Here is a 72,089-nt window from a genome sequence, read left to right as displayed (position 1 = left end):
GGTGATGTGGCCCGAACCCGATAAACAAACCAGAAACATTTGGGTAGATAACGAGACGATATATGCGTATGTGATCAGGTATACCAATTAATTTATATTTGTACCATGTAATTTCCGAATACATTTTTCTTACCATTCTATTCTAATTTCTAACCAGAAACATTTGGTATCTTTTCGGTTAGAAGTGTGAAGGGTTGTATGTTGGTAAACTCGCATACGGCTGTTGAATATATATTCGATTGGAACCGGTTTGTACTGAAAAAGGTTGGGTTTGTGGCTTGGAGAGCGGTTCTCGGCCGCTTACCAACGTTCGATGCTTTAAAAAGGAGGAATATTCCAGTGAGCTCGATATTTTGTCCAATTTGTGGAGAAGTGGAGGAGTCGACTGAACACATGTTTATTTCGTGTGGTATCGCTCAAACTATGTGGAGTGTCATTGCTCAATGGTGTAAGTTGCCATCTTTTATCTTATTTAGCTTTCGCGATGTTTTGGACTTGTATAAGTTTTCGTCATTTACCAAAGAAAATGTCAAGTTTTTCAAGCAGTTTGTTTAAACGAGACTTGGTGCCTATGGAAAAGGCGGAATGCGTTAATCCACCTTGGATCTCCGATTCAAATGACTAACTTGAAAAAGGAAATAAAAGTGATGGGATTCCTTTGGATAAAAAAATGGGGCAAATAGAGGTGGACTTGGGACGAGTGGTGTGGTTTTCGGTTGTAATGGGTATAGTCGGGTGGACATATTTTATCGGTTTTGTCCAATGGTTATATTGTTTGGTGGCGTTATTTACGCTTTATCGTTTGTATTGGTGATTCTAGCGACTTGCTAGTGTTTTGAATGAAATTTTGTTAGTCGTTCAAAAAAAAAATCTAAGTATTATGCAGTTTTAAAAATTTTTAATAATTAAGATATGAAAGAAATTAGATCATCATCATTATAAAAAGTTAAAAATATTTAAAAAAATATGTATTTTTCATTATAATATAAACTAGTGGGTGTACCTGTGCTTTGCGGCGCGGGCAAGTTAATGCGAGTTATTGCTTTTGTTTGTTGGCGGTTAAATGATACAAATTGAAGTTGAAAATACGCAATGTTAACCAAAACAATTACATACATAGTTTTACATAAAGGATATCAAATACTTCTTATTTAAAATATGCCTAAAGTCATTGCAACCTATTGATGTAGAATTGATGAACAAAAAGCCTAAATTCATTGATGCAGAATTGATGAACCAAATGCATAAATCCATTGCAGCCATTACATTTCAACTTATATCACTTTCAACAAAATAGACATAAAATTTCATAATGGCAAAGCAAAGTAATTCAATTCACTTATGATTAAAATCCCCAAGAATGCTTGGAAGATTTACTGAAGCAAATCAAGCACCATATTATTAGCATAATCAATCATCTAAAAACTAAAAATAACAAATTTAACAAAAGAGGAGCTAGCCATTACCTGAGACGAACGCCCTTAGCTTGTTAAAATCTTTATAAGCCTTTCATTTTGGGCCTTTTGATTAACCAATTTCTCATCATCACCCATACCTACAGCTAATGTTTTGAGAACAAATTTATGCATTAAAAAACAAACTTCAAGAACACATAATAAAGCAAAAGAATTAGAGATAGTAACAACTTGTGAAATTCAATAATCTTGATAAACTAATAGATATAAGAGTACGATTTAAGGCTCAGATCCGTTTGACAATTATGAAAACACGGCGCAAGATAGGTTGCAAAATGGATTACCCAATTGCCATCCTACGTACATGCAAAGCCAAGTTTAAACCCTATTGTTAGTCAAGTAACGAGTATACATCACAGCCTTAACATAGATCGAATCCGATAACAATCGGCATCAGAAACTGTAAATTTAACAACAATCACCTGCCCAAACCGGAGCACTACCACCGCCATATGATCATCACCTAGGGTTCGTAGATCGAACCCGGCAATAATCGGCGGCGAGGGAGAAGCAACCGGCATCGTTAACCCGAGATTTAACAGCCATTACCTCCTAACACCATAGCACTGCCACCACCAATCGATCGCTGCCAACGGTTCGTAAATCGAACCCGGTAACAATCGACGATGATGGAGGCAATCGATGGAAAACCAAGAGGCAGAAAGCAAAGATTATGGTGACAATCGGTGGTGAGATAACCCGAAAAGAAACAAAAGTTCTTGAAAAGGTGGAGTAAAGAAGCACCACCCTATGACGTGCTTAACACAATCAGAAGCACCGCCCAAACAATCAATACGAAGCTACCAGCACTAATGCTTTAAGGACTTGTACAACATGCTTCATAAATTGTCGGGGTAGCACAGTAACATATTGTGAGTGATACCGACGTTTACCATTCATATATATATATATATAACTATTGTTCCATATTATAAAAGAATATATAATATTATTAAATCAAATTTTTAAAAGAAAAGGTAATTATTCATGAAATAAAACTATAGAATGAGCCGTTACTTATCCACACTAATGTTGACTAAATTTAAAAATAATTTTTTCAAGGACATTATTCGGGTAAATGGGTAAGGTTAATGGGTAATTAGGTCAGATATCATATAATCTCATTATTCTCATAAACATAAAAAACTTTTAAAAGTAATCCTTAATTACCTGGTTTATACCCGAAAAGTTTTAAAATATTTGAGTTGTGTTTAAAAAGTGGGTTTAAGTTGCATCATGAATTGGATTAGCAGTTGTCTATATATTCAGTTAATGGGCAAAGGAAAGCTGAAAAGGGTTAAAGATCAGTTGCTGGAATGAAGTATGTATTAAGTGGGCTCCGCGAGGACTTAACGTAGACAAGCTCATTTTTTGAAGGGGCTTGTTGTAAAATGCGAAGAGTATACCCAGATCGTCTTGTCATTCGAGTATTCTTGAGTACACAATTTCTCTCTCATTTGGAACCCTAGACGACACATTGCTCAATTGTTTTTCAATTTATATATTGTAAACTTGCTTTACAGTCAGATTCTTTGTAAATTTGATTTACTATACGTTAATTATCATCTGTCTTCTATACATGTTATTGAGTAATCGTTGAGATTCATTTGAATATTATCTTAGGTTTGATATTAATGATAAATCGATTCTCTAGTTTTGATAACTCTTTTATCAAAGTTTATACCCTCTCTAGATTTATTTACTTGTTTTGCTTTGTTTTAAAGCATTGCTCATCCATTTACCTCTTGATTAACAAATATAAATGGAAATTATGATTTTTATTTGTGTTATTGTTGGAAATTGGGGTTTGATTTGTAACTTTTTAATTTTATAAAGCTCCCAATTTGCTAAATGGAAATAAGTGAATAACGTAGACCAAGAGAATCTTGTTGATTTGAAAGCTCTGATCAGGAGAATCTAACAATTTGTCCGAAATGGAACATCTCAAGTGTTATTGACATATTATTGCTCAATAATTTGATTAATAACGAATGTAAATAATATCTAAACTATAACTATTATTCTATACGATAACCGTAAGGCTGAGTGTACGGCGTGGGCTCGGGCGAGATGTGAGCGCGAAGGGGCTAATACATTGCCCCCCCGGCGATAATTGGGCGAAAAATGACGGGGTCGGGTTGTATTTGTCGCCGGTTGGTTTAGAAAATAATATTATACATACATATATATGTATATATGACCGTTGACAACGGTCAAATGTTAAAAAAAATTAATTAATTTAAACAATATATATATATATATGTATACACCATTCTTCTCCATTTTATACACAATTCATACCCAAATTCTTACAAAAAATTAGCAAAATGAATCATAGAAACAACCCGAACCAACCGAACTACCAATTCCCTGCTTTCGGTTAAACGTATGGTTCGCAACCGAGCCAACCGAACTTACATTGGAACCCGATGAACCTAAACCAATCGAGCTATCCGGTTCAATTTTCCGACCCGAACCTAAACATGTACGCCAACTATCTCAGCCCCCAAAACACAATGCCGGCGTTCGGGTCTACACCACCGGAGTTGGTGCCGGAGACGCAAAACGGCACGGGCCTCCGGTTCAAGCCAAAAGCCGACCTGTAAACATAAAAAAAAAACAACCGGTGGAGCCGATTGCGCAACGTGATCCATATAAGCATTGGAGCGAGGAGGAGATGGCCCTCGCAAGGGCATGGATCGTCATTTCGGATGATCCCGACGTCGGTAAGTTTTTTAATATTAAGTATTTATTAAAAATGTATTTAGTGTTTACTAAAATGTATACTAATTGTGACAAATAATTTTAATTTGTAGCTAACTTTCAAGCCACCGGGGTGTTTTGGAAGAAAATATTTGAAGCTTGGCTCGCGATAACCGATAAACCCGAAGACTACCGGGGAAAAGAAGCAGTTCAAGCCCACTGGGAAGGGGCTTAACGCCGATTGTCAAAAATTTGCCGGAATAATTAATCGGTTGCAGGGGCCCGGCTGGCGTAGTGGGCATAACGACGCCGACATTATAACTCAAGCCTTGAGCGACTTTCGAGCTCAGGGCCAAACTTTTGAGCGGCTCGAGAAACTGTTCTAGTATTTGAATTGTTGGAAAAACTACGTCTTTGAGCGGGGCATGTGACATTCGTCAAATTTGAGTCTCGATTAATATTCGTTTTGTAAACGTTCATATTGTAAATCCGACCCAACATTTTTAGAACCTTATTTAATTATTATATAATATTATTATACACCTCGATCATCAATAAATCAATGTTTGTCATATTATAGTGACGCTAAGAAAAACATAAGGAGTTCAAAATGATTATCGTAATGTCGTTATGAGTTTTAGAAACCTTTAGACACGTATTTAAACTTGATTGAAACTTAAGGGGGTGTTTATGAAAATATGTATTATATATATAAACCCTATACCTAACGCATATTAAACAAACAAACCCATTCCCTCACCTACTAGCCGCCACCCCTGCCGGCGTTGTTTTCCGACGGACCTTCGGCTACCACCTCCGATGCACCACCACCACTTCCCTCCCTCTCTTGGTTTCTCCGGCAGCCGAAGCCCGGTAACCCCTCACCCCCGCCGTCCTCATTCCCTCTCATTTCCCCGCGTTTTCCAGCGAACCTCTCCCGCACAGCCACAAACGGACCGCCGGACGTTTTTCCGGCGAGTCCCGTTTTTCCGGTGACCCTCGCTGCTCTGTCCCTCTCTCTTCTCTCTCTCCGTCGATCTCTCTCTTCGTCTCACTATCTCTCTGTCTCTCTCTCTTCTTGTTTCTCTATCTCTCGGCTTCTCTCTCTCTCTCTATGGCGGCAACAAGGGGTTTCCGACGACCCTGCTCGGCTCCGACAATTTTTCTTTGTATCTAAATCATAACCGGTAACTGAACTCGATAATCATAACCGCTTGTAATGACAATGGATCTGGGTATAAGGTTTGGAAATTTGTTTTGGGGAAGATGTTAGTTTTGGGTTAATTATTTTAAATCTCTTTTTTTGGGTTTCTCTAACAAATAGACGGATAGCGAAGTTGGTTGTGGTTGTGACTCGGCTTTGGGAGGTCACAAGTTCGATTCCCCCTTGAACCGACTTTGAAGAGCATTTTTTGAATTTTGATTAATAATCTCATAACTTATTATAAAACTTATTATTATTATTATTAACAAAACAATTATTTTTATCATTATTTTCATAATAAATAGATTATTATTAGAGTTAATGGCCATTTTCGTCCCTGTGGTTTGCAGTTTTCGCCACTTCAGTCCAAAGTTTGAAATTTTGTCAATTTCGTCCTCACGGTTTTAAAAATTGGCCAATTACGTCCCACCGTCTAACGACATCCAAATATGTCGTTAGTTTCAGGGGTATTTTCGTCTATTACACATTTTAATAATTAAAACTTAATTTATGTATATTCCTTATACATACACACACACACACACACACATATATATAACCTAAAATAATATAAACTCTCTCTCTCTCTCTCTCTCTCTCTCTCTCAACCGGAAGTCCGGCAGCCACCACCAACCCACAACCACTTATGACCACCACAACCACCGCCTATGACCACCGCATCCTATCAGCCCCACTGCGTGTTACCAAACACGTTTCTATTTGTTGGGCTATATAACCACAAATTTGGCGTACAATGTACGCTCTGTAAGCTAATAACCGTTTTCCCTCCCTCAACCTCAAAAATCCCCCACCAGAACCACCATGGCTGAATTCCAACTGTCTCCGGCAACGGCAGTCACGGCCGCTGAAACTGACGCACCGGATGTGAATCCGCAGGTTCAGGTGGTTTCTCCGGATATCCTAGGTGCTCCAATGGCTCCGGCGGACGGTCTAATGCAACCGGCGGTTGATATTACTGTGGATCTGAGCATGTTGTTGGCTGAGATAATGAGAGTGAAGCCTTGGTAACACGCGGTGGGGCTGATAGGATGCGGTGGTCATAGGCGGTGGTTGTGGTGGTGATAAGTGGTGTAACATCCCAAAATTTACTAAAGAGATAATATTAGTTATATTATTTAATTACGGTGGGAATGTTTACTCGGGATAATAGAGAAATGGTAAAGTAATAAAGAAAGAGAGATAAGTAGGCTAAATAGATGGAGTTAATTATGGACTAAAAAGGAAAGATGGGCCTTAGGTCCATGGGCTTAAGGGAGTATAAATACCCCTTAAACCCTAAATCTTTCCATTTCCATCCATCTTATCCATTTTACACCTTAAAACACACACACCTCTCCTACAACTTTCGGCCGCAAGAAGAGAAAAAAGATCCAAGATCAAATCAAGCCTTTTATTGATAAATCTTTGGTGTGCGAGCTATATACAAGCTAAGAGTTCATAACTAACCTAGACCGCGACCTAAAAACGCTTAAAGGTATGTTCTTTACGTTTAAAGGTTACGTTTTTGTGAACGGTTTGTCATGAAACTTAACCCTTGAGTAGATCGGATCTAGATATTTCATAAAAATGCAAACTTGATGTTAAAGATGAACCTAATCAACTTGTTACCTAAAGATCTACCTAAAACGGGTTTGAAAGTGATAAAGGTCCAAGATTTATGCCTAAAACGAATTAGATCTTGATAATGTTATGTTATTGGGTATAAAACGGTTAAGGGGATTGAGTAAAGGTGGTTAAAGGTTGGGATATGGACCGTTAGTCGTTACTTGAGCCTAGGAAGGAATAAAAGATTAGAAATTATGGACAGATTGCATCAGACCTGAGTCCTCAGTCAGAGTTCTCGGCCACGTAGAGTTCTCGGTCAAGCTGAGGGTTCTCGGTCAAGCTGAGGGTTCTCGGCCAAGTATGAGGGTTCTCTTCCATGGGTTCTCGGCCAACATGGTTCTCTGCCAAGAGTTCTCGGTCACTTGTATGACTTGGGCCTGAACCCAGTTGGCCCAGATGCTTTGAAGAAACAGTTGGGCTGACCTAACTAAATTTATAAGTCGCTAAGCCCGTTTCCTAACTAAAACAAACTGGTCCATCACCATAAACTAAGCAAACGAGCCCAAATTGATAAGTGCGTTGGTTAACCAAATTACCGACTTAATTAATTATACAATTAATTAACAAATATACATGTAAATATTATACAGTTAGCCGTGCGCAATTAAAGAAGGGGATAACGATTAACGGCAAACGCAACAGGATCCAGGTGAGTTTCTAGCCCCATTTCCTTGTTATGTTTTCGGGGCTGTGTGCATACTCGATGTAATTAGTTAATACACTTACCGTAAGTGGTAAGTGTATGCCATATATGATATATGTGATAGATACGGATGATTGCTTGTCGGTACGTGAACGATCTTCGGATATTGCATGTGTCGGCAAGGGAAATGATCTATAGGTGGTCATAAGTGTGTAAATGTTATGATGTAACTTGGTTATTATGTAAATGATGTACTGATATGAAGTGTGTTGTAGACAAGTAGAGGTAGAGTGTGTTAGAAGCGGCAAGAGTCTAGTAAGAGTGTTAGTGGCATGACGATAGTACGTGGTAGGGTAAGCCTATACGTGACTTCGTTATTAAAGTGGCAAAGTGGCAAAACTTTATTCGTTATTAAAGTGGCAAAGTGGCAAAGTGGTAGGGGTAAATAAGAGGTTAAGTGGTAAGGTGAGCAGGTTAGATAGTGGACTACATGTCTTCGGATACGTATATGATGTATGTAGTGGTTGTATGATAAGTGGCTTGATTAACTAGAACTCACTCAGCGTAGCTGACTTTTAGTATGCACGCAGGTGAGCTGATTATAGAGTTAGCATGAGGATGACACATGGCATGGATGGAACGGCTGGCATTTGAAGATAGAAGAAAAGACGTTTAAAATATAATGATTTGCGTTATGGTATCAAAGAAAAGATTTAATGTTTTATAATGAATGATTGATGTTTTATATTCCGTGAAAAGTTTTAAGTAACTCTGATTGTAAGAACTGTGTTTATGAATAAATCTGACGTTAAAGTAGGGCTACCGGGTTCGAGGCCTTACAAGTGGTTGTGGGTTGGTGGTGGCTGCCGGACTTCCGGTTGAGAGAGAGAGAGAGAAAAAGAGAGAGTTTATATTATTTTAGGTTATATATATATATATGTATGTATGTATAAGGAATATATATAAATTAAGTTTTAATTATTAAAATGTGTAATAGACGAAAATACCCCTGAAACTAACGACATATTTGGATGTCGTTAGACGGTGGGACGTAATTGGCCAATTTTTAAAACCGTGAGGAAGAAATTGACAAAATTTCAAACTTTGGACTGAAGTGGCGAAAACAGCAAACCACAGGGACGAAAATGGCCATTAACTCTTATTATTTCTATGATTATTATTATCCTTATTATTATAAATATTAAAGTTGCTATTATTATTTATAAGGATCATATTATTATTTATTAAAATTATATTTCTATCATTTATTTATTAACAATAATATTATTATATTTATTTTGTGAATTCGTTTAGAAATCAAACCAACATCGAGTATGACATCATTATTACTATCAATATTATTTACTATTATTATTATTATTATTTTTATCAACAACACTTTAATTAATACCAAGACTTTTATTCTATTTACTATTATTATTAGTATTATTAATAATAATTATTGTTGTAATTAATATACTATATTAGTATCATTGAAAATAATTATTGTTATTATTATTATCATCATTATCTTATGTATATATATATACCCCTATCTTAGGCCTAGGAGTATGATCCATAGTTGGTACCACATTTGTAAATAAATCAGAGTTGCGGGTTAATGCGGAAGACTTTAATAAACATGTGGGTTTAAAGTTAAAATATTTACATTACAAAAGACGAGACAAAAAGTCTCGTTTTAGATTTACTTGTTTATAAGTTTAACAAAAAAACATCATATTTTAATATTTAAACAAAATATCCGAGCCATCGGATTCTTGAGCTCTTCGTCCTTCAAGCTCTAATCTTGGTTACCTGCAAAATATTAGAAAATACGTCAACAACGAATGATAGTGAATATGCTGACGCAAAAATATTTTCTTTACTTAATTACCCCTCGAGACCACATAAGCCTCGGCCCATCTTGGATTAGGAATAATTAAGTTAAAACAATATCATTATAAAGTCGAGTCTCTATACTATGTCACCCCAGCAAAACACCGCAGCGTTTGGACGTACTTAGGTACCATAAGTATACACAAGGTCATTCTCACTTGAACATACTTTGGTTCGGCCCATCGTGGCTGGAGGTCGTAACCAGGCGTGGTGCGATGTGCCCACCGCATACCATATATGTAAGGATCCAGACAAACGTATACTACAGCCTGAGGGCTAGGCTCATACTCTTATTTACAATGTTTTTAGAGACACGTAGCCTCATGTAGAGTTTTGCACATAACACGTTTGATTTGTTTGAAAACAAGTTTGTAAAAGTGGGGCGTATTCACCTTTCAAATGGGATCGGCTTCCAACACCGCCCGTGAGTCATTCCTTGCTATCTCGCACCTATAGTACGAGTATAACTTTTATTAGTCGGGTATACAATCCGGGTTAAGACCTTTAGTCTTATTTATCTCGATAAACCTTTAGTTCATAATTTATTTTACTTGAAAACCTTTAGTTATAAAGCAATATTTATAAACCTTTAGTTTATTTAATAAAACCCTACGTTTCTTCTTTCTTAAGAAACGTATTTTTTTCTTTATTATTCAAAAATACTCATTATTCTTAAATAATATATTTTATAACAAAGATTAATCATATGCATATATATATACTCACATATATGTTTTCATTTTTCTTTTCTTTATTTTCTTTGTTATAAGTTTCTTTGTTTATCGAGAATAACTTCGACTTGGGGTATTAAGTCTTTATAATATTTTACTATTATTTCAGTCGGGCATTATGCCTACCTTCTTTGGCTTATAATAACCCTAGTTACTTGGGCAGCACTTTGACGCCACTTGCTTTTCAACGCTCACTTTGATCAACACTTTACTTCAACACGCTTCTCGAGACACTCTTCTACGTCGGCACGCTTTACGAGGTAACTTGTCGGGTCGTCACTCCAATACCCTCTTCTTGCTTAACATCATCGGGAGGTGGCACGATTATCGAGGTATAGTACGGAAATTGGGTACGCAAAACGAGGTGGATCGAAGGCACGTATTTCGAGGTAGTGAGAGAAGTTAGAGAGAGAGTGGTTGTGTGAATTTTTGGTCTGAGTGGATCAAACCTGTGGCCCTTCTATTTATAGCCAGGTTTTGGACCCCGTCGCGATACGTGACGGGTCCTTTGGCTTAGCCTGTCGCATACCGCGACATAGGCTTGGCCAGTCACCACTAGACCTGTCACGTGTTGACACGTGGCAGGCGCCGTGCCACGTGGCGGAAGACGTTGCCACCGTGTGCCACGTGGTACACGTGTCACTGTGTGTCAGACACCCCATCGCGGTACACGATGGGTGTCTTTTCTGATCTATCGCGTATCGCGATGGGTCAGGAAAACAGAATTTTACACATTAGTACCTGGAGTTTGAATTTTGGCAAAACTGATCCCTTGTCTTTGGAAATTTGACATTTTTGGCCTACATAATGTTACATCCTCCCCACCTTGAAGTAAATCTCGTCCTCGAGATTGCCTACTAGAATAAGTGGGGGTAATTCTTTCTTATTTCGGACTCGAGTTCCCATGTGTACCCAGGTCCTCTTCGGGAATCCCATTTTACTTTCACGATTTTCAAAGTTCGTCTATTAAGTTTCTTTAACTTTGAATCTTTGATTTGGATTGGACGTTCTACGAATTTTATGTTCTCGTTAATTTCAACATCTTTTAACGGCATCGAAAGAGATTCATCGGCTAAACACTTTCGCAGATTTGAGATATGGAATACATCGTGTATCCCTTGCATTTCCTCAGGTAATCGTAAACGATATGCGACAGTACCAATTCGTTCGAGTATCTCGAAGGGTCCGACGAATCGAGGACTTAACTTCCCTTTCTTTTCGAATCGAACTACGCCTTTCCATGGCGAGACTTTCAAAAGAACTTTGTCACCAACATTGAACTCTAACGGCTTACGACGGACATCGGCGTAATTCTTTTGGCGATCACGTGCCGTCTTAAGTCGTTCTCGGATTTGAAGAATTTTGTCGGTGGTTTCTTGGACTATTTCGGGTCCAGATAATTGACTCCCTCCGGTTTCAGACCAGCACACGGGAGTCCTACATTTTCGACCATATAACGCCTCGAATGGTGCGGTTTGAATGCTCGAGTGATAACTATTGTTATACGAAAATTCCATTAGTGGTAAATGGTCATCCCAACTTCCACCCAAGTCTATCACACAAGCTCGATGCATGTCTTCCAATGTTTGGATAGTCCTTTCGCTTTGCCCATCAGTTTGTGGATGATAGAAGGTGCTAAGGTTTAACTTTGTACCGATTGCTTCTTGGAAGGTTTTCCAGAAGTGAGACATGAAACGACTGTCTCGATCAGAAATTATAGATAGCGGTACTCCATGCAAAGCAACGATATTGTTTACATAAATACGCGCTAATTTATCCATTGAGTACGACTTATTAATAGGTATAAAATGTGTGGACTTAGTTAAACGATCCACAATTACCCATATAGCATTATGTTGTCGAGTCGTCTTCGGGAGTTTGGTTATAAAATCCATGGTTGTTAACTCCCACTTTCATACGGGAAGTTCGGGTTGCTGGAGCAATCCCGAAGGCTTTTGATGTTCGGCCTTGACTTTCAAACATGTCAAACATTTTGCCACATGTGAAGCGACATCCCTCTTCATTCCATTCCACCAATAGTTCGCTTTGAGATTATGGTACATTTTGTCGCTTCTGAGATGCATCATGTATTTGGATTTATGTGCTTCGTTCATAATCGTCTCACGTAAATTTCCAATGATTGGTACCCAGATCCGATTTCCCATTCTAAGGATACCATCGTCACCTTTGACTAACGAGTCAATGGTGCCGTTACGTTTTTCATCGGAAATCTTGTTTTCATTGATTGCTTGAATTTGGGCAGATTTGATTTGGTCAATGAGATCGATTTGAAGTTCTAGCCTTAACGCTCTGACTCTTTTTGGATTTTCGTGCTCCTTACGACTTAAGGCATCAGCCACAACGTTGGCCTTACCTTCGTGATAGACAATTTCGCAGTCATAGTCGTTTAGAGTTTCCATCCAGCGTCGTTGGCGCATATTGAGCTCTTTTTGATCAAAGATGTGTTTTAAGCTTTTATGATAGTGCCTCCATATCTTTAATGCAAAGATTATGGCGCCTAACTCTAGATCGTGAGTTGTATAATTCTTTTCGTGCACTTTCAGTTGACGAGAGACGTAAGCGATTACTTTCTTTCGTTGCATTAATACACATCCTAAGCTGGAATGAAATGCATCATTAAATACAACGAAGTCTTCGGTACCTTCTGGAAAGGCCAGTATGGGTTCTTGGGTAAGCTTTTGTTTAAGTATATCGAATGCCTCTTGTTGTTTTGTCCCCCATTCATATTTGATGTTTTTACGAGTTAAAGAAGTTAAGGGAACAGTGATTCGAAAAAAATTTTCAATGAATCTTCGATAGTAGCCGGCCAATCCTAAGAAGCTTCGAATCTCGGTTGACGACATTGGGATTTCCCACTTAGAGATAGCTTCAATCTTTGTGGGATCCACTTGAATTCCATTAACACTGATGATATGACCAAGAAATTGTACCTCGTGCAACCAGAACTCGCATTTCGAGAACTTAGCGTACAACTTCTCGGTTCTCAGAACTTCAAGTAATGTTCGAAGATGATTTTCATAATCGTCCTTAGACTAAGAGTAAATGAGTATATCGTCAATGAAAACGATAACAAATTTATCTAAATAAGGCTTACAGACCCGATTCATCATATCCATGAACGCAGCTGGCGCATTAGTAAGTCCGAATGGCATGACGGTGAACTCATAATGGTCATACCTTGTTCGGAAAGCTGCTTTTGGAATGTCTTCGGATTGAACTTTAAATTGGTGATAGCCGGAACGAAGATCAATTTTGGAAAAGAAGTGCTAAAAGTTGATCGAATAGATCATTGATTCGAGGGAGTGGATAACGATTCTTGATTGTAACTTTGTTGAGAGCTCGGTAATCAATGCACATACGCATGGATTCATCCTTCTTCTTGACAAATAGTATCGGCGCTCCCCGCGGTGATGAACTTGGTCGCATGAAACCTTTTTCGAGAAGTTCATCCAATTATTTCTTCAACTCCTTCATCTCAGTTGGCGCTAGGCGAAACGAGGCTTTAGCGATCGGAGCAGTTCCAGGAATAAGATCGATCCTAAATTCTACTTCGCGGTCGGGAGGAATACCAAGGAGTTCATCGGGAAAGACATCAGCATAGTTAGAAACAACAGGAACGTCTTTGATTTCTTTGGGTTTTGATTCCTCGGTGACGTTGGCCATGAATGCTAAGTATCCTTGATTCAAACATTTGTTAGCCCTTATCATGGAGATTAGGCTAACTTGGCCAACGTCTTTATCCCCTTCAATTCGAATAGTTCGTTTATCCGGGGCTCGAAGTTCAACGGTCTTGCTATTGCAAAGGATACAAGCATGGTTGTCGGATAACCAATCCATACCCAATACAACATCAAAATTAGCAATAGTCATAGGTAATAACTGAATAGACAAAACGTAACCAGCTAACAAGATTTTTCCATTTTCTAAAGCTTCGGAGATTTTAACAATTTCGCCATTAGCGGTCTCGACGCTTAGAGTTTTATTAATTTTGATTAAAGTTTCCTTTAATAGACTACAAAACTTATAATCTATAAAACTTAAATTGGCTCCTGAATCAAACAAGACTCTAGCATACACATTGTTAACAAGGAACGTACCGGTAATGGTTTCCGGTGTGTCGGCCGCTTTGTTTGTATCCAAAACGAATACTCTTGCATTGCCCTTCTTGGGCTCGTTCTCTTGACCGCTACCACCCGCACCACCAGTCGCGGGCTTATTCTTGGGGCACTCGAAACTGAGATGTCCCATCTCCTTGCAATTGTAGCAAGTCATCTTTTTCTTTCAACAATCGACCGTAGCGTGGCCGGGTTTGTGACATGATTCACACAGACGTGGAGTTAGATGGCATCTATCCCTATGGTATTTCTTATAAACTTTGCATTGTGGGATGCCGGTTTTGAAGCCAGACCTTCATTGGTCAACTCCTTTACTCTTGAAACGGTTATCTCCTCCTTTCCTTGAGTCGTGTGTTGTTACGACCTTTTTATCTTTCTCTTTATCACAGATCATTCCGCCCATCAAGTACCCAGCCAAATCCATCGCGGATTCGGCGGTTTGTGGCAAGTGCGACCTCACTATGTCACGAATCTCTCTTGGTAGTCCCCATATATAGCGTGTAACTTTGCTGGATTCCGAGGTAACCAGCTGGGGAACCAATCGACAGTATTCATGGAATTTTGTATTGTACTCACGATGGTTCGTTCCGAAAACCTTGTGAGCCAAAAATTTGGTTTGAACTTGGTCCGTTTCGTGCATCGGACAAAATTTTGACATCAGCAACTCTTTGAACTCGTTCCAAGTCATGTTGTACAAAACCTCCCTTCCCCTACTCATGATAAATGTGTTCCACCATTCCAGAGCCTCGCCTTTAAACATTAGAGCAGAGTATTGAATCTTTTCTTCTTCCGAACACTTGTTTGTAATCACAATCGTTTCCATCTCTTCAAGCCACCTTACAGTCGTGATAGCTCCCTTATCACCATGAAACTCTTTCGGTCCATAGTACCAAGTCTTTGAACGAACACCCACTAATTTTAAGTCTCTTGAATTCTTTACGAACCCCACCATCAGCGTTTGATTCATGCACACTTTCTTCTATATGAGATGGTCTAGTACGGGGTTTAGAAACAGATTTTCGAGAAGGATTTGCAGACTGGGAATGTTTAGTTTGTTTCGATTGAGATCTAGCTGCAGATTCTTCCCTAACAGCATCTCTGATCATTCGTTGGATTTGACTCATATACTTTTCAGGAATAGGTTCTTCTTGTTTATTTTCAGGACCCTTTCCTTTTTCCTTTCTTAATTCTTCCTCTTTTTGTTTTTTCACTACATTGTTACTTTGTTGCGACATTTTTGTCTTTTCTTTATCAACTTATTATCTGAAATTTAATAAATTTCTTTTCTTAGTACACATTTTATTTATTTTGCATATATATCATAAAGATAATATATATTATTTTACAACATTATATATATCGTTTTACTCGATATTCACCTATCCTTATTATAACATATCTTACATATAACACACAAACTATCTTAACACATAAACTTCATTTCTTGCAATTTCACCGCCCTTACCATCATCTCAATCCTTCATGAACTTCTTCACAACCTTTGTTAATTTGTTGCATTTGCGAAGAATCGTTTCTCCCATCTTTTTCTTCCCATCAGTGGCTATTTTCTTCCTAAGGTTATCTGTCTCATGTAAAGCACGATCAAGATGCTCCTCTTGTGACTGAGGAATGTTATTGTGATAACCATAGCGGGGTGGTGGATCACGGTACCCCATCATAACCACGTCAAAATGATTCCTTGGATCTGGGTATGGGGAAGCAGTCACATCGGATTGGTAGTTGAAGAAAGTGTCGGCAGCCTCATTCTGCTCTCGTATCTCGTTTGCTTGTTCTTCAACTGATGGAATTTCTCCTTGATATGCTGGGAAGCTCGATGATACTTTGCTTTTGATTTCTTAGAGAAATTGCATGTAGGGATCAACTGAACCATAGCTTGGGGTTTGTTGTGAGTATGGCTCTTCCACCGGAGTCATCTCTTCATTTGGGTTGTCAGGAAATTCTTCTTCCTCAGGATCTGTTTCCTCTTCCGGTTCCTGCTCTGATTCTTTTTCCAGTTCTTCTTCAATTATTGCAGGCACATGGATCTTCTCGTATGGCATTGTCACTCTCATCTTGTGTAACACCGCGTCTTTTTCCCTTTTTAATTTAAGCCTAAATATACAAACTTAGAAAGTATAGGGACCAAAATGTAAATTCTGAAAATCTTGACCCACCGCGGTACGCGACGGGGTAACATGTAACTCATCGCGTACCGCAATGGGGTTGGTGAATCATCGGACACGTGTCCAACACCGTGTCAACACGTGGCGCAATGTGACAGGCCACGTGTCACCACCGCATAAGGCGGCGCAATATTGCGGCGTTGTGGTACGAGACCAGTCCCAAAGGACCGGGCGCGGTACGCGACGGGGGCCCAAAAATGGCTATAAAAGGGGAGTGACGGGTATGATCCTCATTCATCCCAAACACGCCTCTCTTTAAACACACATAGCCTTGGAAAGCGTGCCCCGTTGCCGTAACAAGCCGACGTGCTGTTTTCTCGTATTTCGTGCAAGAAACGAAGTTATAATCAAGTAGCAATCACTTAAGCGAGTAGATCAAGATCCTGCCTTTTTCTTATTATCATTCTAAGTATCCGAACTAAGGTAGGAGTTATGTTTAAGTTATTTGAATTATAGCTTAGACTATCAATCGAGGCTATGACCTTTAACCTTGATTGTATTTTGCAAATCATTCACAATCATGTTTTCATAAACGTTACTTCATGATGAAGTAATGTTAAACGAAAGATATATTTTGACGGGCATGTAGTAACTGGAAGGGGGATATCATTAGTAGTAAGTTTCTTGCCTAAGGAAAAGTAATTCGTAAATCCCAATCAACCGAGGGACCCGTTTACTTACCTGGAGAAACTTACCAAAATGATAGAACATATTAGGCCAAAGCATGCCATATTAAACGTCACATAAAACAAATGTTTTTCATTCACAATCAAAGATAAACGATTTCAAGGTTAAGCTTACAATCATAGCTTAACATCATTTAAAACATTCATACGAACCTATTTATGTATAGGTTAAGTATCATTCTCAATCAATCAATCAATCAAGGTTTCAACACCGACGGTACAGGTGAATACGCTAACCTTTTTAATCAGTCAAAACATATTTATACTCAATGAGACGAACCGGTGTTTGTCTTAACGAGTCAATCAATGTCTACATGAGATAATGAAATCTCTAAAACGTTATAATACAAAGTAGAGAATAAAATAAACTCAGACCGAATACGCATGTGTCTGGATCCAAACATAAGTGTTAAAGCTCAATCAATCAATCGAAGGCAATGAAGCCGCGAGATTAAACGGTCATGACCAGTTCTCAGTTTAGGGCCGTTTGGCTCGGGGAATACCGTTGTGTGTGTAGGGCAGTGGTACATATACCGGAAGTAGAAATGCTTCTGCTGAGATTGTCAAGAAAACTACATTTGTATTGTAATCGTCATTCAAAATGTTTTATTGAGTCATACGTGTTCACCAGCATATAGCTGACGTATTTTTCCAACACATTGCAGGTAATTAAGCATAAGTAGCGTTAACAAGGATTGGATTTTTATTGAAGATAGAAGCGCGTACAAGATGGCTCCGTTTTTTATATAAAATCCTTGTAATATGAAAACATATCTTTTGTAAACCAATACTCGGGTATTTAATTCCCGAGTAAATTTTCAATGTAAATTAATATTATATTCAACCTAAAGTCTTTCGCTAAAATAAATCCATAAACTCTGATATATTTACAAAACAAGTACCAACTTGTGATCACACGCCTAGGCCCCAAAGTCGGGGTGTGACATATTGGGCTTGCGAGAGGGCCCTTCTTTGAGTGAATTGGCATAATCCATTGTTGAAGTGCCGGTATGCCACCTTTGTTGATCTGAGTGGCATTGCATCCAATCGGATGAAGGAGAATTGGGTTCCTCCTTTACTTGCTTGTTGGCGAGAAAATAATATGGTGGATGTGGATTTGGCGGCACATATGTTGGATCTGAGTAATGTGGTGGAGTCTCCATTGGTTGATACGTTGGCACTGAGTAATACATTGGTGGGTTAGATGGATGATAACTTGAGTGCCTTGGTGCTTGGTATATTTGATGCGGAGTGTTGTCTAGATGGTAGATGGGACTTGGTTCAATGTTGGGATGTTGGCTAAGTCCTTCGTTGGAATTGAAGAATGATTCAAAGTAATCTTTATTCATGATGTCCTTTGGGAACTTATAGTATTTCCTTGCTCTTCTTGCTTCACGAACAAAATACTCCATTAATATTTCGTAAGACATCTTTGATGAGTGGTTTAGAATGTAGAGAGGGAAAGAAAGGGTTACCAGCCAATCTTATCCCTATTCAAATAAACAAGTAAAATATTTTTCTATGCTTGGAACGAAGCTTGGGTATTGTTTTATGATACCCAATTCGCTAAGATCGATGGCTCTGATACCAACCTGTCACACCCCTATCTTAGGCCTAGGAGTATGATCCATAGTTGGTACCACATTTGTAAATAAATCAGAGTTGCGGGTTAATGCGGAAGACTTTAATAAACATGTGGGTTTAAAGTTAAAATATTTACATTACAAAAGACGAGACAAAAAGTCTCGTTTTAGATTTACTTGTTTATAAGTTTAACAAAAAAACATCATATTTTAATATTTAAACAAAATATCCGAGCCATCGGATTCTTGAGCTCTTCGTCCTTCAAGCTCTAATCTTGGTTACCAGCAAAATATTAGAAAATACGTCAACAACGAATGATAGTGAATATGCTGACGCAAAAATATTTTCTTTACTTAATTACCCCTCGAGACCACGTAAGCCTCGGCCCATCTTGGCTTAGGAATAATTAAGTTAAAACAATATCATTATAAACTCGAGTCTCTACACTAGGTCACCCCAGCAAAACACCGCAGCGTTTCGACGTACTTAGGTACCATAAGTATACACAAGGTCATTCTCATTCGAACATACTTTGGTTCGGCCCATCGTGGCTGGAGGTCGTGACCAGACGTGGTGCAATGTGCCCACCGCATACCACATATGTAAGGATCCAGACAAACGTATACTACAGCCTGAGGGCTAGGCTCATACTCTTATTTACAATGTTTTTAAAGACACGTAGCCTCATGTAAAGTTTTACACATAACACGTTTGATTTGTTTGAAAACAAGTTTGTAAAAGTGGGGCGTATTCACCTTTCAAATGGGATCGGCTTCCAACACCGTCTGTGAGTCTTTCCTTGCTATCTCGCACCTATAGTACGAGTATAACTTTTATTAGTCGGATATACAATCCGAATTAAGACCTTTAGTCTTATTTATCTCGATGAACCTTTAGTTCATAATTTCTTTTACTTAAAAACCTTTAGTTAAAAAGCAATATTTATAAACCTTTAGTTTATTTAATAAAACCCTACGTTTCTTCTTTTTTAAGAAACATAAATGTATTATTTTCTTTATTATTCAAGAATACTCATTATTCTTAAATAATATATTTTATAACAAAGATTAATCATATGCATATATATATATATATATATATATATATATATATATATATATATACTCACATATATGTTTTCATTTTTCTTTTCTTTATTTTCTTTGTTATAGGTTTCTTTGTTTATCAAGAATAACTTCGACTTGGGGTATTAAGCCTTTATAATATTTTATTATTATTTCAGTCGGGCATTATGCCTACCTTCTTTGGCTAATAATAACCCTAGTTACTTGGGCAGCACTTCGACGCCACTTAATTTTAAACGCTCACTTTGATCAACACTTTACTTCGGCACGCTTCTCGAGGCACTCTTCTACGTCGGCACGCTTTACGAGGTAACTTGTCGGGTCGTCACTCCAATACCCTCTTCTAGCTTAACATCATCGGGAGGTGGCACGATTATCGAGGTCTAATACGAAAATTGGGTACGCAAAACGAGGTGGATCGAAGGCACGTATTTCGAGGTAGTTAGAGAGAGAGTAGTATGTGTGAATTTTTGGTGTGAGTGGATCAAACCTGTGGCCCTTCTATTTATAGCCAGATTTTGGACCCCTACGCGATACGCGACGGGTCCTTTGGCATAGCCTGTCGCGTACCGCGACATAGGCTTGGCCAGTCACCACTAGACCTGCCACGTGTTGACACGTGGCAGGCGCCGCGCCACGTGGCAAACGTGTTGCCACGTGGTGACACGTGGCGGTACACGTGTCACTGTGTGTTAGGCACCCCATCGCGGTACGCGATGGGTGTCCTTTCTGATCTATCGCGTATCGCGATGGGTCAGGAAAACAGAATTTTACACTTTAGTCCCTGGAGTTTGAATTTTGGCAAAACTGATCCCTTGTCTTTGGAAATTTGACATTTTTGGCCCGAAATTTACATGATGTTATATATATATATATATAACATATATTTTAGAATTATTATTATCATTACTATCATTATCATTAATAATATTACTATAAACTTTATTATCAATTCATTTTTATAAAACCGAACGCTTGATTTAAACTCGTCTTGTTTCTATTCAATATTGGGTTAGTTATTTAAAAGCCCAATAAAATAATATTATTTAATTTTAAATTACCAATTAAGTACGAGTTCCTAATCGTTAACAAATTAACCGGTAATCCGATTAACAACCGAACCTTCTCATTCAATACTTCAAATGTAGTTTCAACTAAAGTTCAAGTTCATTAATATATTTGATTTATTCGTTTTCAATTAGCTTTCAAGTCGGATTCGTTCGTTTCGTTTACAAGCTTTCTATATGTCGATCACTTATTAGTTTCTCAATTCGTCAATCGAGGTGAGTACTTTCATACCCCTTTTTCCACCTTTCGTTTTGGGGTGACATTTCATACTTATCAAACTAAATGCTTTATCTACTTGAATCTTAAACCCACAAACGTGATTGTATACTTTACTTAAATAATTGCTCGATTTGGTGTTCTATGCTTACATGCTTATGTGTTTATCGCTTTTGGATGGTGGAACTATAAATCCTATACCATTTGGCAACCCCTCATGGCAAGGTGTCGTTAATGTTATGCAATTAACGATAACTATTAAATCCTATACTACTCGGCAACCCCTTGTAGCTAGGTGGTGTTAATGTGTTTAGAAATGGTCAATAAAATCCTACACTACTTGGCAACCCCTTGTAACTAGGTGGCGCTGACGTAATTCTATTAGCAATTGTCAATTTATCCAAGTTGTTGCTTTTATTTATTGTTTTGTATACAAGTTTTGTGGCTTTCTTTTATTACTATATACTTATATGCTCAATCTTATGAATTGCTCACCAACCTTTGTGTTGACAAACTTTATTTTATGAAATGTTACAGGTTTGACTTTTGTTGACTCGAGGACTTGACGAAAAACGTTACCAAGACCATAGGGTATTAGTAAAACGAACAATATAATTGTTACTTGTATTCAAATTGTTTGTGTGAACGAGATGTGTTGATTATTGATTTATGAAATAAATGAGCCGATTAAATATTGTCACTTTAAATAGTATCTTATGTATTTGTCCTATCACGTTGCACCCCGGCATGTTCCGCCGCCTTTGGTTGGTGTGTGACAGGGCACCAACCGTTCCCGTCGCCCAACGAGCCGGCTCGTCCCGGCTTTCAAAAAGGTCAAAGACATCGTCGTCGACAAATCCGAGCACACCAAACACACCCTCCGATGCTCGTAGTTTCTTCCTGGACGACACGATTAACTTATCGGACGATGTTAATATAGCCGACGACGAGAAGTAGAGGAGTTTCCTCGACCACGCGGGAGATCGAGAAAAAATAAGAGGGAAGGCTCGTCGTCAACACGATTCAATACGGCGCCCGATGAAATAAACGAGTTGGTCGGTCGTTTGGAAACAAATGCCACCGTAATAGGAAACGATCTTCGAGCATCCAACAAATAAGAAAAGCTGAACCAGACGTTGGAAATTATGTCAAATGAAAGACGACTACGAATCCCTCAAAGCGGAGGGGTTTCACGAGGAAGCCGCATTATTGTTTCAACGACGACGTGAAAAAATGCGCGAATATTACGGATATTAGTTTCTTTTTTTAGTTATGTTTTTTATAATTTTTTTCTTTAATTATGTTTTTTTATATTTTTAGTTATGTATTTTTTTCTAGTTATGTATTTTTTTTGTATTTCTTTTTAATTTTAATGCATTTTTATTTAATTATTTAAATAAATTGGTTTTTATTTAATTAGTTTAATTATAAAAAGAAAATAATAAAAATAGATACTGTGTGCCCAACTTGTAGCCCTTACACCATTACACTCCAAAAACAAATTTTCACTCCTTATTGACTGTGCGCCACGTGTCACAATTCACTCATAATTATAGTCCCTCCACTACACATAGCCTAATCGTTTGTGTACATATGCAATGTTTGTAAATGCTCAATATTTTTCTTCATAATATTTTATAAAAAGCATATATTTATTAAATAAAGTAAAGTAACAATAAAAGAGAAAGAGGGAGCCCCCCTCCCACCTTGACACAAGTGGTGGACTATGTCTACCCGACACCCCTCACTTAACCTTTTTTCAAGGGCCACCAAAGAATCTTCCTAGTCCCTTCTTATTAAATCAATATAGCCGCCCAACAAATATAATCATTTTTCCCATATATAAATTCACAAACACAAATCTATGATAAAGCAAATTCAAAATATTATATCTTGAAGCAAACACTTTGATATAACAAAGTCGTTGAAGATTAGATAATAAAGACCGGTAAACCACCACAACCATAATTCACCCTTGTTTCAAATTTGACAACACTCTTTCATAGCTTTTATTGTTCTAAACCTTACTAAAAATCAATATAAACTAAAACTAGACCTTTTTTGTTTTTTCTTTTTTTTTTCAAACGACCAATAAGTAAAGTACGGCTATCCTGGTTAACCCAATGACAAAATACGACATCATACGCTTGTGATCACAAATAACGCTAGGCAGCTCAAGCCCGTCATCTCATGTTTTAGAGAAAACCTGACGCACGAAGGTCCACCATGATAAAACCCGACTGTAAAATCAATGTTTTCAGGGTCCAATCCTCTTGTCTAGGGAAAATAAAATACATTGTAATATTAATATTAATATATTTAATAAAAAAATAAATTTGTAAACCCTAGCAATCATCATCATTATCGTACTAAGTATATCCCGTCAATAGCAAAGCTATGGTAGGGTCTGAGGAGGGTAAGAGAGGGATAGAGAGACTGTTTCTGGTGAGACCCCCGACTCAATAGTAGTTTTGCATCAAGCTTTGGACATAAGACACATAACACTCAACCATCGGGACACCGACCAATTGGTGCATGTACCCTTGTCTTTCGGCTATCAACGCCACCACATGATGTCTGATTAACCTTCCGCCACTTTTAACGTTATTTTCACGAGATTAGTAAATAACGTAAAAATTAGTGCAATTTCACTTTTGCCCGCCCGAGAGTTTACACATATATACATTACATGCGTGCACCGCAAGCAAGCCGTTTGTAAACCCTGTTAATATTAATACTAATTTATAGGGTTTGATTCAACTAAACTTACTTTTACCATAAGAAATGTTTTTTTGTAATATTAAAGTAATTATTATTACTCTAATAATAATAATAATAAAAACAAATAAATTTATTGTTTGCATATATTTATTTTCTCCCTCTTCCCTTTGATTTAAAAGCCGAAGACGCAGCGTTAAACTGTTGTTTATTATTATTAATAATTCAGGATCTTGCGTCTTAAAGCGTGAAGGATCTTCTTCTTGCTCTTGCGTCTTCAAGTCTTTGAATACATATCACTCAACCTCTGCTCCTTTATTATTCCTATTAATATTGCTCTTCCTCAGGTAATCCTTCTTCAAATCTCTAATTTTCTGCTATTATTTGGTGGGTATTTTTGATAATTAAAAATCTGTTTTTTATTTATGGGTTCTTTAGATTCCAAATGAAAACAGAGTACTTATTAATAATGGGTTTTATGCATTTTTTTGAAATTAATCTGATCAATGCTTGTTTTCATTGATTTTCTTGGGTTAATTGCTAATTAGGGTTATTTAATTTCTGGGTTTTGGGTTTTCATATTCAGATCAATCTTATACTAATATTTTTCAGTTCATCATATGGATATGCATTTTTGCTTATTTTGATTTTTTTTAATTTTTTTTATAATTAGGTTGTGTCTATAGTCTGTTGAAGAATTTGTTTTAATGGTGAGTGAAATCTTCATAAACAAGTGTTTGATGAAATCAATTTTTAGATTTTTTTTTAAATATGTTTTTTTGGTAATTAGGGGGAAGCTCCAGCTTTGCTTGTTGATGATTTGCAAAGGAGTTTTGAACAAGGGTTTGATCTGAAACCGAGCGGCTTCGAAACAACCCTTCTTGTTGGACACAAAACTGTATGATATTGATATTGAACCAATTATATTTTATCTCAACTTTCCTTAAAAGCTTCTTGTTTTAATCTTTATGTTTTTGTTTCTTTTTTGTATTTAGTATGTTATTGGTGGGATTAATGATTCAACATCAAGTGGAGTTCTTATTTTCAACAAGTTGACTGGTCAATGGTAAATTTTGACTTTTTTTTTTATTTTGATTTTGCTTCATTTTAGTTTGACTTGTTAACAAATTCATGGTAATAAAGATTGTATTTTTATCGCTTATAGGGTGATACCGACCGTTCTAGGAACAAAACCGGAGTCACTCAATGGCCATTCAAGTGTTCTTTTGAATGAAGATAGAATCTTGATCATCAAAAAAGATTTGAAATCCAATGAATCTGTTTGGTTTCTTGAGGTTGGTGTTTCTCAATAACTGTAAAGTATTCACATTTATTGAATCTTGATCTTGAAATGATATCGTCCGTTACGATTTATTAGGTGGACACGCAATTCGTTCGTGATCAAAACAAGAAATTTGGAACCGAAGTTGTTGCGTGGAGTAAGGGTGTTATTGGAAATGTTGAGCGGCCCGTAGTGATTAGTGGCCCGTCGGGGGTCGGTAAGGGTACCCTTATTAATAAGCTAATGAAAGAATTTCCGACAATGTTTGGATTCTCGGTTAGCCACACGACTCGTGCCCCGAGAGAAAAGGAGCAAAACGGGGTGCATTATCATTTCACCAAACACATTGTTATGGAAGAAGATATTAGATCCGGGAAATTTCTTGAGCATGCTGCGGTCCATGGAAATCTTTACGGGACCAGCATTGAAGCGGTTGATGTGGTTGCTGACGCCGGAAAGGTACAATTATCATTTAGCTTGTGTTATGTAGAAGGGACTGGAATTAATATGTATGGCAGTCGTCTTTGGTATGTACAGAAGTCCTGATTCTGCAATATTAATAATATAGTTTTTATGTTTTTGTGTAGAGATGTATTCTTGATATTGATGTTCAAGGAGCAAGGTCGGTGAGGGCGAGTTCACTTGAAGCGGTTTTCATATTTGTCCGTCCGCCCTCGTTTGAGGAGCTCGAGAATCGCCTTCGTGCAAGGTTTACTTTTTATATTTTAAAAAAGTGTCGCCGACACATTATTGTTTTTTGTTCTTCAAATTGACTAAGACAAGGTCTTTGACTTGGTCAACAGAGGGACGGAAACCGAAGAGCAGATCCAGAAACGACTTAGAAATGCAAAGGCTGAGATGGAACAAGGGAAGTCTCCAGGCCTTTTTGATCATATTTTGGTCAATGATGATATTGAAGTGTGTTATGACCAACTCAAGGTGAATATATATTTGAGCTTTTACTTGTTTTAAAATTTAAAAGCTTTCTTATGGTTCTATCTAATGAGATAATTGTGATTTTGTTGTAGGATATTTTGGGCATTAGTGAAAGCATGAAAACTGCACCAATAACCGGTATGTGTTTAGAAATTTTCAGTTACAAATTTGATTATAATCATTATATAATTTTTATGCAAATTTAATTGGTTCCTACTCTGTAAATACAGCAAGTAAAGTGTTTGATTTGCCTGCGGACCTCTCGTTGACCAAAATCAATGAAAAGATCGTGATAAACCGTGAGGCGGATGAACAGAAGTATGTGCGCAAATTCTCTTAATAAAATAACGTTTACGCCTTTGTGATTTTCTAAACAATTTACATTATCTTGCAGGGTTGTTCTTGACTTAACTTCAATGAAAGGTGGGGCCCCTGGCCGCACGAGGGGGCTAGATATGTATGCTTTTGATCAATAAACATGTGCAACTGTTGAACCGATCTTTTTAGTACCGACTCTAGTGATGGATTAATGTTGTTTTCTTGTTTGAAATGGAGACTTAACAAAGTGACTTGTAGTTAGAATCCCATATTCTGGGCTTTATGTCTGTGTTCTGAAAGTTATTTTATTGAGGGAATTGATTATGGAGTAACTTTTGAGAATTTCACTTTTGAAGAATGAATCTTGACTATGCCAGTTTTGTAAAATCATATATTTTTAAATTGTTATCTATGTTTTTTTTGTTAATCTTTTAAGCATTTTTTGTATCAAATAATCTAGACATATCGATTTATATACAAAACAAAAGGATCCAATTACAATTGAGAAGTGTATAAGCGGGTAATAAGCTGCGACGTCACCCCTTTTGAATGGTAAACACGATCATACTTTAAACAATTAAAGTGGAGAGAGTTGTGGTCCCAGAACATATCAAAGGCTTACAGCATGATCTTGTGTTTGTTGGAAAATAGGATCTTGTGTGTTTAAGATGCTGACTAGACACCTAGTAAGTGGTGGGAGTTTATGATGGTTTTCTGTGGCAGTTGGCTGCTTGCAAGTTGCAACTGTCACAGGCAGCTTTCCACTGGCAAACATGTGATGGGAAAACAAGAAATTGATATGTCACCAATCACAACACTTATATCAAACATTCAATCATTTGTTGCAACTATTATGACAATTGCCACTTATAAAAGTGTATATAAAATCACACTTAGGGCGGACGGTGCACTGCGTGATGAGCCATCCATCACGCGTGATGGCTCTTAGCACACCGCCGCCGGTTATTGCTCACGCGTGACCGGGGTTGGTTGCATGATAGCCATCATGCAAGTGATGGGTGTTTATCGAGGAGGGAGCCGTTGGGGATGGAGGGAGCCGTTGGAGGGTTTTAAATGGTGAGGGGTGTAGTTGCCGGAAAATGCCAGAAACCTGATTCGCCGGAAACCTGAAACACCCAATTGCCGGAAACATGCTTCGCCGGAAGTTGATTCTGAGGTAGCCATTGGGGATGGAGGGCTTCAAGTTCATTCAAACTCCGTTAGCCTGTGACGTAACCTTACCGGAAGCTGCTTGTTCGACGGAGCTTTGCGTTGCTTCTTCGCCAGCCGGATTCCTATTGGTGTCTTCGGTGGTGGCGATGGATTCGGAGTCTAGTGTGGGTGTGGGTTTGCAAGTCAAGTGGTGGTGATCGGGATGTGGGTTTGCAAGGTGGCTTTGGGTTTGCAAGGGTGGGTGTCACCACACCACACCACACCACACCACCACCCCTAGTAAAATCCATCACATGTGATGGATTTGGGGTTGGTGATGTGGCACACCACCATTGGATGTGGTGTGTGAGGAGAAATGAACCACCCCTCCCCCCCCCCCTTAGGGAGCCCGGGCTGGTGCGTGGTGAGGAGTCATCACGCGTGATGGCCTCACGCATACCGCCGCAGGTCCCCCATCACGCGTGATGGAGGAGTGTGCGTGATAGCTATCACGCAGTGAAGGGGGAGTTTTCTAGAAAAATATGAACATTAGGGGAGGGAGCCGTTGGGAGGGGGGGTTTAAATAAAAAATAATAATCAATATAAAACCAAAACCAAAACATAACCAAATCCAAATCCAACTTAAAACACTCTCAATCTTCCCCTTCATTCACAAAAAAAAATATGGAATTTCCGAAATACTTGGTTCCGTTAGACACCGATAGCTCTTCGTCTTCGGACGATGACATCCTCGAATGGTTCCCGTTGTTATATAACGAACTTGAAGGCCCGATCCGTCCAAAGAAAAAAATGGTGGAGCGTGATCGTATACATGCTCACGAAGTGCTAATGAACGACTATTTTGTGGAGGAGCCGAAATACAATGACGAGACGTTTAAGGAACGATTTCGTTTGCCGAAATCTTTATTTTTAAAATTGTAGCCGACGTCGAAGCAAACGAAGAATGGTTTCAAGAATCTTACGACGCGAGGCAAACGAAGTTTTACGGCGCTTCAAAAATGCACATCCGCTATTCGTCAATTAGCGACAGGTAACCCACCCGACCAATTCAATGAATACTTACAAATGTCTGAGAGAACTTCACGTGAATGTCTACAATTCTTTTGTAACGCGATTATTAAATTGTATGGCAAAGAGTTTCTACGAAAACCAGCAAGACACGACATTACACGTCTTTACGCCGCGCACGAGGCTAGATGACATTTTCCAGGGATGCTCGGTAGCATCGATTGTACACATATCGAATGGAGGAATTGTCCACGGGAGTTGCAAGGGGCGTATGTTAGGGGTGATATCAAACGACCGACCATCTCACTTGAAGCGGTTGCGTCAAATGATTTATGGTTTTGGCATTCTTATTTTGGTGTTCCCGGCTCAAACAACGACATCACTGTTCTGTATACATCACCGTTGTTTCAGAACGTAACAAATGGTGCCGCACCTTTCTATCCGTATTTTGTCAACGGGAGATATTACAGACGTGGCTACTATCTTGTCGATGGTATCTACCCGCAATGGTCTGTTTTTGTGAAAGCTTTTTCGTTTCCTGTCGAGGAAAATGAAAAGGCGTTCAAGAAGTTGCAAGAATCGGCAAGAAAAGATGTCGAGAGAGCTTTCGGTGTTTTAAAGGGTAGATGGTGCATACTTAGTCGACCGGTTCGTGCAATGAAAAAACCCACGATCTCTAGCTACGTGTATGCATGCATCATATTACACAATATGTTAATAAAAGAAGATGGACATGCAATTTCTCCAGATTGGGTACCGGATCCTCCTACTCAAGTTCCCGTTCCCGATGATGTGAAATTAGACTTGCGGGATGAAGATATTCATCATCGGTTGAGATGAGATCTAGTTGAGCTTATAGGTTTTTTAGGTTTGGAATTTCCGGATTCAGACGAGGAGTAGACGTTTATTGTAACTTTTATTTTTAATTCTAATTTTTAAGTTGAATTATGTTCTAGTAAAATATTGTGTTTATTATTTATGTTCTAGTAAAATATTGTTTTTAATTTTTAAGTTTTTTTTTTCTTTTTTTTTAATGGAAAGGGGTAGAAATTTCCCATCACACTAAACCACACCACACCACACCACACCACACCACCACCCCTACCTAATTCCATCAAATGTGATGGATTTGGACTTGGTGATGTGGCACACCATCATTAGGTGTGGTGTGTGATGAAAATGGAACCACCCCTCCCCCTTAATGTTAATGTTGATGTTACATGTGACACCTTCATGAATCGTGAAATAGAAGCCCTCGAAGCATTTGTAAATCTTAATCGGTTCATTTTAATCAAATTATATCGTATGGTACCAAAATCGGTCATTTTCGTAACTCACTCTTTGTACCGGGCCAAAAGGTTTCTTGCATGTGGTTGCTTGCACTCGCCCAATAAAGTGAGAAAAGTGACAATTCAAAGAAGCCTTGTGGTAGAATTTTAAATTGAGAAAAAAGGTGGATTAAAAGGGAGAAAAGAAAACAACCTTTGATGCATCTTTAATCATGGATCAATCTAGCTTCCCATTTAAAAAGTGAGATAATGACTTACAAGTTTATAGATGTTCAGGCAGGCCATCAAATTGTGAGGGTAAGTGTTGTAAACGAACCATTCGTTCAGTGAGAAGTTCGTTTTATGTTCGCTCGTTTAATGAATGAATGAACATCAACAAGGAACTTTGTTCAATTAACTAAATAAACAAACGCTGGCATGGGTCTTGTTCATTTAATTGTGTTCGTAAACGTACGCTAAGGTGTTCGTTTACATCCGTTTATGTTCGTTAGTGTTTGCTTGTTTGTGTTTGTTCATGAAAGGTTTGAATTCTTTTTAATGACTTTTCTATCTTATCATATAGATTTAAGCAAATTTATTTACTATAAAACAAATATATCTATGTATATGAGCATTATGTTAATAATTTATATGTAAAATTAACGTTTGTTTGTGTTAATTTGTGTTCGTGAACCATTCAAGAACATGTTAACTTTAATGAACGAACGTGAACAAGAAAATCCGTCTGGTTGGGTGTTTGTGAACTGTTCGTTTGTCCAATAAAAACTTAACAAACATGAACAATGCCTTGGTCATTATTATGTACTTTATATGAAAAAAGAAACCAAAATATGACATCCCCAAGTATTAGGAGATAATAACATTAACTGAGACAATGAATTGTGATATGTTTGGTGGATTGCATCACGGGTCCTATAAGACAAACCATGTGGGATAAACATTCATGTGTTGGTTGCTTGCATGCTTTAAGTAGTGAGAAACAAACATGTGCAACGTACCAAAATGACAAAAGTACTTGTTACAACAAATCGACACTAGTTACCTATATATCGTTACATTGTATCGTCTCCAATAAGGTTGTCGGAAAACTCACTTTATATTCCAAAAAAGTAATTGTCATTTTAGTTTAATTTCGTTTTTAGACTCAAAACAATGATGTTAAAGATAGAGGGCCGATAGGTGTTCAATAAAAAAAATCTAACGTGTAGTCCAAGTAAAATTTACTTCCATTTGTAAAGAGGCCTTTAGGAGTTGCATGAGTGGATGATTTATGCTTTTGTCATGTGGGTAGTGCAACACAAATCATCATTAGTCTTCTCATATCTTTATGTTAGATGTAAATATAAGTATGATGTATGGACCAAGCCACCAAGGTTATTGAATGTGGTTACCTATCAAAGAGCTCTGTTTAGTTATAGTCTTGGTTGAAATATTTATAATGAACGCCATCATAAATACTAGTGTCTTTATATATGATGTAGTGTGTAGGAATTCAGTCCGTTCTTTTATGGTGCATAAATATGTTATATCAAATCAATGTCTTCAAATCAGATTTTGTCGTCCACCATAGATCCAAATTAATTAGAGGTGGACAAAAAAAATCGAGCCCGTACCCAGTAGAAATACCCGGATTCCGGTATTCAGGAACCGTACTCAAGACCGGCCCTACCCGTATGGTACGCATAGGGTATACATTTCAATAAAAAAACCATATCCAAAAATAGACCCGAGATATACCCGAACACCGGTTCCGGGTCCATACCTGAAAATGAGATTTTCCAAACCCAAACCTGGTTTTTCCAATAGCCAATATATAATTTGTGTTTTTATGTTTTTTTTAATTTAAATTCAATATATTTTTAATATTTTTACTTTTTAATATGCATGTACTTTTTATGTTATTTTTTATATTTACAGATTTTGAAGATTCTATGTCAAAAAAAAATACAAAAGGACTTACAACAAAAAGACAAAAAAGTGCAACACCTTAAAAAGCTTGATTTATACCAAAAAATATACCCGAAAAAAAAGATTTTTTTGTCTATACCAGGAAAATATGGTACTAAAATGTCCGGGTGTAGGGTACCCGGCTCCATACCCTACACGGAACCGGTGACCCCCTTGTATGACTTCTCATGCCAATAACCAGTTCCATACCTGACCCGGTTTTGGCTAATGCCCGATTTCTCCATACCCGAAACACGGTATTGATTATCGAATAAACAAAACCCGTATTGTTCACCTTTAATCCAAATTATCGTGTAGATTGTCGGCCCAAACTAGATCCATATCCATTGGTCCATACAAGTATGTGGTGGGCCCATCTTAAAACTTTGGGCTTAACCCAACTAATATGAAGCTAACACCTAGGGTTGGTTTCATCGGCTCAATTATTCCGAGCATAGCAGCTAATTCGTTGCCGGAGTATTTTTGCAGGTTCAATTGATTGATCTCATTTCTGCCTTCCTGTTTGTTAATACTTAATTAAGCCCAGTCATATAATTATCAAGTAAGTTGAGTGTATGTGCACATTGATTACATTATTAATTATTAATTATTAATTAATATTTAGAAAAGAAGCAAATAATGGCGTATGCTGCAATGAAGGCAACAAAGCCAGGGCTTGAAGAGACCCAAGAACAGATTCACAAGATTAGAATCACTCTCTCTTCCAAGAACGTTAACAACCTTGAAAAGGGTATTCTTTCTTTCTTTCCTTTCGTCATTGTATTTTAATAAAACTTATGTAGGGGTATGGTACTAAACCCGGTTTTACGACCCTAAATTTATTATGTTTGGCTTATTTTATTATATGGACTAATACAATGTTATTGAGCTGAGGGGGTTTTGTGGAGGTAACCCTAACTGGGCTAGGCCCATTAGGGTACCATGATGGTGGCCATGAGACTCTCTATATTAGGAGGTCTCCACCTCCTTATTAAAGGGTCATGCTCAATAAGAGCCACCACCACTTTTTTGTGTCTGTAAACAAGAGATCTTTGAGATTTCTTAGCAGTCACCTCCACACCCCCAAAAAACCATTGCAGGTCTCAAGCAGCCGGAGAAGAAGATCAAGACGTGGTTCGTTCATCTCGAAAATCCGTGGAAACATCGTCATGGATCAGGTCAGATTCATTTCATGCTTCGACATTGGCGCCATCCGTGGGACGGCAACGAACTACCTTTCGATCTTCATCTCGGCTGTCAAATCTCTCCCAGGAAAAACCCAGATCTGGAAGTTTACAGAAAAAGGCTTCAAGGCTTGTTCTGTTAAAGCTCAAAAAGATCCATATATCTAAAAGAGGCTTCCAGATCTGTGCAAAAAGAAACGGTCTGATTCGAATGATCAGGTCTCCGGATCTGTGATGGTTTTAAATCTGCTCCGAGCTTCAGATCTATCTAGATCTGATTTACAGATCTAGATCTAGATTACAGACCTAGATTTTAGGTTTAAAGTTGCAGATCTGACTCTAAAATTGCAGATCCAGAAATTACCAGACTTCCGCCGCCATGTACGCGCGCCCGCGGATTCTCACTCCGCAGCCGTGCATGTGCCGCCGCGGAAACCACCATCTGGGTTTTGCGCAAGAGACCTCCGCCATGCACGCGCACTCACGAGTCACCACTCCATCGCCGTGCATGCGCGCATCAGGCCTCGCGCCAAACTTAAAGGTTGGGAATCCTCATAATATCCCATATGGCTACGCGCCAAACTTAAAGATTGGGAATCCTCATAATATCCCATATGGCTACGCGCCAAACTTAAAGGTTGGGAATCCTCATAATATCCCATATGGCTACGCGCCATACATAAAGGTTGGGAATCCTCATAAACCCATACGGCTTCGCGCCGAATACAAGACCGAACGCGGCTCCGCTCCGTTCAACATGCACACCACCATGATGCTTGAGCGCAGTCGCATATCACATGCTCATGCACCACATATGCTCACGCATCACAGATGCTCACGCGTATTACATATGCTTACGCATCACATGCTCTCACATCAGTCTACGCGCACGCGCACGCAACTTCTGCGCATGGCGCATGACACAAAGTCTACGCGCACGCGCATGCAACAACTGCGCGTGCACGGGACATCAAGTCTACGCGCACGCGCATGCAACATCTGCGCGTGCGCATAACACAAAGCCAGAGTCTATGCGCACGCGCACGCAACATCTGCGCATGGCGCACAGTCTACGCGCACGCGCACGCAACATCTGCGCGTGGCGCGGGACATAAAGTCTACGCGCACGCGCAAGCTCCATTATTATTACAGCCCGTAAGTCGCCTCACGCGCAGGCTTTATTATTATTATAGCTCGTAAGCCGCAACTCGCGCAAGCTTTATTTTTCTTATAGCTCGTAAGCCGCAACTCGCGCAAGCTCCATTATTATTACAGCCCGTAAGTCGCCTCACGCGCAGGCTATATTATTATTATAGCTCGTAAGCCGCAACTCGCGCAGGCTTTATTTTTCTTATAGCTCGTAAGCCGCAACTCGCGCAAGCTCCATTATTATTACAGCCCGTAAGTCGCCTCACGCGCAGACTTTATTATTATTATAGTTCGTAAGCCGCAACTCGCGCAAGCTTTATTTTTCTTATAGCTCGTAAGCCGCAACTCGCGCAAGCTCCATTATTATTACAGCCCGTAAGTCGCCTCACGCGCAGGCTTTATTATTATTATAGCTCGTAAGCCGCAACTCGCGCAAGCTTTATTTTTCTTATAGCTCGTAAGCCGCAACTCGCGCAAGCTCCATTATTATTACAGCCCGTAAGTCGCCTCACGCGCAGGCTTTATTATTATTATAGCTCGTAAGCCGCAACTCGCGCAAGCTTTATTTTTCTTATAGCTCGTAAGCCGCAACTCGCGCAAGCTTCATTATTATTCTCATAGCTCGTAAGCCGCAACTCGCGCAAGCTTCATTATTATTCTCATAGCTCGTAAGTCGCCTCACGCGCAAGCTTCATTATTATTATAGCTCGTAAGCCGCAACTCGCGCAAGCTCTATTATTATAGCTCGTAAGTCGCCTCACGCGCAAGCTTCATTATTATTATAGCTCGTAAGCCGCAACTCGCGCAAGCTTCATTATTCTTATAGCTCGTAAGTCGCCTCACGCGCAAGCTTTATTTTTCTTACAGCTCATAAGTCGTCTCGCGCGCAAGCTTCATTATTCTTATAGCTCGTAAGTCGCCTCACGCGCAAGCTTTATTTTTCTTACAGCTCATAAGTCCCCTCGCGCGCAAGCTTCATTATTATTATAGCTCGTAAGTCGCCTCACGCGCAAGCTTTATTATTCTTATAGCTCGTAAGTCGCCTCACGCGCAAGCTTCATTATTCTTATAGCTCGTAAGTCGCCTCGCGCGCAGTTTTTATTATTCTTATAGATCCGTAAGTCGCCTCGCGCGCAGGCTTTATTATTCTCATAGATCCGTAAGTCGCATCGCGCGCAGGCTTTATTATTCTCATAACTCATAAGCTGCCTCGCGCGCAAGTTATGTTACATTATTATCAAGATGCGCGCTCCATCTTTTATCAGGCCTCGCGCCACTATGATGCGTGCTATATCTTATTTATGCCAGGGCACCATCATTATCACAAGGACCGCAACATGTCACCATCATGGGGAAAACCTCCCAAAACTCAGACAATAAAGACAAGGCCGAAGGAAAGGGAAAAAACCGCCCCATGATCTAACACACCTCATAAAGTCCAGCGCTCCACCTAGACGCTTGCGCGCCCAGGGGCAACGCTGGACTTGGGGGGCTTGTAGGGGTATGGTACTAAACCCGGTTTTACGACCCTAAATTTATTATGTTTGGCTTATTTTATTATATGGACTCATACAATGTTATTGGGCTGAGGGGGTTTTGTGGAGGTAACCCTAACTGGGCTAGGCCCATTAGGGTACCATGATGGTGGCCATGAGACTCTCTATATAAGGAGGTCTCCACCTCCCTATTAAAGGGTCATGCTCAATAAGAGCCACCACCACTTTTTTGTGTCTGTAAACAAGAGATCTTTTAGATTTCTTAGCAGTCACCTCCACACCCCCGAAAAACCATTGCAGGTCTCAGGCAACCGGAGAAGAAGATCAAGACGTGGTTCGTTCATCTCGAAAATCCGTGGAAACATTGTTATGGATCAGGTCAGATTCATTTCATGCTTCGACAACTTACATAATGCCTGCTAGCTACTCGAGATCCGGTCGATAAAAGAGCCAAACTTTCTCGAGTTTGAGCCGGGCCCAACCCTCAAATTAAGCTTATTTAGTTATTGGGCCCAAACCCCAGCCTTGTGTTTTTTTAAGTTTTACTTTATATGAACTTCTATGTACCAAGTTAACACTTCACAGCCAATGCTTAGACCGAGCATTGGCTCGTTTCAGGTTTTTCTCAATATATATAAAAATAATAAAAAAAATGTCTATACTTTAATTAATAAATAATAAACGAGCCAGGCCTGAGCTTGAAAAAAAGGCAAGCCCGAGCTTTAGAAAAAGAGCTTCGCTCAATCCCCCGTAAGTCAAAACGTGCGGAGCTTGGGCTTGGCTCGTTTACAACTCATTTCTAGTGTAATATTTTGATCTAACGCAACATCCTTGTGACATTATGATTTAAGTTTCAGAATCTTAATAATTCGGTTTACTTGTTGTAAATCACAGCATGTTCGGATTTGATCCGTGGTGCCAAGGACAAGAAACTAAGAGTCAAAGGACCCGTTAGAATGCCAACCAAGGTTCTTCACATTACAACAAGGAAGTCACCTTGTGGGGAAGGTATTTAGTCTTTCTTTCTTGTAGCATATATACGTTCTAGTGAACTTTTTGTTATAATAATTCGTGCATTAAGATATTATGTATTGGGTTTTATAGGCACAAATACATGGGATAGATTTGAGCTTCGTGTCCACAAAAGGGTTATTGATCTTTTCAGCTCACCGGATGTCGTGAAGCAAATCACATCCATCACTATTGAACCTGGTGTTGAGGTTGAAGTCACCATTGCAGACCCTTAAACGGGCTCTTATTTTTTATGACATGATTTTTGCTATGTATGAAGGTCTTGTGATGGGTTTACTTTTAAGTCTAATGGTTATATTTTTGGGGATTTGCAATTGACATTGAAGAGAAGTAGACAGTGTTCATTATTCTTTTATGTTAAATAACTTGATTGTGTTGTTTATCTGTTTATTCTAACTTAATCACATGTGAAATATTATCTTGATTTCTTTTGAAGTTAATACCTGGCGGGCTTAGATAATGTTTTCAAACACGTTATCTAAAGCTCGACCTCTGATAAAATTTAGCGAGATGCAAGCATGGCTAGGCCGGCGTAGGATTGTTGAAGCCCCAAACTGAGATTAGCAGAGTGAATGTTGGATCTTAATATACCATTTGTGCCAAACCCACTCGAGCATATGAGTAGCGGCTTATTTTGGTAACTGGATTAAGATGAAGGTTTTCTCTTTTCTTAATCAATTAATTAGAGAAAGTGTAAGCATAGTTAGAGCATTCTCATCCCATTCCCTATAATTATGTGAGGGAAGTTTGCAAATTATAGGGTGAGGTTGTGAGTGTAAATTATAGGGTGGAGAGAGAAATGTAGTGATTTTTTGTAAATTTGGAGAAACATTTATGGAAAAATTGTTTCCCTTATTTTTTTTTAATATTTGTTGGATTGGTTGTGAGTAGAGGAGAGTGAAAACTGTAATTATAAGGGTATAAAAAATATTATTTAATTGAACAGAAGAGAGAAATGTAGTGTTTTTTAGTGTAATTATAGAGACATGAATGGAGAACGAGTTGAGAATACTCTTAAATTAATAATCTATATATACCTGAGTATGTGGGTTGTATAGATAATTTGGTTGTACTTTTCCTTGCTTCTTCATCTATTCTTAATCTGCGTTCTTGGGATTTATGTTTATATTCACGTAAAATTGTCATCTAGACCTTTTTTTTTTTTTTCATTTGTGACCCGATTATGAATTTTGTTTTCAACCCACAAATTTTTGTTCTCGTTGGTATGTTTTGTAATGTCACACTCCGGCTTAGGGCCTAGGCGTATGACCAATAATTGGTACCTGTTTTGTAAATACATCAGAGTTGCAGGTTATTTTAGCGGAACACTTTAGTTAAATAAAATATTAAATTCATTTGAAAACTTCTCGGATAATAAATACCCGATGTTTTATAAAGCTTGTTGAAATACCGTTCGCAATACTTTAATAATTAAAAACTGAGCCATCATTACCTTGCGAGCATCTAACTCCATGAATGTCTTGCTACATGTACTAATCTGTATTCCCTGAAATGTGGGGAAAAATACGTCAGCTGTATGCTGGTGAATACGTATGACTCACTAAAACATTTTGAATGACGATTACAATACAAATGTAGTTTTCTTGACAATCTCAGCGGAAGCATTTCTACTTCCGGTATATGTACCACTGCCCTACACACACAACGGTATTCCCCGAGCCAAACGGCCCTAAACTAAGAACTAGTCATGACCGTTTAAGCTCGTGGCTTCATTACCTTTGATTGATTAATTGAGCTTTAACAGTTATGTTTGGATCCAGACACATGCGTATTCGGTCTTAGTTGATATTATTCTCTATTTTGAATTATAATGTTTTAGAGATTACTCGATCTCATGTAGACATTTGATTGACTCATTAAGACAAACACACGTTCGTCTCATTGAGTATAAATATGTTTTGACTGATTGAAAAGGTTTGAACGTATTCACGTTATAAAAGGTTTGAACGTATTCACGTTATAAAAGGTTTGGACGTATTCACCTGTGATTGTCTGTTCTGAATGATATGGTGATTTCTTTTGAAACCTTGACTGTGAATGAATGATTGATTGATTGACTGATTGATTGGTTGATTGACCTATAATAAGATAGGTATATAAATATCCGGATCGTCTCTGGATCCATATATAGACCTTTAGTCCCGTAGTCTTTCTGTTTATTTACTAAATCATATGATGAGTTTCTTCTTCATGAAGAAACATCTATAATCTGTTTCTTCTTCAAGAAGAAACATTCATTGACCGCTATGCATGTAAAATCTTATGTTTCTTATACATGAAGAAACAATGTTTTAACTAAATGCTATGTTTCTTAATCGTGAAGAAACTATATTTCCTTATGAATGTAAAACTGATGTTTCTTTATTTGTAAAGAAACACTATTATAATCCTTTGTATGTTCAAAGCTTATGTAAACATAATTATGATCAAGGTTTGGGCTATACCCCAAATTATGGTCCAAGCCATATAATAATAATACCATAATGACTTAGGTCAGAACCCTTACCATACATAGGTATTCGAAGTTAGATACCTAAGTTCGTACGAGCAACACTTCTACTCTATGTCGCGTACTGGTGTTTAGATTGTCAGAACTTCGGGGCTTAGCACGAACTTCGAGGTTGACACTCAAAACAAAGCAACATATGGTGGCCGTCGTGATGTGCACGTACTTCGAGATAGAATGTCGGGTTATTTTCGGATGGCACATACTTCAAGGAACACGTCGAGTATTTGCACGGATTACGAGGTAATGATTGTCGGGCTGGTGGCACGCAAAATGATGCTTGGCACGCAAACCGAGGTAGAGAGAGAGTAAATCTAGAGAGAGAGTCTAGAGAGAAAGTGAATGTTTGGTGTGTGGGGATTGAATCATGGCCTCCCCTTTTATAGCTGATTTTGGATCCTATCGCGATAGGTCTCTTGTGACCCGTCGCGTATCGCGACGCCGCCATTTTATACCGCCTTATGTAGTGATAACACGTGGCCTGTCATATTGTGCCACGTGTCGACACGATGTTCAACACGTGTCCGGTGACTCACCAAGCCCATCGCGCTACGCAATGGGTTGATTGTTACCCCATCACGTATCGCGATGGGACAAAATTTCAGAATTTGCACTTTTGGTCCCTGTTTTTGATAGCTTGTCATTTCTAGTCTGATTCTCGTTGTCCAAAAATACTAAGGCGGCTCTTAAGCGGCTCGCGGGGATGCGAGCGTGCGAAGTGCGCCATCAAAGCGCCACATTGCGCCCGAGCCCGAGCGCGTGCCGTCGGGTGCTTCGCATCCTCCGCTAGGACCACTGGGTGCATGCTAGGCATATAAGAATATTATTATGGAAAATCTCTTCCTTATAAAGAGTTTCCATTTCTTTACCACTTTTTTTTTTTTTTTTTTGAACATACAAGCTTTCCTCCTACTATTTACATTATACCGCCAATGCCAGGAATCGAACCCTGGACCTCTCACCAAAAGGCCAAAGCCTTTACCACCCCACCAAAGTGGTGATGGCTCTTTACCACTTTCTATGTGGGATGGGTTTTAATTTCCTTATTTATACCCATGTGGAATGCTTCCACTTTCTAACATCTTTCAATGTGGGATATAATTTCCTTATTCCATATCTTTAACATAAGATGGAATATTTTAATTTCCTTATTTATACCCATGTGGAATGCTTCCACTTTCTAACATCTTTCAATGTGGGATATAATTTCCTTATTCCATATCTTTAACATAAGATGGAATATTTTAATTTCCTTATAGAATGGTTTTATTTTCTTTATTTGAATTTTCTCATTACTTATTAGAGAATAATTTGATCCTTCAAATTTACTAAGTTGTCAAATTTGAGTCAAAATTTTGAAGATGTTACATATAAGGTAATTTTATTCTTGGGATTTATGTTTATAGACTCATTGTTAATTTTGAACTAAATTTGCTTTGGCAACAAGTGTACGGAATAAACATCAAAAAGTCAAAAACATGTTACAGCGTAAATGTAATCATGCTATGATACCATATTTTCTTGGATGATCATAAGCACAAAAAACATGTTAGGATTGTGTGGTGAGTTTAGTGCAGTTGTTGTTGAAACTTTGACGGTGATTAATTATTTTCTAGTTTACCTTTTTAGACAATAATAATGCTGTTGTTGTCAAATTTGAGGTTCTAGAAATTCACTTTAATATAATAGTTGAAAGTAGATGTCTATTATTTATGAATCAAATGACTTTCAGTCCGTTACTCAACTGAGTGGATTCATAACAATATCTAGTAACCTCTTCGGGGTTGTGCTTCAGTAGTAGAGGCCTAAGCACCCAAAGATCATGTTCGAAAGTTCTAGGAAGTACAAAGAAATTTGTTATTTAAAAAAAGAATTAACAAGCTAGATGTGCATTTTACAACTATATCCAGAATCTTTAAGGCCCATTAATCATTGCAAAAGATATTTGTAACAAAAAATTAATGGAAAAGATATTTGCGACATAATAATGTTTTATTTCTTGAAGACAAAAAGAAAATAATGTTACACGCCAAATAGTGTGATAACTATTTTATTAAAGTCACTTCAAGCTTTTTTCTTTCATTTTAATAAATTTCAATCTTGTGAAAAAAATTACAAGTATTTTTCATGTGACTTTTGTTACCAGTTGATTCAATATATTGTAATTTTTTTATATGTAAATGAATTGTATTTTGGATCAACATCTACACTATAAACTTTATAAAAAATGTAATGATATATACATGGAACAAGTTCATAAGTATCTCTAAAATGCTGGGAGAATACTATTGTATTACTCACATTATCATTTAAAATGACTTAAAACTTTGTATATTCTTATTTCATTTAATTTATTTATTATATAAATATTATAAGACAACGATATTAATGTTAAAAATATAAAAATGAGTATAGAATGTATATGAAATTATCTTTATACATTATTTGTTCTAGAAGAATTTCATTTTCATTAAGATAGTCGTTAATAAAAAAGTCATACTCGACTTTCAAATATAAAACCAAAGATTTCTCATATACCCCACTGATTCATTTTTGAATTAATGCAAAAATGAAAAAGACATACTTTCAAATCATAGTTTCTGGAAAACCACTAATACTTGTGAATATCCAACTCACTTGGTCTCTGGCACTTGCAATAATGAACATAGTTCTTCTTTTAATATGATTGTATCTTTAATTTCAATCCGTTCCAAGATAATAATAATAATAATAATAATAATAATAATAATAATAAAATTTTCATTTCAACCATATGAAAAACAAACCTACCATATAGTTATCAGTTATCTTTTTATTATGAGAATTTGAAGTTATATAGTTAGTAGTCATTTGTCCGCGCGATGCAACAGTGTATGTACAAACGTAATCGGTTTTAGTACGTTTGTAACATCGCAAAGGTATCTGCGTAACCTGAAGGTGATATGCAGGACGTGTAACCAGTGCCAGTAAGCGCGCCACATAATGCCTATACGCGAGCAACCTGGTATGTATAAACAATGTCATCCAGGTAACTGATGCTTGAACGTGCGTAACTGGTGGCGACAAACAAAAAGCAAAGATTAAATGTACAAAAATTTTAAAACCCAGTCTGTTTTGATAGACCTGTTCCGACCTAAAAACGTTTTGACATGAACCCTTTCGATCTAAACTCATCTCGACATGAACTAAATTAACCCTTTTTGTATCAACCTGTTCCAACCCTAACCTGTTCCAACACCATTAGCCGAACCTGCTCGACCTGTTGTCGGTAATAACTGATCACGTAACATGTTATTTTTTAAAAAATTAATAAACTATAGCAATACTATATCAAATTAAAGAGAACAAAATGCTCGTTTTTATGGTGTAATTTTTTACAAAGTATATTAACGTATGAAAAAGTTACGGTCGTTAAAAAGGCGTGGGGTAGGTGCTTTATAATTAGGGGGGAAATGTGTAACTATTTAATATATTAACAAAACTTGATTGAAGTTGTAGGACCATTATTGTATATTATTTTGAAATAATCAAAGACTATTTTACCCCTCTTAAATTTTTATGCATTGTTACTTGTATTTTATGCAAAAAGAATAGTACATCTTAAAATTTAAGAGGTCCCTCACTCATATATTATATATAACTAGCTAGATGTCCGTGCAATGCCACGGGGTATGCATGCGAACACGACATGGAACTCGCAACCGGTGTTAGTACGCGACAGGAAACACATCGACATGCGCATAACCCAATAATAATAGTGTGCGTGTAACGCGATATCAGACGACGTGTAACTGGTATAGGTAAACGCGTCACACAATGGTTGTACGTGTGCAATCCAATGTCGGTACGCGCATAACCGGTACCAAATTAACCTTTTTTGTATCACATGTTTTGACAGTAACCATATCTGATCCATGACCCGAACCCACCCGACCCGTTTGCCGGCCCTAACTTGTAATCACGTAACACGTTACGTTTTTTAAATTTTTAATAAAAAATAGTAATATCATACTCAAATTAAAGAGAATAAAATGCTCGTTTTTATGGTGTAATTGTTTTTAAAAATTAATAATATGTGAAAAAATTATGGTCGTTTAAAAGTCATAGGGGTAATTAATTTAGAATAAATGGGTAAATGTGTAAATATTATATAAATTTACAAAATGTGATTGAAGTAAAAGGACTATATTTGTAAATATATTTGAATGTTAACCGTAGAAGAGTGGACAAAAGACCATATTACCCCTAAAATGTAATAAATTTATGCATTGTGTGTTGTACCTTGTGTATAGTCTTGTATACCTCTTAACTTTTAAAAGGTCCTTCACTCTCTCTTATATATACTAGAGACTAGAGATATAGATTATAGATATAGATATGAGCAACTCAAGTTGAGCAACCTTTTAAATACAGGGACACACAACAAAATAAAAAACGTCTAACGTTGGATTAATTAATTCATCAGGCAAATTCTAAAAGCTTGTACACATCTATGTTAGGCTTAAATACAAACAACAAAACAGCTAACAAAAATTTGGTCAATGCATTACTAATCACAGTCATTAGCTTCCTACACATCCGACTCCGATCCCGTCCCGTACGCTTCCGTTGCCGGTCTTCCCCGACTAGCGGAAGGCGGCGGTGGCGGATCAACCGGCATTGCACCCTCCAACACGTTCACCACCTCCCCCATTGTCGGCCTCATTCGCTCATCCGACTGCAAACACCAAAACATTATCCTCAACACCCGCTCCAGTTCATCGCTATCGACACCGCCTTCTATCGCTTTATTCACAATCTCCGCTGCGTTGCCACCCGCCCACTTCTCATAAGCCGAGTCACAACCGCCGCCCGGACCGCCACTTAACACCGCCAAAACAACGTACCCAAAGTCCATAATGTCCATCGCGCTACCATTCCCATCATCCGCACCGCCACCTAGAAAGCTCGCTAAACCGTATTCGGTCACTTTGGCTTCCAAATTCTCATCCAAAACAACATTTTCACAACTTAAACTACCATGACCGATAAACTCCCGACACCCGATGTGTAAGTACGAAACTGCCCTTGCGACAGCTAGGCATATGTCCAACCGTTTACGCCACGTCAGCCTCTTGACCGTCACCGGGTCCACCAAACACTTGGCAAGCGACCCGTTTTTGAGGTACTCGTAAATGAGAAATCTATAACCCGATTCGCAACAATAACCCTCGAGTCTAACAAGGTTTCTATGATGAATACTTCCGAGCTTCAAAACCCCACACCGAAACTTTCGCGGGTCTATGTTTACTGTACTATAATCTTTCACCAAAACAGGCTGCTTTTCTGGGAGAATACCCTTGACCAAATTTGACCGAACCCAGTGCTTGAAGTTATCGGTAATTTCTTTCACTTCGGTGTACGATAAAGCGAGACACCCGCTTGGATTTGGCCCGTCTTTATAGGTTGCATAATCCTGACCCGTGAAACTATACCGTTTTCGGTAAACCCAATATCCCATTAGTCCAAAGTGGATAATACTAAACACGATGACCGTCCCGCCCCCGACTCCAACCACACACGAAACACAAACCACGGGATTATCTTGTTTTGAATGAGTGTTTTGTGAGGTGGGTTCGGGTTTAGATTTGGTTAAATTTGGTACGCCCGCTAATGGATCGTTGCATACTTTAAAGAAGGAAACAGAAGATACGGTTAACCCCGACTGACCACCCGCGTATTGGGTTTTCTTGATCTTGCAACTTGTGGTTCCATCGTTCATAAACGTTGCAGCCGTGCAAAGATGGTCTTCTTGACACAAGTTTTGACATTCTTGAGAGTTGACCTGCGAGACAACGGTCTCGTTTGGAGGGTAAATAGCATATAATATAGTGTGATAGAGTTTAACCATTGCAGAGCCCGATTTACAGCTTTGCTGATAAGGAAGCAAGCATTTAGAAGCCGGAGATGATAATATAGAATACGGGCATTTACATACGGGCGATCCCGACTCGTTAAACGCGCATATCCCCGTAAGCCCACAAGTTGCGAAAACATCACATTGATTCTCGACAGCCTGCCAAACCAACTTCCAGGAGGTTGACTTTTTTGACCATGAGTGTAACCGAAGGTTTCCGTCAACATCCAACCGAAGGACCCGAAACTTGACATCCGGTTCACCGTGATCGTCACTGAACACCGACCATATCGGGCTTGACATGTTATTAAACAGTTGGAAGGCTCCATCAGAAGCTAGCACAGCTCGGAGAGCCGGTGTAGCGAGTGATGCACTTTTCCAATAAGCAACATCATTTTCCCATTTGAGTTCTAAATCACCCACTGCACCAATCCTAAGACTATAATAACTTGAAATCGAGTTCCGGCTAGCAGCCCGTAAAACTTGATTTAATGATAAATTCTGGCCCGGGAGAAGTGTATCGGACGGGGTATCAAAGCTTTGCCAGACAATGTCTTTATTATTTTTCAAAAGAATCAAATTTCCATCATCTTGTAGAACTGCTGACTCAACAGACAAATTAGTGGTATTACTGGCCCAAACAGTAACTCCTCTTGTGGAATCATAAAGAACCAATTCCCCGGTTTTCGTGAGCTCGAAATACGACTTGTCTCCTACTCTTAAGTCACCACCAGCAGCCCACACAACGGGTTGTTTGTCAGCCGGTATCAAACCCGAGCTTATACGGATCCCGATACCATACTCGTTCATGCGGTTAAAGAACCCGATTTCAAAATCGCCATTTGGGGACGCCCAGTGATTCTTTTCCTCCACCGATAACTTTGATCCCAATGGAATATTGGAAGAAACAACCGGTAAAATAACGATAACGAGCAAAAAGATTGAATAAAAATGTGATAATCTTTCTCTTCCAAGCATATCTGCATATGCATAAAAATGCAATCTTGATCTCTGCAGATTCATAAAGACTGTGAATTTAGCTTCAAGATTTTTATAAAAAAAAAACTTAAATTAATGGCTTTCTAATAATAATAATAATAAATTAGCATGTGATGAATGAAGAATCAATTCTTGTAATTGAGGGCCCACCTTAACCAAACCATGTATGAAAATAACAAAATTCAAGGGTATGAATGTATGTTCTAACTAAAATGTTATGAATTTATCAGTTAATTGATTAGTTGGTGAATTGAATTTTTGGTAATATGGGTCCCAGATTAGGCAGATAAGATGATCATTTGAGTTTAAGTAAACACTTTCTACATGTCAAACAAAGTAATATAAATAAGTTATGCTAAACAACTCATACATTCAAACCATGCATTTATTAATAGTAAACTAAAGATTCAACTTTGACAAACACAATCAATGAACTTAATCTATTATTATAGCAGATTTGGTTGAAAGGTTGAATATAATATATTGTATATTGTTTGTGAACACAATAGAAAGTAAAACTATAGAAAAAGCAAGAAAGAAAATGAAAAATACAATGGGAACCCACAATTAAATTAAATGGCTAAAAAAGGAAAATAAAACCTTGAGACTCATATGATTGGACCCATTCAATCACTTTCATATCAAAGGGTTTCAAGAACAGGCAACTCACAATGCATCAACATCCATGAAATCATTATTGAGTGTGAATTAAAGATTGTGTTTCATAGTTATGTAACAAGATTGAAGAAAATAAGGAAATATGAGAATCCCAATAATAAAGTTTTGTAATTGCATAAAAAAAGAAGGAACTTGAAGATGAATCTTGATCTTGAAAAAAAAATATTAAAATTTCAGTAAATGAAGAAAATAAAGCCAAAAAAAAATCTTGAATTTTTTTGTGGCTATCAAAGATTATGAATTAAAAATACATGAAAAGATAACCCTAATGTTAAAAACCATGTGAATAAAGATAAAAGGGGATAATGTACTCACACACATACATTCAAGATTATAAAAAAATCAAGAATCCATAGATTGGTATAGAGATTATTAACTAAAATTTGGGTCAGATTCAAAAAGATGAAAAACTGAAGTGATAATTAGAGACACAACAAAAGTGTATGTAAGTGCATCAAATAGAATAAAGATATAGGTAAAAATATTCCAGAATAATAAAGGCATTGAAGTAATTAATATTAATTGTACTAGGTTGGAAAAGAATGGTAAAGAAGTGAATGTGACAAACCAGGAATGAAAGGTCAAATCCAAGTGAAGAAGCACATTTATGGTGAAGTAGTTGAGTTCATGGTTGAGGTGAGAAGTGGTGGCCGGAAGTTGAGCTTTCCGGCGAGTCGACCCGTGAAGGGAGTGGTACAGAGAGTCGACGGGTCCATGAAAGAGAGTTTGCGGACTTTTGTAGCTTGCTGTTCTGTCTTTTACTTAACACTATCAACTTTGGTTGGAAACTGGAAAAAAAAAACTATCTTTTATTTGAAAAAATTGTCTATAACTTTCTCAAAATTTCATAAAGGTCTCTTTTTTTTTTCTTTTTAATTTATGTTATACTTTGTTTCTTTTTCAACATTAACTCTTGTAACTTCTTTAAAATGTCATTGTTAAGACTTTAGCTATTGGGATGTTAAAAATTGGGTGTGAATGTCAAACCCTATACAAAATGGAAATGAACAAGAATTCGAACATTATATGAAGTAGAATGTGACATGTGTAGCACGCCATATAAAGATATGTATGTGCATATGAGTAGATATACGAGAACACGAGAAGGTTTAATATGGTTTTGGACTTTGAAAGTCAAGGGACTAAGATTGCAATTCAACAAAGTTAAAATTCAAGGAAAAGATTGTAGTTTCTGAAAAAATTAGGACATATGAATTGTATCGTTGGTCATATGATCTGTATTGTAAGCTATCATCTATTTTGTCAAGTCCGGAGTTTTTTGTTCTACAGTTTAAGTCATATGGATTGTATTATGGTAATGTGATATGCATGGGAGGCGCTGAGGATGGGCAATGTGGACGTCTGGCTGATGCACATGTTTTTCTGGACCATGGAAATTTTGAAAAAATTAACGATATTATATGTATTGAGAATACCCAGACTTTTAGCTCACTATTTTGCTAATTGTTTTGTTTATTGCTATAACTGTAGTCGTCATTTAAAAAAATATATATACATTATTTAGTTCGTTAAGTTTAAGAGACATATTTTTTTCGACCCGACCAGGATACGTGAATTCTTAGGGCCAACCCTGGCGATATGTATTGGGCTCTGCACAGATCGATCATCTTTCACCTAGCCTTGTGCATGTTACCCCTCTACACCCCGACTTCACTAACTCATTCGCACCCCTTAACTCTTTGATCAATTCATGACCTCACTCAAGCGTCCAAACTCTTTCGAGCCCGCTCACTCCAAATTTTGGGAAGAACTTGGGTTCTTCTCACCTCTTCATCTTGTACTTCCATTTCAAGTGGTTTTGCAAGTTTTACAAATGTTGTGGAAGTTCAATCATGTGGGAAAGACCTTCTGAAAGTTGGTGGTAGAAGCATTGTTATGTTTGTTCTTTTATTTTCAAAACGACAATTATTATAATAAACTATCTAGTAAGCAACTAGATTGAACAATACATCAATACTTAGTTGTGTTTGTTCTTTGGTAGTGTGTTTTATATACGAGACTTGATTTTCTTTAGTCTGGCCATGGTTAAAATTTTAAGCAACTAGAACTTTACATGCAGGTTGTGTACGTGTTTAGGAAGCTTGATTTAATGATTCAGTAGTAGATAATCCACTTTTGGAAACCATTTTTTTTTATCAATTTGTGATTTAAACCCAAAACATATATGTAATGTTTTTAAGCTGGGTGATGTTATGTTCAGGTTTGATAGTTTTGAAATCGGAAACAATTAAACATCAAAACCGAGCTTGAAGCTCATAATCATCAAAGGTTCTATACCACAGGATCATACAGACTGCAAGATCTATGATATGTTCTGTATGAGACGTAAGTTTTTGAACAAATTGTTCTAAGTAAAATACATATTCCACTTTTTAGTAATAAGGTTCGTATAACCCATATTTGTAAACCATTAAACCGACCTGTTTTCAAGATATACGAACTGTATGATAGATTTCAAACCCAAATACGGTTTGTATAAACTCATATTTTGTAACTTGTGATGATATCATTATACAGTCTATATTTTTCAAACAAACTCATATTTTATCAAATTCTAATAGGGATAGGATGTCACTCTAAACAGAGTCCAAATGCCGCCCAAATAAACATCCTTAAAACCACTTGAAGTCATAAACAAGATAAATGAATTCTGATGTGACATTGATACGACAGTAAAAATTCAAATGGAATGTTAAACCACACTTCATACTCAAATAATAGTAAAACAAAACAACTAGATAAAATAAACTTAACATGTATATCAAATAATATTTTTACATTATCATTACATATTATGGACATGGTCTACTTATAGAAGAGTGTGTCCGATAGGTAATTGTTTTATTTTGGAGATGAAGTGAAAGTTGAACCTCTCACATCCAACTTTAAAAAGAGAGAGGATTAAAGTTTGTCGAAGTACAAAGATTCCGAAGGGCAGGTGGAGAGTGTCGGGAGATGCAGCTCAACTGTATATTGACGTATTTGACCTTGTAATTGTTATTTATTACAACCTTACACTTATTTTTATTTTGGTTTTAGGAGTGATATTTAAAATATTAAATTATGATAATCTTAAATATATATATAAACAAAACATTTAAAAATTATTTACATTCTCTTAAGCCTCAAGACTACTTTATTTGTAGATGAAGACTCTTATGCATTTTTTCAGTTCACGGATATGAGTCTCATCAAACCCAGATAGCCCTTAAACATGTTATAACATCATATTAAATAAAAAATTAATCTTACCAAATATTTAATATAAAAATCATATAAATATAAACATATTAAAAATTAATATCCAAACTTTGTAAAAAGATATTATTTATAGTTAGAAAACAATTTTATAGTAAAAAAAATAAACGGTTCATGTATCTCACCAAACTCATATAGCTTTTAAGACGGGCTATAACATATCATTTATCTGTATAACCATTTAATCATCAAATCATAATTATATTATTAAATTTTTTATAATAAATAAAATCAAAATTCAAAAAATATATAAATATTATAAACGAATATCGTAAACCACCCCGTAATAGAGGGGATAAAAAGTTGTCATTGTATCTTTCTCTCTTTTTTTAATAATAAATTTCGATGCAACGTTTTGATTATAGTGCTTCATGTGTCCCTACTTTTGATGTCTCGATGCCTTCAGTCGCTATTAACCGTTCTCACGTTGTCCCACGTGAGGGTTATAAAAATAAAAAATTGTCTATTTGCCTATTTTGTAGTCTCTCTCTTCCATTTAGTTCCAACTTAAAAGGGAGAAATTAAATGCTTTCTAAGCTTAATACTTTCATACCCGGGTCGATCATCAAGTCTATCGTTACTCGTCTACTCGTTGTGCATCTCATAATAGTTTAAAAACCGAATGTTGTCACAAGTAATATAAAATTTAACATACGTAACTACTTTAATGTAAAATACATCATCACTTAATAACTTTGAGCATTGGGACTTTGGGAGTACTCTCTTATTTTTCCAATTTTCTCATTTTATATTACATGTTATATTAGTTTTTTCACGTTTTCACTATTTCTTTCCATTCTCGGCATCATTCCACCTTTTCTTATTCTCCCCATTTATTCTTAAAGCCCAAAACCACTCATAATGGTACTCCCGCCTATCCCGTTTCCCCCACCCATCCCCAGTGAAGAGGTAGGTCCCAACAGAGCCCAGTTGGACCCACAAAACTCACCTTGAAGAGAGACGTCTGCGCAGAAACCAACTGGATCCGCAGGACCCACCATGCTCAGAGACGTGACGTCCTTACGCGCAGTACGCAAGCTGTTCCCGCAGGAAATGCCTCCCAATGGTGAAGTACTCCGCCTGTTCCCGCAGCTGCGGATACAAGCCATCAGGGAAGGCCACCCGCGCAGCAAGGCTACACGCACAAGGCACTTAGCTCTCAATAATTCAGTAGTCACCTGAAGGAATGAGCAAAGCCGGGAACAATCCCGCACAAAGGCGGGAGGGGGAATACTCCCGCCCAAATGAGCCAGTCCGTACGATACTGGAAGATCTTTTGTACTGTACCTGACGAGGTATGGGCAAAAGATCTGACCAGAGATACGACAGCCCACTGACAACAGTATGGCGAGCAGCATGCTCTTGTACTGTATGTCACTATTAGCCGCTACCTACTCACCAACTCCTGTCATACCACGTGCATAGCCTGCAGTTGGTGGAAAAGGAATAGTACACAGCAGGCCTGGTCACTGTCAGCCGCTGCCTACCCACCAACTGCCAGCATGGCACGTGCGTAGGCCACAGTTGGTAGAACAGGAATACTATTCAGCCGGCTATACCCTCTTGGAAACCTACCTTCGGCTATAAATACCCCAAATGGTATGATCATCTCATCTTATCTTGTATCTTACATCTTATACCTGATATCTGCTCTAGCAATCTCTTAATATACACTTATATTCAAGAGCAATCTAGTCTGATTCTCACGCCGGAGGGTGGTCACAAGGAGGTACCCCCCCCTTCTCAGTGACGAGCTCACGGTGTCTGTTTTGCAGGTTATCAGAAGAACCATCTTTGCCGGGTCTAACCCCTCGTGGGAAACATCTATTTAACCTCCAGATTATCCGTAATCTGCCCGGGGTAACTTAGTGTTTCTTCATTGGCGCCATCCGTGCATAAAAGCTAGAACTTCATTTCTTTTCAGTTTTTTCAAACTTCTGGAAAGATGGTTAAAGAAACCCCGGTAACCACAACCCCAGCTACTGAGGGGAATACCGGCGACTACACAGTTTTTACGAACACTACCCCGGTTACTCAAGCCGGGGCAAGTGCAGTAAATTTTACGAACACTACCCCAGTTACCCAAGCTGGGGCAAGTGCAGTAAATAATCGCTCACTGGGATTCACCGATACCCAGTTAGAGAGACAACGAACGAGGCTCCCCCGCCAAACACTCGATGAAGTTAAAGCGTGGGCGGAAGCACGTCAAAAAGAATTCCAAGATGAGTTGGATGAACGCTTACGTTCACTCCAACAGCCTGAGGAATTTGGAGAGTACTGGGACAATGATTCGGAGGAATCCGATAGTGACGCAAACCCTCGTCATAGGGCAAAAGGGAAGCGTAAGGAAACGGACTCCCAACCGAGAAGGCGTTTTGGAGAAACCTTCAAACCAAAAAACGCAGGTGGAAACCCACGTGACTTCTCCAAAACATTTACACCAACTGCTGCAAAGGCGGGAACGTCCAAATTTGCAAGGGACATTGCGGAAGCAATCGTCCCGAAAAGTGCCAAACAGATGTCCAACATCGGCACTTACGATGGTATATCTGATCCAGACGATCATTTGAACAGGTTCATAGCGGGGGCAGTCAGTAGTTGGACGGAACCTACGTGGTGTTACATGTTCCAAATGACGCTTGTTGGGGCAGCTAGAGCGTGGTTCGATCGTCTACCGGTCCACCACATCTACGATTGGGAAGACTTCCAGCAGAAATTTAGCCAACACTTCAGCCAACAAAGAAAGTATACCGAAGAGCAATGGACAATCCTCAAATGCATTCGAGAGGAAGATGAATCTTTTCCAGACTTCATCACTCGCTTCAACTCAAAGAAGCTAAGTCTGGGTAATATTAGCGAAGATCTTGTTCGCGCTGCTTTCATCCAGGGCGCGAACGACCCAGAGCTCATCCGCACCTTAACGGGTGAAGATGGCATGCCATCCACATGGGATGCCATCATGACAGCAGCTAAATGCTTTGCGGAAACGGAGAAGCAACTGGGTAGAGACCTCCCCCAGAGCACAAACCTCTACACCCAGAAAACAAGAGAAGACAACGTCCTTACCGCCCGACTAAACAAAAAGCGGAAGCTAGGCATTTGGCAGTCAAGGGTAAACTTTGACACCTCATCCGGCTTGCAACATCGGTTAGGCGGAAGGGATAACGTACAGTCGAACCAGAACTCCAGATGGACGCCACTCACCAAAAGCGTCACCGAGATATTCGCCACTGAGGAGCTCCCATGGCCAAAGGCTCCAATAATCCGACATCGTCACAATGCTGATCGGAGCAAATACTGTGACTTTCACAGGACAAAAGGCCACAACACTGAAGAATGCACAGACGTAAAGGACATCGTCGAAGCATTTGTCAGAGATGGGACGCTCGCACACCTCGTGGCGTAACGAACGCTGAGCAGGCTGATGCGTGTAGAACCCCAGCTGGGGAAAACACGAATAAAATTGAAGTTTCAATGTTGGAGACTACATACTGCGTAAACAACGAGATCCCGAACCAGGTGCATATCGGCTCGATGGCACTCCCATCCCAACAACATGGAAGGGAGCTCAATTACACAGTTTGCATGTAGATCAATTCCAAATTTGTAAAGAAAAGGCCCAGAGCCACTTCTAATGGAAATGATTCTCCTTAGAACATCGACGCTGATGATTTTACATTTATACTTATGAACTTTCCACACGGATATGCCGGTTTTCACCGCATAATTACGTGGAAAGTCGTTGCGTGGGGAAGGCGGCAAAACCCGCATAAACCCAAAAAACGGTAAACCTTCACGCAGGTCAGTTAAAGGTAAAGTTCAGTCATCCCACTAAATGAAAGTGCCGGTCTATCCACACGAATCATGATAGAGGAAACTGACCACTAACCTATTAACAACCGCGCGTCGAACGGTTAATTTATTCAACACTGATGCCGGTACTCACCGCATAATTACGTGGAAAGTCGTTGCGTGGGGAAGGCGGCAAAACCCGCATAAACCCAAAAAACGGTAAACCTTCACGCAGGTCAGTCATAGGTAAACTTTGGTCATCCCACTAAATGAAAGTGCCGGTCCTAACCGCACAAATCATGATAGAGGAAACCGAACTAACCTATTGACAACCGCGCGTCGAACGGTTAACTTATTCAAAATACTTAGAAAATTTCAAAGGAAAAGATGAGGAAAACTTCCACGCAGGTCAGATATAGGTAAAGTTTAGCCATCCTACTAAGTGCAAGTGACGGTCTTATCCGCACAATCATGAAAGAGGACGCAAAACTTTAACTTATTATCTACCACGTTGAAAAGTTAAATTATCTAAGTACTAAAGAAACTACTAAGTTAAATTAGAATATGCGTGAAATAAACAAGGCAAGGGATTGGCAAATAATCTTTATTCCATCGAAATTCAAATATTACAAAGATTGCTGGGTACATACCCGCATACAAAAGAAGCTATACAAAAATAAAAATCTACTCTAATGGTGGAAAGGGATCTTCAGGATCAAGCCTCAGGACCACTTCCACTTGGACCCGCACCATCAGTAGAGTGTGGCGGTTCAAGGAAAGCTTTAAGGATAGCTAGCCCATCATCAGCAGCGGCAACTTTGTTTACCTTCTCCACCACCGGATGCGGGAAGGCGGCATACTGATTCACTGCTTGGTCGTATACAGCTTCAATATCCACATCAAATAAAGGGAAGTTGGAAGGCGGGATGCCTTTCTCAACGAACCCTAGACCAAGCAGGAAGCCGGCCTTTTCCCCATCCTCATGAGAAGCGTTGAGGGCTGCGCTCATAGCATCATCATAAGACGTATCCGTGAAGACCCGATGCACAACCTACAAAAAGAAAAAATACAAGTATCAAAACCTTTTCTATTTACAAAGAAAAGCGTAAAGACATTATGAAGTTAAGCTTACCTGAGACAACGCTTCTCGAAGAAGCCATTCCTTGGCAACCAGAGCCTCTTGGAGGGCGGCTTGAGCTTGGTTACGGGCGCGTTCGGCTTCACTTTTATTGAGGTTGGCAAGCAACACTTCCTTTGCAGCAGCCTCTTCAACGCCCTTTAGCTTCCGCTCAGTGTGGTCAAGCACGCCCCTCTAGTCCAAGATCTCTTGGAGCTTCTTGGCGTCTTCCATCGCCAAGGCATCATGAGCCTGTTGGAGCGCCTCTAGTTTGGCTTTAAGTTCCTCATTCTCGAGGCGTAAAGGCTCAGCAACAGCTTCAGCCTTGGTGGCCCTCTCGGTTGCGTTCCGTGTAGTTTCCTTAGCCAGCCGAAGCTGTTCGTTAACAGCTTGGGCAGCCTTGGAACGGGCCTCGAGCCGGGCCTGAACTTCAACCTCGAGGGCCTTGAAGGCCTTCTCCTTTTCCGCAGCCACTGCGGTAAGCCTCCTATTCTCCTCCCGGACAGCCCGCGCCTGAGCTACTTCTTGGATGCGAGCTGCTTTTAACTTGTCGTTTTCACGACAAAGCAGCTCGACGAGCGGCTGCATCCGGGCCAGGAGAACCCGAAGCTCATTGGTTAGCCTACCCTCCTGGTAGCTAGCCATGGCTTCCCCCAACGCACCACTGGGAGCTGCGTGACGAGCCCACTCCACGCACTCCACAGGCATGCGAAGGGTTGTTCCTCGGCGGATGTTCCATCGTGGAACATACACTTCATTGGAATCCGACACTGCAAAAAACAAAAAGCAGTTAGGAAAAGATGATATAAATAAAAAAAAAAGGCCAAAAGAACCCTACGCACCTGTAGGGTCGACAACAGGCCGATAGCCGCCAAACCCATCACCTGAACCCAAGGGAAATCCGTCCAAGAGGTCAGGCAGATGGGAAGGAGTCAGAGGTTGGCGAGAAGCCCCAAGCATACCTGAAGGATCGGCCGTCGTTGCCGATGACGGAGGAGGCATGGTGAAGGCCGCCGCGGTAGTAGAAACCAACGGAGGTGAACTCACAGTAGGTGAACTCACAACCGTGGTCGCCGCTGCGGTGGAATCCGCAGAAACAGTCACCGCCGGCTCAGTGAAAGATTCAGTAAATATGGCACTGACAGCCGGCGGTGATGTCATCGCAGTTGGAACAGTTGGCTCAACTGGGTGAGCAACTGAACCAATTGAAGCAGGCGCAGCCGCCTGGGTCATCGCCTCAGGCAGGTTGACCAAACCTACCTTCATGGGTCCGGAGGTGCTCCTCCCCGCTTCACCCTGGAATGCGGTAGCATCCACGCCTGCACAAAGAAGATATAAGTATAATGGCGGAAAGATATGAAGTTAAAAAGTAAAGGAAGTTTGTACTTACGGGTTTTCTTGAGCCTAAAAGTGCGAACAGGCGGGGACGAACCCGATGGAGCCGGCCTCTTCACGCCGCTCACCGTCGTTGTCCTGGGCTGCTCGGAGGTGACGGTCGTCTCAGCCTCCGGAGCAGTGGTCTTATCACCACCAGGGTTCCCCGCCACCTCCTCGTTCTCAGTCTCTGAATCAGACCGAGGCACCGGATCGGCAGTGGAGGCAACCTTCGCCTTCCCCTTCCCGCCGGCAGCCTTCTTCTTCCGCACCAACGGAGGACCATCTGCGGATTCCTCATCAGAACACAAGATTAGAGGAATTCCAGCAGAGGTTTCAGCATTGAGGGGTCGAGGGTTGAATAACTCCTTACTTGGCCGCCTGGCGCTCAGGATCTCGTGGCCTGGCGGGTAGACCTCCACGAACCGATCAGCCGTCTGTTCAAGGATGGGCAACTCGTTCTCATCTAGAGCACGAGTACCCATCCGAGCGGGACTATCAGCCTCCCGCGGATGTAGGAGCGACTGCAAGTCGTTCCCCTCTGAAATAAAAGAAAAATAGTTAGAAGACAAACCTATATAAACAAAGAAGACAGAGCATACCGTAAGGGACAGAGTTCAAACCGTATTCAAGGACGATCGGGATATTTTGCGCCTCCGCATCCTTCCACACCCGGCTCATCCCGAGCATCACCATCCCGGACTCCGCAAAGCGGTATACCGGAGATTGGACTCGGGAAATCTTTGAGAACCATTCCGCCTCCTGGTAGTTGGAGGCGTGAAGGCTAGGGAGTGCTTGCCCATTCTTGAACTTCATGGCAAGGGGGATGGCGCGAGCGGAGATATAAAAGAACTCCCGCTTCCATGAACGAAGACTGCGCTCGGTTGCGCAAATCTTCAAACCCTTGATCCGGGTTATCAGAGTATACCACCCCTGGATGCACCTCCAAGAGTAGAAGGTCATCAGGAGGTCGACGAAGGGCTCAACGCCCAGAATCCGGCACACCCACTCGAAGTGGCGAATCTTTGCGATCGCCATCGGGTGTACCTCGGTCAGGTGTACACCGTGCCTCTCCAGAACACGGTACACAAACTTCGTCAGGGGGAACCTAAGATTCCCATAGACAAAGAATGCGGCATATACCCCGATCTTGCCTCTGGGGGCATCATACACCGTCTGGTGAGGTTCAGGAAACTCAGGCTCGAAAGACTCGAGCATGAACTTCCTGACGATGTACTGATATAGATCGACAGGCAGAGCACACTGGCACTCGCCAGCAGTACTCTTGTCATCCTTGTCGGACGTGGATGACGGGTTCTCGGCGTACACCCCAGCCTCCTGGGCTGTAGCCTCAAGATCGTGAGCAGAAGACATCTTGCAGGTATGAAAGAAGAGAACGATTTCAAGAGAATGCTCGACTGAAAATGTGAGTATTCGCCGGAAATCGTTTTGAAGATGAAGAGAAAAGTGAAAGTGTGGATTACAAAGGACCCTCTCCCCCTTTATATACTAATCGCAATCAATGCGATGAATTTAGTGCGGAAGAGAGAGAAATCGCATGTGCAATGAAACTATGACACGTGGCAAAGAGCAAGCTGGCAACAGCTGTTGAAAGGACGCGTGCCATTAATTTCGCGGCCACGCGCCCGAAAAAATCGTGCCCACGCGCCTGAAAAAGCGTCTGGAATGACCATGTACTGTCACGTCACCATAACTTCCTGCACGTCCTGACACAGTCAGAAGAAACCGTCGGACGACGTTTCAACAGTTTGGACTGTTCTTATCCTTTCACCAACTCTTCGAATTTCAAAATTTCAAAAAGATTCAAAAGTAAGCGGGAAAATACCCCTTACCTTGGCAACCAAGTAACTGTAAGACAGGTGCGAGTACAGTGTTAAGGCAAAACCCTTCACATACTTAACACCCGCAGGGAATTGACGCCAGGAATACCTTGGAAATAAAGTAACCGTAAGACGAGTGCGGGTACAGTGTCAAGGCAAAACCCTTCACATACCTAGCGCTCCGCAGGGAATTGAAACCAAGAAGGATCTTCTGGGCAATGCTTGCGGAAACGGGAATAACATCCCCGCATAGCGGGAACGTCGAGAACTACATTGTTTGAAGCTTCAAGATGGAATTGGTGGTTTTAACATAATTGATCACTATGTTCAAAACTACCAAAACCTCATGGAGAATCCACACAAGTGTGACTCAACGCTCCTGACTTGCGAGGAGGTTACAGACCTACCCGCATCATACCCAAAGATCAAGCAGGAAAGTCGGGAATTTCTGCAAGTGACACAAGGACTTCCGCGGGAAGAATCCCCATGGAAAACCTTAAAACTAAACCCTTTTCAAAAACCCTTTGCTTAAGTCCAAAAGTTCACCTCACTTATTAAACACTCATGAGAAGAACATTGGACTGGGGGGACTTGAAGAGGTAGGTCCCAGCAGAGCCCAGTTGGACCCACAGGACTCACCTTGAAGAGAGACGTCTGCGCAGAAACCAACTGGATCCGCAGGACCCACCATGCTCAGAGACGTGACGTCCTTACGCGCAGTACGCAAGCTGTTCCCGCAGGAAATGCCTCCCAATGGTGAAGTACTCCGCCTGTTCCCGCAGCTGCGGATACAAGCCATCAGGGAAGGCCACCCGCGCAGCAAGGCTACACGCATAAGGCACTTAGCTCTTAATAATTCAGTAGTCACCTGAAGGAATGAGCAAAGCCGGGAACAATCTCGCACAAAGGCGGGAGGGGGAATACTCCCGCCCAAATGAGCCAGTCCGTACGATACTGGAAGATCTTTTGTACTGTACCTGACGAGGTATGGGCAAAAGATCTGACCAGAGATACGACAGCCCACTGACAACAGTATGGCGAGCAGCATGCTCTTGTACTGTATGTCACTATTAGCCGCTAACTACTCACTAACTCCTGTCATACCACGTGCATAGCCTGCAGTTGGTGGAAAAGGAATAGTACACAGCAGGCCTGGTCACTGTCAGCCGCTGCCTACCCACCAACTGCCAGCATGGCACGTGCGTAGGCCACAGTTGGTAGAACAGGAATACTATTCAGCCGGCTATACCCTCTTGGAAACCTACCTTCGGCTATAAATACCCCAAATGGTATGATCATCTCATCTTATCTTGTATCTTACATCTTATACCTGATATCTGCTCTAGCAATCTCTTAATATACACTTATATTCAAGAGCAATCTAGTCTGATTCTCACGCCGGAGGGTGGTCACAAGGAGGTACCCCCCCCTTCTCAGTGACGAGCTCACGGTGTCTGTTTTGCAGGTTATCAGAAGAACCATCTTTGCCGGGTCTAACCCCTCGTGGGAAACATCTATTTAACCCCCAGATTATCCATAATCTGCCCGGGGTAACTTAGTGTTTCTTCACCCAGCTTCTTCACAGCGTGTCAATGTTAAAAAAGTTATGAATTATAAAATATTATTGAATCACTTATTAAATGATTTAGAATAAAAAAAAATCTAGTCCAGTAACCTATCCACTTTGTTAGTTGAAACCGTCTGACCCATAACAAGTTGGTTCAAAAGAAAACTTCTTATAGGGTACTTCACCGAACCGGTTATGAATGCAATTCACTTTACGACCAACCGACATGATTCTAAAAATAGTGCGCATCGTTACTTTTATTAGACTGACCGCAACACTACAATTCATCATTCTCACAAGCAAGTTTAATCAACATGCCACATCAAATTTTTACCCAAACATATTTTTACCCTCAATGCTACCATACTCACCCTTCCCACATATTTTCTACTTTTTATTATTTAATTACATATTTTATGAGACAATAAATAAATAGATAAATGTACGTGTACACATAGCCGCACGTAGCCAAGACTGGGCTACCAAGAATGGGCATACCTCAATGAATATAATTTTTAATACCTAAATTATTTACAAACCCAAAATTTGAAACCTGATTACTTTTCTTCATTTTTTCCATTTTAAACATGATAAAGACAATTGTTGTTAACGTCAACTTGAATTGTAGTATAGACTATAAAGTCAAACTAGTTACAGTTGAAGGCCAAAACAGGAGTGTTTTTGTCGACATTTGTTAACATTATATTCTACAAAATCTGGTAATTTAGGCAGCGTTGAATTGTTCCGTTATTGTGCGTCATATTCTGACAAAAGCTTATATAATAATATCCACAAACATCATGAGATTTACTATTTACTAAGTTCTGTTTTGGTGCGTGGAATTTTCTTGCAATGCAGATGGGTAGAAATGGAAAAAAAAAACCCGGTTTGGGCCTGGAAATCGGTTTCTATCCCGTCCCGATAGCACACAAAAACCAGTCTGGCCCAAACTGATTTCAACCCGCCCTACCCTGAATTTTGTATACCGGTTCTCCCTCTTGTGGCCCAAGCCGGTTTGTAGCCTGACCAATTCTCCTCAACCCGCTTTCAAACCGACCAAAACGCTAGTTTGTATACCCAAACCGGTTTCAAACTGACCCCTGAACCGATTTGTATAGGGTTCTATTATTTTCCACCAAAACCGGTTTTACATGACCCAAACTGGTTTTGACCAAACCGATCCGGTTTACATCCTGAATCGATTTAGGCCCATCACCCGATTTGTACATACTAGGTATTTATACGGGTTCATACAACTAACTAACGATCTAAGCACTAACCATTTTAACCGACTAACTAGTAACCACTATTGACAAACTATATTCAACCTCTTGACACGTTCTATATGCCTTCTAAGCGTTAGGTATTTGTTATGGTTCTTTTAACTTCTTTTTTTTTACCACCACCACCACACCCTCGAACTCATGACCGGAGGATTCACTTGTAACGTGTAAACCACACGAGCCACGACTCGAAGGGTTCTTTTAACTAATTTATATTGTAATAATATCCATTCGGTGAGAGAAATCTTAAAAATTAAAATATAACTTACTAACGTAGTTAACCTGCTCACTATGGAGTTGTTCTATGGTTGAAGTCATAAATTTGGACTAGTTGGATGTTTCAAATCATTCAGTTTGTGAATTGTGATACAATATTCATAAGGGGATTTCTTGTCGTGTGTTGTCAAGTGAAATGAAAACAAAAATAGAGAAAAAAAAAATAAAGTTTTGAAAATTGATAATGAAGATAGTTAAAAAAATAATAAAAAGATAGCGAATTTGTAACTATGGATTGTTAGACTTAGAATACAAAGTTTTAAAAAGTGGCTGATAAAATCCACAAATACATGGCTTAATTAACGTGCTCTTAAGTCTTAACACAGGATCACAATTTGATTGTGACCATTGACCAATAATTCACACTTTTCACTTGTGAACTAAACTCATTTTTTAAAAACTACATTGGCATTACTATGCATGACCCGTTCTTTAACTATAGTTGGTTCTTTGAATAGTGTTGACTAAATTCGAATTCAGTTTCTACCAGTTTGTAGATAAACCGAATTTTGTGCGCCCCTACTCAAGCTAACCAAGCAACGAACCAACTAACCGTTCATTGTCATTTGGGCATGGTAAAGTAAAATCTTTACTTGGTTCTAAAGGCTTGGACTTGGAGCCAATCCAAGCAATCTCTATAGCTCAAGTTCAGACTGTTAATGCCTTTTCAAGCATGTGTTTGGCTAGTGATCGACTCCTCAAAACACTTTAATTATTTTCTTGAGTAAAAGGATCGAGCTTATTGCATTTTGATAACACAATATAAAAGATAACAACAAGTTGCATAAACACGTTAACCCCTACACCGCACCTTTGTAAGTTGTGACTTGTGACACAGGTGAAGTCTGTTTGGAGTGTTTGTAATGTAAACTGAATTTTAGGTTAATTACACTATGGAAAAGAGGAAAGGTAGCACAAAACATAAAGGGGGTTTCGTAATTAGAAAAAAACCGAGAAGAGTTTACGAGCTATTAGATCACATTGTACAAAAAGGGCATCAGCAAAATCAAACTTCATAGCTACATCATACATGTTTTGAAATTCTCACATAATAATGTATCGGGCTTGTAAACGATATAAAGAAAGCCAATTGTTATCCCAATCTCATTGTCTTAGACAATTTGTCTACAATACAGTTAGTGCAGACAACTTGACCAGCTAACACTAAGCAGCACTAAGCAAGTAGCTGCTAATCAGTAGTAGTTTACAGGTGACCTCTACTACTAACTCCTATTGATAATTACTTTTATGCAAATATTCTAAAGCAACTCACAACATGACCCAACTTATTGGGTCTTGATAATGCAAGTTAATAAGAGGGAATGATAATTGTTATTGTGAATAATAATAATAATAATAATAATAATAATAATAATAATGAGATTACAAGATATATATAGATTGACTTGAATAATACAAACTATACCCTATACAATTAGACATTATTCAAATATGGAATAATATCTTGTCTAACATCCCCCCCGCAAGCTAAGGCCGGGAAGCGACTCTTAGCTTGGATCGAATAAAGAGAAAACGTTGAATAGACAGAGGCTTTGTAAAGATGTCGGCAATCTGATCATCTGTAGTGATGAATTGTACTGAGAGTTGACCTTTAGCGACTCTTTCACGAACTGAATGGGAATCAACTTCAATATGCTTTGTGCGGGCATGAAATACCGGATTGGCTGATAAGTATGTGGCTCCGAGATTATCACATCACAATGTAGGAGTTGAGCGAACTGGGACCGTAATTCTTGTAAAACGGATTGTATCCAAGTGAGTTCAGAAACTGCATCAGCTAGAGCTTTATACTCCGATTCTGTGGATGACCGAGAGACAGTTTTCTGTTTACGTGCACACCACGAGACAAGATTACACCCTAAATAGATAGCAAATCCCCCCGTGGCACGACGGTCATCTGGACACCTAACCCAGTCAGCATCTAAGAAAGCGGACAGATTGTTGAAGGTTGAATCTGCATAGGCATGGAGAACTTGAGTAGACTGTTGCTGAACAAGCAAGCCGTGGGAGAGAGTACCCTTTAAGTACCGCAAAATACGCTTTACTGCGGACCAATGATTCTCCGTCGGAGATTGCATAAAATGGCAGACCTTGTTGACTTCAAAGGCGATGTCCGAACGGGAAATGTTGACATATTGTAAAGCCCCGACAACTTGTCAATAGCGTGCCGAATTGGCAAATGGTGGACTGTCCTCTAAAGTAAGATTTGCTGATGTAGAAATTGGAGAGGAGAAGGGTTTGGAGTCCAATAGGCCTGCTTTTTGTAGAAGCTCCAAAATATACGTTTGTTGAGATAAAATGATGTCAGCCCCTTTGGAAACAATCCCCAAAAATAAGAAAGTTTGCCCATATCCTGAATAGGGTAAGTTCGACTGAGGTGGCTAATAATCGCATCAACAGCCTTTGGACCATTACCTGTAATTATGATGTTGTCAACATATACCAACATATAAAGTACCGTGACCCCGGAGGTGTAAATAAACAAAGACTGATCAGTTTTGGAGCCTCGAAACCCAAGCTGATGCAAGGTGGAAGACAGCTGATGAAACCAAGCACGTGGGGCTTGTTTTAGCCCATACAAAGGCTTGTGCAGTAAGCAGACATGATCCGGTTTGTGAGGATCCACAAAGCCTTGCGGCTGCTGGAGATAAAAGTCTCTTTTAAGGCTCCATGCAGGAAAGCATTTTGAACGTCTAACTGACGAAGGGCCGTGATCGGCAAAGAAAGCACAATACGAATAGTGGTTGCCTTGACCACAGGACTGAATGTTTCCTTGTAGTCAATACCCGGTTGTTGTCGAAACCCTTTGGCCACTAACCGAGCTTTATAACGTTGAATCGTCCCCTTTGGGTCCCGCTTAATCTTGTAAACCCATTTGCAATCGACAATAATAGAACCCGGAACACGAGGAACTAGTGACCGTGTGCCATTTTTTAAAAGTGCCGAGTATTCATCTGCCATAGCTTGTCGCCATTGAGGAAAAGTGTTGGAAATAGTAAAGGAGGCTGGTTCGGTGTTAGGGTCGATGGTAGAAGAGGTAAATGATGATATGTTGTAGGGTGTGGAAGTTTTTAGGTTGGGCCGAAGATTAGAAGGTCGAGGACGAGTAGCTGTTTGGGTACTGGTTTGGGGTTGTCTGGAAACTGTTTTGGGGTTGTTCGGTGGCTGTATGAGTGTTGTTTTGGGGCTGGTTGGTGGATGTTTGGGAGGGTCGTTTGTGGCGGCGATGGTAGATATGGATTAGGGGAGGCATAGAAGGTGGTGGAGGAGGTGGGACAGGTATTCCCGCTGTTGGGAAGGCTGGGACAACAGCTGGTGAAGGCTGGTTTGCAGCCATAGATGTGGTATTTTGTTCTACGGAAGGTGGGATAAAGTCATCGGTGTCAGGTGGATTGGGATATATAGAGACATAGGGGTCCGGAGAAGGTGAAGGGTGATATACGTCTATTTATACATCTCGAATTCCGTGTAAAGTTATGTTTATTTAATGTTTTGAGTTCGTTTTAGTTCGAGTTTTGTTTATCTCTTATTATTTAAGGTTTTGAGTCAAGTATTATAGAATTATCATGTTTTAACTCATTTGATGTCTTGCATGTTAAGTTCTTATTCTTTCTATCATTTCATAAGAAGTTTATGTTAGTTTTAATCGTCACCGGTTACATGATTAGTTCACTTAGAGTTTTGATTTTTTTTCATGAAGATGGTGGTTTGTAAGTCAAGGAAAAGAAGGCCTAGAAGGTTCCTATCGTTGCTTGGAGTTCAAGGAAGAAATCTAGCATGATTTAGCAATAAATAAAACAAAATAACAAAAAAATCCAAAAATTCCCTCCTGGAGGGCGCCGCCGCGCGCGACCGGGTGAGGCTATTCCCTCCGCGCGGCGCCTAGGCCTTCTGGTCGGCTCGTTTTTGCAAGTCCAAGCCCGCTACTCGATTATATAAACATCTCTTGCAAACCTAGCCGATTCTAAGCTTAAGAGCAGCCGATTTTTAGAGTTTTTCCAAGGATTTGAAGGTGATTTGAAGCTAGGAACTAAGGAGGATCAAGAGAGCTTTCATCCGGGTGTTCGAGGATCAATTGCAAAGGGTTTTATCGCTCTAACTTTCGTTCCTTGTTCATTATTTGTCATGTCTTGCCTCTTTGTTTTTAAGACTTGTTTAGGATTGTTTTTAATAATGATTCTAGGCTAGACTTCATGTCTACCTAGGTTTGATGAACATGTTTGAGACTTGATTCTTGCTTTGGACTTATGCTTTGATTATGGTTTCGTTTTATTAATAGTAAAAGACTTGGTTTTGTTTTTATGATGCGTATAAGTATTTATTATCTTGATTGATTGTTAACTATTGCTTCACATATATCTTTTATCTTTTGATTGTGTTCTTTAGATTTAGGGTTTATGTTTAATCTTTACTTGGTGTTTTGATTATTATGGTTGAATAGGCCTATTAGATTATAGACGCTTGTTGATTGTTGATTAAGATTTTGAATGCTTTGCTAAATTCCAATAGCTGTAAGGTGAGGAATTGTTCATGTGTCTTGGTCAATTGCATGCTAGGATAGATAGTGACAATATTCTTGCTTGTGTTGATCCATGTTCATGATGTCATGTTATCTTATCAAGTTATCTAGGGTTTAGTGTTTCGTTAGATTGCTTGCTTTAGATACTATTAATTAACCCTATTTGATAACTTTGCGGAAATCAATTCAACTGATTGCTTAATAATCTAATAATTGTTCTTTGGGATTTCATTTGATTCAGTCAAGGGTCCTTTAGGGTTTGTTAGATGAATACGTTTAGAAATCAGTTTCCATAATCATGTTATTTGTCCGTTGCTTGATGATTGTTGATGAATGGGATTCTTACCTAGGTAGATTCCTTCTCTGATTGGTTTCGATCTTGTGTTTAATTGCTTATTTCTTGTTTACTTGTTTATTTGCTTTCTTAGTTAAATCCTAGTTTAAAAACCCCCTTTAAACATTAATAATAAATAGTCGTGTCGTAAGTCGAGTCTAATTAGTTAATTAACGTAATTTATAGAGTCCTGTGGATTCGATATTCCGGACTTACTTAGCTTTAGTACAATTGACCGGTTCACTTGCCGGTGTTGTGTGTAGTTGAGTCTTAAGTCTAGTTTTTATTACTTGTTTAGTTTAGTTAATATTTAATTGACTGTTTCTAGCACATCAAAGGGGAGTGAAGATTGTTAAGTTGAGAAGATTTGAATGGAAAACAGAGTTCATTGAAGCGAACATGCCGGGCAATGTATGTCCGCTTGGTTTCGGGGTCAAAACACCGATAACCATGATGATGGGAGCTATATCCGAGAAAGACAGATGGAGAGGAACGGAAGTCAATTTTGTGTCTGTTGTAAGGACGTAGGTGGGGAAAACATTGTGAACCAAAGATTTTTAAAAAGGAGTAATCGGGTGGATGACGAAAAAGATGTTGAAAAGGAGAGCGAGAAGAATTGGAGCGTGAAGGCATGCAGTTAATAAGGTAGACAACGGTTTCAAAGGCAAAATGCCAGAAACGATGTGGCACATGAGATTGAGCAAGTAAAGTGAGACCTGTTTCAACCACGTGTCGGTGTCGACGTTCCACAACACCATTTTGTTTGCTGGTGTGTGGACAGGATAGGCGATGAAGAATTCCTAATGATTGAAAGAAGGTGGATAGAGACCGGAATTCTCCACCCCCATCAGTTTGGACCCGTTTAAGTTTGGTGTGAAATTGTCGTTCAACCATAACCAGAAATTGTTTAAAAATATTATAGACATCAGATTTATGTTTAAATGGAAAAATCCATATGAATTTGGAAAATTGATCTACACACAAAAGAAAATAATTGTGACCCTCACTAGATGGAATCGGGGCGGGTCCCCAGACGTCACAAATAAGCAAATCTAAAATATATGTACTTTTAAAAGTAGAAGATAACAAATGTAATTTTGATGATTTTCCAATAGAACAAGGTTCACAAAAAGAAACAGAACAATTATTGTTATTCAAAGGTAAATGATAAAAAACAACATTGACTTCAAAAGCTGAGGATGAGGATGTCCCAATCTTTAATGCCAAATGTTGGAGGAAGCACGATGAGCAGAAAAGGCAGTTTTAGAAATAGCTTGTTGTCTTGGAAGCCGAAGTGAGTAGAGCCCATCATTACTTGGACCCGTGAGGAGGGTAGTGTGTGTAAACTTGTCCTTCACAGAAAAGAAAGAATCGTGAAATTCAAAATAAACATAATTAACACGACAAAATTTTTGAACAGAAAGGAGGTTTTGTTTAATTTCAGGTACATGTAGGATATTGGTAAGGTTAAAGGTACGGTTTGGGGAATTAAATGTGGATGAGCCAGTACGTAAAATTGGTAGACCCTTACCATTGCCAACATGGAGGTTGTCACCGCCATATATGCATCCGAATGCTCGAAACTAGAGAAATCTGGGGCAACATGATGACTAGAGCCCATGTCTGGGAGCCAAGAAGAAGAAGCATATGACCTGGTATCTGCAAAATTAGCCAATGGCTGTTGTCTTGGGCGAACAGTGGCTGGGTCCCGATTAGGACAGTGAGTGGGGAGATGCCTTATGCCACACCTGTGACAGGATCCATAAACTACGTTCTGATTTGATGCCCAACTGAATTGATTGAGATTTCCACCACTCGGGCCACCCGGGCGATTAGAGCTACCACGTCCACGACTGTTACCCTGCCGATTGTTGAAACGATTGTTGCCAGATGGGTTAGTTCAGAAGGCTTGGGGCTGAGATGGCAACTGAAGTTGCACACCAAGTTGGGCGCCAGTTGTTGGACAGCCGCATCTGATGGCGGTGTAGGGCTGCCTCCGGTGGGTTTAGCCGAAGTAGGAGCCATGGCTGAGAATACTTGAGTAGGTGGAACAATTGGGGCAGAACGTTTAAGCATATAGTCGTGATCAGCAATCACGGCATGAAGTTCGTTATAAGCAAATTGACGAGTAAGGGCCGTGGTCTTAACGCCATGGTATTCGTCATGTAGGCCAGAAATAACCATCATAACAAGGTCTTTTTCTTTCAAGGGTTCGCCAATATTAGCTAGGGCAGAGGCGTATTCTTGTGCACGTTGGAGGTATGCTGTAGGGGTTACATCAGCCTTCATCTCAATCCTTAAAAAGTTGTGTTTTTAAGGTATATTCTCGGGAGGAAGTGTAAGGTGCAAAGGCCCGCTCTAGGGCAAGCCAAAGGTCACGGGCAGTAAGAGTGCCTCTGGCATGATGTAAAGCGCCCTCAGAGATAGTGGAGATAAGGATCATCCGAACGTGTGCATCGTTGGAAAGCCAGATTGGGTACTGTGGATTGGGTTGGGATTCGGGTGGTGGTGCAGGTGCATTATTTTTGGGAGGGTCTGCAGGAACAGTTATGGTGGTTGGAGGGCAGGGTATGGTTCTGTCAATATAACCAAAGAGATTATTGGTGACTAAGAACAGGTGAATAACCAGGAACTGTAGTTATCGGAGTTAGGGTAAATCCAAACTTGTGGGAGTTGTAGACTGCTTTTTCTTTTTGATCAAAAGCAGTGAGGGTGGCATAGGTAATTAGTTTTAGAAAAAGAAAGAGGAAGATGGGAGGGATGGTATAGCGGAGGAAGACAACAGAAAGGCTGTTGTTCTGTGATCACTGTTGTTAATAATAATAATAATAATAATAATAATAATAATAATAATAATAATAATAATAAAGGTAGGGCCGGCAGGTTTGTGCTGCAGAAATTAGGGTTAGGAATAACTGGCTTTGATACCAAGTTAATCAGAGGGAATGATAATTGTTATTATGAATAATAATGAGATTACAAGATATATATAGACTTGAATAATACAAACTAGACCCTATACAATTAGACATTATTTAAATATGAAATAATATCTTGTCTAACAATGCAAATAAGATAATATGTAGTGTAGATACGTGAACCCTAACGCCCCTATACGCGGGTATTCAGACTCAACCAAATAACATGTTTTAGATGTGGGAAATAGAACATTCTGCATAATAATGTCCACGCCATGTAGGTTTGTGTGACGTTGAACTTGTAAAAGGATGCGAATAAGCATACAACGAAACCACGAATAAATTAACAGTTTGTTTAAGCTATAGTGCACTTAAAGCTTTCGATCACATCCAAACACTTGAGAGCGTACTGAGTTTTGATAACGCAAATAAGATAATAAGCTGTGCAAATACTCTGGTAATTTTCAACTCAAAGCAGTAACATGTTTTAACTGTGGGAAAAAGGCCCATGAACCTATATATTCACACTAGTTTCCTTGGCTAGTGAACAACTAGCGATACCAACAAATTGTCATTAATAAGCATATTAATTCCCTCTAAGTCGATCGATAACATGATGTTTCACGAGTAACTAAGTTAATAATTTGAGTGCTAAGCATTACAGACCAAGTGTTCAAATTTCAGCCTTGTTAGCCTCGCTGGTTTGATCCCTCTGTGCCTTGGTAAAACCCTGCAAGTAAAAAAGCTATAAATGAAAAGTACAACAACGTGAGTTTGTAAAAAACAACAAACTTGAAAACTTGCGTACCTCCACCGTCTCGAATAACGCCTTAGCATTCTTGTCATTCTCGAAATGATCACGAACAGGCTGCATTTCATGTTAACTATGAATATCTTTGAAGTTAAATGTATAGATGAAATAAACTGATAAAACAATATAAATAGCAAACCTGCAATATCGTGTTTAAGGCCTTTGATAGAGCAGGTTTTAAGTCTGCAGGAGGCAGATCCCCCTTTTCATAATCAGCAGCGAGTTCTTCAAAGCTTGTATAGGTCCTGATTATAAACCGTTTTCATACAGCAAGTAAATAAAATAATAAGCATGAACGCAAATACAATTTAATTAAAATGACAATAGAAAGACATCAAACTCACTTTTCTCCAAGGTTTTCTGCTTTTCTTTCAACCTTGAACTCGTTAAACCTTGGAAACACAATGTACTTTAGGTACTCAAGACAAGGGTTCTTCTCAACGACATTCAGTGGGCAATATGCATTGTTTATCTTATGTATAACCGCTTCCTGTGACATTAATAACAGGCACCTGAAATTAATATAACACAGCCAGAATGCAAATGTAACACGAAGGCCAAATTGTACCTCGTTATCTTCCATAAAGATGGCAGAAGAAGGATCAGATTTCGACATTTTGTCTTGCCCTTTCAAGAGCCCAGGAAGCATGTCTGTGCACATCAACCAAGAAATAATAATAATAATGTCAAATATAGATACATAAATACATACAAAACATGTGTGTGTGCGCGCACATGCAAGAAAGTTAAAACTTGGCTCTTACGGTGTGACAAAATGATTGGCTTGTTTTTCTTTTTTATATCATCACAGTACTCCCTAGCAAGCACATTCACTTTCCTTTGATCCATGCCTAACTGACAGATGTCGGCCTGTTTCAACAAACAAATAAGGATTAGTAAGACAAAGAAAGCTACAATAAGAAGGAAAATTTGAAACTTGACCCGTTACTAGTTTCAATATCAATCAAGTACAAACTATAAGAAGAATGAATGTCGAATAAACTCGACCCGCTAAGGGATGCGATTTTACACAATTATGACCAGGTTGTCTACCAAAGGTTAGTCTTTACGTTCTCATGTACCGACCCGCTCAACTATTGAAACCAGCAAAACGAAACCGTTACCATTAACCATGAAGAAATACTTTCAAGAACCAAAACTAAGTATAACAAAAGGTAAAACCTAAATTTGACATATTCGAGTTTGAGAAACACAACCGACCTTAAGAAAGAATATATCAGCACATTGCATACACGGGTAGAAAATCTGCGCAGCCGACAACTTATGCTGATCATCTCGTCCCATAATTTGACCACACCTACAAGAACTGATAATGTAAACATATCATTAGTAGCATTTAAACCAGTTGACAATAATAATGGATGTATTCGACTTTTGTAACTACTTTATAATCCGAGAAAGTTTGTTCCTCCGAGCGATGTCCATGACTCGAGGCCAGTACTCTTGTGGCCGAGAATTGATTTCCTCAGAGGACCAAAGAAACTCCACCTGACCTCCTTCTAAATTCATCCCCGCGGCCTTCCATATCTCGATGAGATAACGGCCGACGGTTTGGATTTTATCCAAATCACCCCCCATTTTATCGTTTAAGAACGCGAACCAGTCCGCAATCCAAATCTTGAATTTGCAGCCAGCTGATACGAGTTTGTTGGCACTTAATGTCTTCATAACACCCTATAAAACAGGAGGATCACAGTTATAACATAATTAATTAAAACAAACTAAAACAAATAAAGGGATTGAAGATACATTGATGCATACCTGTGCTATATGCATTCGGCCAGAGGGTTCGAAGCCGTCGTAGCAAATGGGTTGGGGCTTGTTGGCGAGAAGATTGAGGAGCTCTTGCTCTTGAATACATTCTTCACCAATTCTGAATCGTTCTTCCAGACTCGTCATTATAGTGTAAACTAATTAGGGTTTAAGAAAGTATCCAACTTTAGGGTGTATAAACGATTAGTGATTGATCAAACGAAACGATTAGTGTCAATGATGCAGAAAATAACCTGTTGCCAAAATTATGGTTTATGAAAGTATCGACGTAAATCAAAATTAGGGTGCATAAATG

The 72,089-nt window shown here is 39.2% G+C and overlaps 4 protein-coding genes across 5 annotated transcripts; 1 reads left to right on the top strand and 3 right to left on the bottom strand.

Annotated features, from left to right (window-relative positions):
* Positions 1-24,168: 24,168 nt before the first annotated feature.
* LOC143582637 (guanylate kinase 2-like) lies at positions 24,169-26,869 on the top strand. Of its 2 annotated transcripts, XM_077065155.1 has the most exons (11): positions 24,169-24,301; positions 24,628-24,664; positions 24,745-24,852; positions 24,950-25,020; positions 25,120-25,249; positions 25,333-25,695; positions 25,824-25,945; positions 26,040-26,175; positions 26,265-26,310; positions 26,403-26,490; positions 26,567-26,868. In XM_077065155.1, the coding sequence occupies exons 2-11, from the start codon at positions 24,662-24,664 to the stop codon at positions 26,646-26,648; spliced, it is 1,149 nt and encodes a 382-aa protein (XP_076921270.1). In that variant the 5' UTR covers positions 24,169-24,301; positions 24,628-24,661; the 3' UTR covers positions 26,649-26,868. The 2 variants fall into 2 exon arrangements, with proteins under 2 accessions (XP_076921270.1, XP_076921271.1); XM_077065156.1 differs by lacking the exon at positions 24,169-24,301 and having other exon boundaries at positions 24,460-24,664; positions 26,567-26,869.
* Positions 26,870-43,753: 16,884 nt separating this feature from the next.
* On the bottom strand, positions 43,754-47,619 carry LOC143582636 (G-type lectin S-receptor-like serine/threonine-protein kinase SD3-1). The gene is made up of 2 exons (XM_077065154.1): positions 47,437-47,619; positions 43,754-46,202 (listed from the first exon to the last, which is right to left on the bottom strand). The coding sequence occupies exon 2, from the start codon at positions 46,167-46,169 to the stop codon at positions 43,866-43,868; it is 2,304 nt and encodes a 767-aa protein (XP_076921269.1). The 5' UTR covers positions 46,170-46,202; positions 47,437-47,619; the 3' UTR covers positions 43,754-43,865.
* A 16,367-nt stretch (positions 47,620-63,986) lies between these two features.
* On the bottom strand, positions 63,987-64,379 carry LOC143582634 (putative mitochondrial protein AtMg00820). Its single transcript, XM_077065151.1, has one exon. It carries the CDS (start codon positions 64,377-64,379, stop codon positions 63,987-63,989), a length of 393 nt encoding a protein of 130 aa, XP_076921266.1.
* A 5,010-nt stretch (positions 64,380-69,389) lies between these two features.
* LOC143582638 (tyrosine--tRNA ligase 1, cytoplasmic-like) lies at positions 69,390-71,910 on the bottom strand. The gene is made up of 9 exons (XM_077065157.1): positions 71,783-71,910; positions 71,406-71,695; positions 71,222-71,318; positions 70,765-70,870; positions 70,569-70,651; positions 70,345-70,490; positions 70,140-70,245; positions 69,998-70,057; positions 69,390-69,919 (listed from the first exon to the last, which is right to left on the bottom strand). The coding sequence occupies exons 1-9, from the start codon at positions 71,795-71,797 to the stop codon at positions 69,863-69,865; spliced, it is 960 nt and encodes a 319-aa protein (XP_076921272.1). The 5' UTR covers positions 71,798-71,910; the 3' UTR covers positions 69,390-69,862.
* Positions 71,911-72,089: the final 179 nt, after the last annotated feature.

This window comes from Bidens hawaiensis, unplaced genomic scaffold (genome assembly GCF_021521415.1).
Source record: "Bidens hawaiensis isolate Kalapana, Puna unplaced genomic scaffold, B.hawaiensis_p1.1 tig00031822_1, whole genome shotgun sequence".
Classification (NCBI taxonomy): Eukaryota; Viridiplantae; Streptophyta; class Magnoliopsida; order Asterales; family Asteraceae; genus Bidens; species Bidens hawaiensis.
This window is presented reverse-complemented; position numbering and strand designations above follow the sequence as displayed.

Bases quoted from the DNA above. Each gene is read 5' to 3' on its own strand.
- LOC143582637 (XM_077065156.1), top strand. The intron at 26,311-26,402 runs GTATGTGTTTAG...CTGTAAATACAG, and splicing joins GAAAACTGCACCAATAACCG to CAAGTAAAGTGTTTGATTTG. The intron at 26,491-26,566 runs GTATGTGCGCAA...ATTATCTTGCAG, and splicing joins CGTGAGGCGGATGAACAGAA to GGTTGTTCTTGACTTAACTT.
- LOC143582636 (XM_077065154.1), bottom strand. From the start codon at position 46,169: ATGCTTGGAAGAGAAAGATTATCACATTTTTATTCAATCTTTTTGCTC.
- LOC143582634 (XM_077065151.1), bottom strand. From the start codon at position 64,379: ATGGCAGATGAATACTCGGCACTTTTAAAAAATGGCACACGGTCACTA.
- LOC143582638 (XM_077065157.1), bottom strand. The intron at 70,652-70,764 runs GTAAGAGCCAAG...TGATGTGCACAG, and splicing joins GCCAATCATTTTGTCACACC to ACATGCTTCCTGGGCTCTTG. The intron at 70,058-70,139 runs GTTTGCTATTTA...CATGAAATGCAG, and splicing joins CCTTAAACACGATATTGCAG to CCTGTTCGTGATCATTTCGA.